Genomic DNA, 72089 nt, shown 5'->3' with positions numbered 1-72089 from the left:
CAGAGGAGGGGGGTAGCGAGATGGCAGTGCCATGGCCCAGGAGAAGTTGATCACAGCGTGGTCAGACCAAGTGACCGGCTGGGGGTCTTTAATGACCAGTGCAAAATTGGAACATACCAGATTCAACACATGCCCGCGGGAGTGCGTTGGTTTGGAGATCCACTGTGTTAGCTGCGTTATTCTGGACCAGGGTCAGCAGACTCGATAATTCGCTCGCCTCGGTGCCCACTCTGATCAGCGATCACACTCGGCAACTCTGGGCATTAGCTTGCCTCATCTTCACTAACGGCCCCACCAGACCGCCGGGGATGCCTGGTCTCACCCTGGAGATACCCATTAAGGGACCATCTCTCAGGGAAGCCAGGAAGGGTTTCGCAGCGGTCGAAGCGCCTTGGGACCCTACGGGTAAGTAGTGCACTATATAAATGCCTATACATTTACATTTACATTTACATTCCCAAAAGGTCTTGAAGGCCCCGTGTATCTGGGGAACTGGGGGAATCTAAATGTATGTTAAAATCTCTGAGAAGGAGAAATTTCGGAAAGCGTAACATGCGTTCCGCCAGTACATCTCCTAAGGAGCTTAGAAAGGAACCAATCGGCCCCAGCGGTCTATAGATCAGAGTCCCCCCTAAGGTGAAATGAGGGGAAAGGATAAAGGAGAAGTCGAAGGCTTCTCCCTCCAACACGCTCAAAGACTTGTCACAGGAGAAGGCCCAGGCTTCCCTGAATACTACTGCAGTGCCGCCCCCTCTACCTAAGGTGCGATCGGCCCTAGCCCGGCGGTAACCACGTGGGACCGCCAGTTCTACCACTGGAGCGCAGGATTCGCTAAGCCACATTTCTGTGACAAACAGAATGTCCAGGTTGTTGTCCCCAATGAGCTCAAAGATGTTATCGGCGTGTTTCACCATCAAACGGGCATTGATGAGAGCTGCCTTAACCGAAAGCTCGTTCAGGCCTTTGGGCGGCGGATGTGTTAGGAGGGGAGGGAGATGGAAGTTACAATCCTGGCATTCCCACACCATATCGGAGCACGGAATGCACCTTTTCAGACCCATATGTGGGCCTGGGTTCAGGGAAAGCAGGGTTTCACGACTATAGATTAGTGAGCTCGAGATACCTGGGTCAGGATGGGCAGCCTGACCGGCCCTGGGCACGGTCCGGGCGCGGACGGGCGCAGACGGGCTTACCTTAGGCGCACTTCCGGCGCGCCATCGTCGCGCCCACTGCGCCCGACCGCTGCGCCTCGGCCAACACATGATGATAAGTAAGGGGGTAGTGAGAGGCGCGGGCTCCTGTCTCCGCCCTCCGGCTTGCTGGTATGTCCCTGATTGGTCCGCCTACCTCCCCATGAGCTCTCCACTCAATCGGCACACAGCCATGGTGGAACGAAGCTCGGAATTTGGCGACCAAAGAGCAATGGTAATCAACTAGTGAAGATTAGAAATGGTAAAGCATTGTGTTAGAACTCATGTTTGGTTTGAGCATAAATAAAAAGAAACAACAGAAAAACCAACATTTGATCACTGTACCACAGCATTCTCCCTCCCGTCACCATATAGTGACATCTTCAGTTTACTCGGGACATTCCAGTGGTCGTGTTTTTAGATAATCAACTAGATAACACCAGTAGTCTTTAGGTCTAGAACCGGATGGGAGTTGCTCCTCATCGGTCGTCAGTGTATCTTTGCAGTATGTGAGGTCTTCCAACCAGTGCCGTAACGTTGGATACCTCGAGCCACTCCAGTGGAGCAAGACTCTACGTTTTGCCATTAACAGCGCTGTTACACAGAACTTGCGTTTCCTCGCTCTCACTTGGGGAACAAGGCCCAATAGGCATACTCGTATTGAACATTCAATGGGAACCTCCAGCATAACACTCAAAGCCTCCGTCACCTGAACCCAATAGTTCGCAATTTTCGGGCATTGCCAAGCCAGGTGAATGAAGTCTGCATCTTCCATTTTACATCGTTTACATCTTGAATCTGTACATAATCCGTATTTATAAAGTTTGTACGGTGTGTAATACATTTGGTGTAGATATTTATAGTGAATGATTCTTAAATTACCATTTGGTGTCAGCATGTTAGTTAGCATACATGTTGTGGACCATTCTTCTAATGATAGTGGGTCTGTCATGTTTACACTCCATTTGTTTCTCATTTTCTCGGTGTTACCTGCAATATCCTCTTGCAATCTAGTGTACAGTTTAGAGACTATGTGAGCTGCAGTGGGAGTTGTTAATATAAACTGCAGTGAGGTCATTTGCTGGGGTTCTGCCGGATAGGTCTTGTAGAGTTCTTTCATTGCCCTTCGTAGTCGGTAGTATGTGAAATTAAATAGTAGTGTTGGATTGCTGATATAAGTCAGGCTCTCCAATGGTTTAAATTGGCCCTCATCGTATAAGTCGTCCATTTTATCTATCCCAGCTTGTTCCAGCAGTCCCGTGCCAACAGCTTCTTGAGTGACCGAGAGCTCCAGTTGATGTGCCAACGGTAGGGCTGGTGCATACAATGGAAGTTTACCCGCCTTTTTGCCCATCAGGTACCAGGCTGTGTTGGTAGTGTCGATAGTGTTTATGTCACGAGTATGTAATGATGGTCGTTTGTGTGGCAATATGGCCGCTAGGGGGACAGGGTAAGCATCTCCTCTTTCAACCGCAACATGCGACATGAACGGTATTTCATGATACCAATAGTGTGCAAACTGTGCCTGTGAACAAAGGTAGTAAAGAAAGAAATCTGGCACTTTAAATCCTCCCTGCGCATAGGGCAATGTTAACGTGTGCAGTTCTAGTCTGGCTTGTTTACCCGCCCAGATGAGATTAAGGACTAGTTTGTTTATATTGTGAAAGACTTCTGCTGGCGGCTTAATGGGAATGTTGTTGAACAAATAGAGGAATATAGGTAGAAGTACCATCTTCACTATTGCAGCCTTATCCGCCAGCGATAGTGGCAACTTGTTCCAGCGGCCAATTTTCTCCTCTAAGTCGGAAATGACCCTCCCATAATTTGTTCGGATGACTAGCTCAGGGTCTCTATGGTACCAGATGCCTAGATATCGCGTGGGTTCCTCCCGCCATTCCAGCGGATAATCCAATGCAAATGGGGCAGTGCTATCTGATAACGCTATCACTCGGGACTTGGACCAGTTGATTTGCAGGCCCGAATTCTGGCCGAATTTTATATATTTGCGCAATAGGGGGTTGAGGTTTTGGGCCGGATATTTAACATAAAGCACCATATCATCCGCATATAGGGATCTATGTAGGGGTCGCGTTGGGAATTGGAGTGCCGAATAATGATGGTGTTGCCTAATCTTGAATGCAAGTGGTTCTAGTACCAGGGCAAATAGCATTGGGGACAGTGGGCATCCCTGCCTGGTTCCTCTGCCTATTCTAGTCGGGTCCGAGACGTAACCATTCACTCTTATGCGGGCGAGAGGTCAGTGTATAGCACTGATATCCATTGCGTGAATATGATCAGGAAGCCCATGCGCTGTAATACTGCCTGCAAATATGTCCATTCAATCGTGTCAAAGGCCTTGGCGGCATCTAACAGGATCGCCGCCGCTTTGGTTTCGGGTGCCAGATAATGAGATAACGCAAATAACGTACGTGTATTGTGTGTTGTGGACCTCTCCGGTATGAAGCCAGATTGATCCGGCCTAACCAGTAACGGCATCAAGGGCTTGAGTCGTGAAGCAATTACACTCGCAATGATCTTAGTATCTACGTTTATGAGCGATAACGGCCTACATGAGTCACAATATTCCTGATCCTTACCCGGCTTCAGTAGTGCCACAATCATTGCTTCACGGAGGGACGCTGGGAGAGTCTGCTTTTCATGAGCATATCTGTACATTCTTACCAGATGTGGTGCTAGCAGATCTGCAAATGCCTTATAAAACTCTCCTGTAAACCCATCCGGTCCCGGCGCTTTGCCATTAGGGAGGGCTTTGATAATGTCAGTGACCTCCTCAACCGTGACGGGTCAGGACAAGTATGTTCTATATACATCTGATAGACATGCAATTTTTACATCTGGCATATATTCTAGTAGGCCAGCCATTGATATCGTGAGACGCGACTCATACAATTGACCATAAGTGTTCCCAAATTCATCCAGTACGCTCCTCATGTCATACTTGACAGTTCCCATGTGGTCTCTTACTGTGTGAATGTATTGTGGGGCATGTCCAGTGCATATCTTTTGCACTAGGGCTCTCCCCCGTCTGCCTCCCTCTCCGTATGCCCTCGCCTTCCCGCGTTTTGAAACATTGGTAAGTTCGTCAGTGGCCTACTCCCGGTGTTCTGCCAGAACCGTCTTTATTTCGCCTAGTATGGTAGAGTCTCTGGATTGCTCATACCGCCTTTCTAATTCACTCAGTTTGGATTCCCTAATCTGCAGTTGCCGTCTTATATCTTTAAGGATTCCCGCTGTACTACTAATGCATTTCCCCCCTAATTTTCGCATTAAATGCTTCCCATAGCAGCCCCAGGTCCTCAGTTATTGGAGCATTGAGTTCGAAATATTCCACTATGGCTTTGTGAATAGTGTCCTTGTATACGGAGTCTAGGAGTGCCGTGGCATTAAACCTCCAGGCAAAGGGAGGGGGGTGTAGTAGGGCATTTGTAAGGAGAGTAGCACCGGGCTATGGTCAGATAGTGTGCGTGGTAAGTGCTTAATGGAGGTCGTCCATAGGGATATCTCGTCTGACCATAGCCAGTAGTCGATTCTCGACCAGCTATTGTGTGCTGCAGTTATGTGCGTGGCTTCTAAGTGGTCTGGGTGTCATGCCCTCCAAATGTCGGTGCGATGTAGATCTACCATAGCATCCTGTAGTGCCTCCAATGCCCTTTTATGTTGTTCTGCAGTGTTTAACGAGCGATCTAGTCCATCCTTCAGGGCAATATTGAAATCACCCCCCCACACTAAGTGCGCTACGTGTAATTCAGAAACTGTATGCCATAATTTAGTGTAGAACCCTGGATCATCTATGTTAGGACGTAGTTTTGACTGAATCCTCGCACTCGTTGTTTTGGTGTGAATTTTTTGAAATTTGAGTCTTTTCTAGCAATGTGTTTAGGTGCTAGATGAGATCTCCCTTCTGGGTCATGGGAGTATGGTAAACAACTGTTAGTAGCGTTGCTCCAGCAGGGAGCAACGTCCTCATCAAGCACTCAAGAAAAAAGTTCCTTAGGACTGTGTTAATGTCATTTCAATAAAGTTTTATTCGAATCGTTTGTTTCAAAGTTTAAATCATATATTCTTTCTTTATCGTCATCATTTTTGTTGGAAATCAAAGAAAAGTGCCCAATGCATTTCGGGCTTTTGGCCCTTCTTCAGGGGCATAGTATTCTGTTGAGGAAAAACACATTTGTAGTGTGATCATGTAGACATAATGATACTGTATAAACACATTGTTTTCATCAAAATCTCTTACACAGAAGATTCCTTATATCCCTTAAAGCATGATGTACATTTTTGGCAATCTTTTTAAACCAGTCATTTTGGCAAAACAAATACAGACATGTGCTCAACTATAAATCATTTGTGTGGGTTTGTCATGCTGCATGCACTGTGGTGTTAACGTTTTGTCACCCATATGTCGATTTTAGTTACCTTCGTCGTCTCTTAGAAATGTCTTAATGTCGTTTTAGTCAGGTACCCAAAAAGTGTAGGAAACCTGTAAAGTGCATGTAAGTGCGCTTTAGTCACGTAATTTTAAAACGAAAACAGTGAGAGGCCATTAATTAAATTAACTTACGTACCAATATTGGTATCCGGCGTTTACTTTGCGAAGTGCTTTTAAACGTATTCGTTAACTTCATAAAAGATATTTTCTGAAACGCAAGGGATTCAGGTGGTTACTATCGGCAAAGCGTAACGCTGTAAGTTTAAGTGTAAGAGACGACGAAGGTAACTAAAATCGACATATGGGTGACAAAACGTTAACACCACAGTGCATGCACATGTCTGTATTTGTTTTGCCAAAATGACTGGTTTAAAAAGATTGCCAAAAATGTACATCATGCTTTAAGGGATATAAGGAATCTTCTGTGTAAGAGATTTTGATGAAAACAATGTGTTTATACAGTATCATTATGTCTACATGATCACACTACAAATGTGTTTTTCCTCAACAGAATACTATGCCCCTGAAGAAGGGCCAAAAGCCCGAAATGCATTGGGCACTTTTCTTTGATTTCCAACAAAAATGATGACGATAAAGAAAGAATATATGATTTAAACTTTGAAACAAACGATTCGAATAAAACTTTATTGAAATGACATTAACACAGTCCTAAGGAACTTTTTTCTTGAGTGCTTGATGAGGACGTTGCTCCCTGCTGGAGCAACGCTACTAACAGTCATCTATGTTAGGACCATATGTGTTTATTAACGCTACATTGTGATTACGAATAATGCCAATCACTATTACATATCTACCTTCCGAGTCCTTGGGTACATTCGAGACCCTGAAGTTGACTCCCTTTCGTATGAGAATACTCCCTCCTCTTGAGTAGAAGGAATATTTCTAGCTGTGTACCGTCTCAGCCTATCTGTTACCTAGTGTTATTGACGCATTTGCTGGAATGTGCGTTTCCTGAAGAAATGCAATATCCACCTGGAGTCTACAAAAATAAGCAAAGATTTGGTGGATTTCTTTAGGGTAATTCACACCCCACACATTCCAGGTGATTAAATTCAGTTGCGGTGATGTTACTCCCTTAACAAGTACTATATTTGCAACACATTAACCAGTTGATCCATGTCCGAAGTATCCTATAACTTTGCAAAACAACAAATACATGGTAGCCAATAACGACGTTCATTCTGTGTGATTCGGAGTTTGCAATGCGTCTCAGGCACAGTGATCTGCAAGGTACAGTCCCAAACGCCCCCCCCTCACCCACTTCAGCACCCCAAATCTGCCAAAGCCATACCCCTGAATTAGTTAACCTGTAAAAACAACTTGTGTTGGGGAACACCCACATAGGAGGTCCATTAGGTGCGCACATCTCCATCCACATTGTGGATGTGGTGGACGGGTGCACTGTCTCAATTAGTAAACTTGAACATAGTGCTGCATATCCTTGAACCTCTAGTATAGTGGTGATTCCGCAATGAGGTGTGACATCATATAACAGTTCAACATTTTTCCGTGTCTAGTCCTGTTTAAGGGTGGGTGTAAAATCCGTTTCGTGGGCGAATTTGCGGATTTTCAGCGATTTCGCGATACGCGAATCTCGCGAAATCGCGGTAAAATCCGCGAATCAGCGGGGACGAATTTTCAGCCAAGCAAGAGTTACAGCAGCAGGTGCAAAAGTTGAACCTAATTTCTTTGTAACCTTTTACAAAAGGGTTACAAACAAATTAACTTCAACTTGGACACCTGCTGCTAATTGCTTCCTGGCGCCTCGTTGCCTACTTGCAACTATTCTCTGACCCTGCTCTGACCCTTGAAGCAGGGTCAAGGAATAGTTACAAGTAGGCAACGAGGCACCTGTCCAAGGAATTAAACCTCATCAGGAAGCACTTACAGATATAAAAAACAGGAAGAAGGGAGAGGATGGCAAATACACCCATTTTGAGTTGTCAGGAGAGGTTAAACTAAAAGAGACCTTTACAGCACAATTTTCATATGCATTTTGCTAAAAATAAAAAGCTGTATGTTCTGTAGGGGCAACTCAGGAATCTGGCCCTTCAGAGATCCGGCCTCTCTTTCTTTCTCTCGTTCTCTCTCTCCCTCTCTCTTTCCCTATCTATCTATCTATCTATCTATCTATCTATCTATCTATCTATCTATCTATCTATCTATCTATCTATCTATCTATCTATCTATCTATCTATCTCTCTCTCCCTCTCCCATAAACAACTGCATGGGTAACTTCGCTATGCAAGCGGCTCGCAAAGACGCAAAAATCCCTGTGAACACGCAAAAACCCCGCGAACACGCAAAAAACCCTGCGAACACGAAAAAAACAAAAATCCGCAAATTCGCACAAATTCGTGAATTTTGTGGATCGCAAATTCGTAAATCCGCAAATTCGCGAATTCGCAAAATTCGCCCATGCTTAGTCCTGTTCCTGTTCCAGTGCAAACATCCCCCTCCAGTACATGGTGCTGTAGTGCCATTGTTCAGACTCAACTTGGCTGATAGATAAACAAAGTTAGCTCAAGTTGCAGTAAGGCCCCTTATGTGCATTTAGCTATAGTTGGGTGCCCGTGAGGTTGCATATTGTAGTCTGCGCAGTTTTTGAAACAACCTACTGTCTGGCAGCACAGAAAGACAGGTATCAACGACATTCAAATGCAGGATCACTGCGAATAGTGTCATTAGTGCAGTTCTTCCTAACCTTATCGAACATATAACAACTGTGATACACAGGAATAAAACGTCTAAATATGCTATATCCCTAAATATGTGTGCATTGATAACAGTCTTTTACTAATGTGGCGTATGCTCTGATATGGGGTCCCATACGAAATAAAATGTCAGAGTCCGTGACCCCAGTGATTCAGCAATTAAACATTAGTACCTGAATTACGTGACTCAGTCCTCTTCGCAATGCTGTCCTTCCCGTCCAGACGCCTTCTGTCGTCGGCCTAGTTTTTTATATACTCATGGGCTGCTTGCGGTGTAAGAAGTATCGTAGAACGGCCATCGTGGGTTACTTTGAGTTTTGCTGGGTAGAGCATGGAATATTACACACCCAGGTCTCGTAGCTTTTTCTTTGCTGGGTGGTATTCTTTACGGGCCAGTTGAACTGCCATGGTGTGATCCTGCTAAAATTCCAATTCATTCCCCTGATGCGTGATGTCTCCTTTCTCCCGTGCCAATCTGAGTACTGTATCTCTGTCTCTGTAATTCAGCAGGCGAGCAATGTTGATGCGTGGGGGAGCACCAGGCTTTGGACGAGGCGCAAGTGAGCGATGTGCACGTTCCACCAGGAATACCGGCGACAACTCCCCGTCTCCAAAGAGGTCTTTAATTAGATCTTCTACATATTTTTCCATTTTCCCAGTAATTGTCAATTCCGGAAGGCCCGCTATACGAACATTATTGCGGCGGGACCGCACTTCCAAATCCTCTGTCTTGTTACGCAGTGCTTCAAACGTCTTCTCCATGTTGGCACAGGACTTAGTGGTGTTAATGGATTCGTCTTCTACTGCCGACAGCCTAGTTTCCGCCTTCACTAGCCTCTCTCCATGTTTGTCCAGTTTAGTGGCCATGTTGTCCACTCTGCAACCCAGATAAGCTGGTCTGACCACTATTTAGTGGAATTTTCCTTATTGGGTGTCTCTAAACCCCCCCTTAAGCCATCGCTCCCATCCATCTGGAGACGACAATGGCATAAAGTAACAGTAGAAGAGCTAGAGATAGTATGGAAGAAACAAATCTTCACTGAGACAGATAACGTGGATTTAGCCCTCTCTAAACTTATTGACTCTCTCACAGTGGCAGTAGACACTTTTGCACCATTAAAACTGCACAAACAACATCCCACCTCTAAGCAAGAAATTTGGTATACAGAAGCACTTAGAGTTGAGAAACAGGGTTGCACAAAAATAGAGAAGAAGTGGAGGAAAACCCAATCAGAGGAGAATAAGAGGGCATATAAAGAGGCTCAATCGAATTACTATAAAAATATAAGGCTGGCTAGGAAGAATAGTCTTATCCAACAACTTGATGATGCAGGCAACTCTACTAAAGAGCTCTATAAAATACTACAGACCTTCGTAAAACCGATGGCCTGCAAAAGTTCGGACGACTTCTCACAGCCTCTTTGTGATGACATCTCCTTGTTTTTTTAAAATAAAATCAATACGATCTATGATAAAATTATGAAAGCCTCCAGTAAGACGAACAGCTCTCCTAGTCCACCTAAATCATCGACACTTTGGAACCATTCATTTACCACCTTTCCACCGATTAATGATACTGACTTTTTCAATCTCATCAGTCACATAAAATCTGGTTCCCCGGATGATTTTCTACCTGCTAAATTGATTGCCCCCCTGAGTACTTTGATTGTACCTGTGGTCACATCTGTATTAAATCTTTCACTCAAGGAAGGGCAGGTACCTATGCATTGGAGAGAGCAGTGGTGAACCTTATCCGTAAGAACACGGCACACCCATGGACGGATCTTTCCAACCTCCGACCCATTTCCCTTTTGCCATACTTTAGCAAGATGGCCGAGAAGCATGTGAACACCTGTCTGTCTAATTTCATCGAGACAGCGGGCGGTCTGGACCCCTCACAATCGGGATTCAGACCCAATCACAGCACCGAATCTGCCCTCCTCTCAGTGACCGATACAATCAGAATGACACTGGATGGAGGGGGCTCAATGATTCTGGTGCTGTTAGATTTGTCCGCGGCCTTCGACACGGTGTCACATGAAATTCTTCACGGCCTCCTGCGGGAAGTGGGCATAGGGGGTGTGGCACTGTCCTGGGTACAGAGTTTTCTCACAGGCCGCTCACAAGGTGTCAGACTGGGCTCCCATCAATCCATCTCTAAGGAGCTCACCAAGGGAGTGCCACAAGGCTCATGCTTAAGCCCTACACTATTTAATGTGTATGTGTCACCCCTGGCTGACATTGTGAGAGAATATGAGTTCACACCGGTGTCCTACGCTGATGACACCCAGCTCCTGTTTCCTTTCCATTCCCTCACTCCAGCAATAAGGAAATCTTTCGCGGATGGAATGAGGGCTGTTTCTAACTGGATGGCTGCAAACTGCCTTCAATGTAATGTGGGCAAAACAGAGGTGATGTTATTCGGAGAGGCCTCGCTTCTGTGGTCCCCAGAATGGTGGCCTTTAGATCTCGGGCCAGTGCCAAATACAAAACTTACCGTTAAAAATCTTGGAGTGCGTTTGGATCAGGTACTGGTGCTCAAAGAGTTTGTCAATCAAGTTGCCGGTCTATGTTTCCACACCATCGGACTTCTGCGTTGTGTTTTTCCACTCTTGCCTGACCACCATCGTAAGACCTTGGTCCAGACGTTGGTGATCATTAGATTAGACTACTGCAATGGCCTACTCATCTCGGCCATCGAGGAACATCTTAAACGTTTGCAAGTAGTCTAGAACACCGCAGCAAGACTGGTACTCAATGCCCAGCCCAGAACCTCTTCCCGCCCGCTTCTGGATAGCCTTCATTGGCTGCCGGTTCGGCAGCGGGTTAAATATAAAATCTGTTGCACCATTCACAAATGCCTCTTTGGTATAGGCCCCAAATATCTAACAGATAAGTTTATCCCATATAGCTCCGGAAGCTCTCTCCGCTCTAGCAATCAGCAACTGCTTCAGGTCCCTAGGATTAAGAGAGTGAGACAGGGAGGACGTGCCCTTTCTTACAAAGCCGCCATTTTCTGGAATTCTCTTCCACTTGCCTTGAAAACCAATTTAAATTTTCAATCCTTTAGGAAGGACCTAAAAACCTATCTTTATTCGACTTCATAGTTCTCTGGTAGCTCTACATCTCTACTATCAGTCTAGCATTTGCACCCTGGCGCAAGCGCGGAGATATCCCCTTGGGGATCGAATCCTGCGCTATATAAGAAAATAAATAAATACAAAAATTAATTTCTTGTAAACTGCGCTGTATGGCTTGGAGCACTCCTTCCATACTGTTCCCTTCTTCTGCATCATTATCCCCTTCTGTCTCTGACAAGGCCATGGCCCCTTTGTTTTGTTTTTTCGCCTCAAACTGGAGCTTTGTTTGCTGTTTCTCCGGCTTACCCATCTTGTAGGCGTGGCGTGGCATGCCTCAGCTCTTATTCGGAACACCACCAATGGCTGATAGCACTCTAATTGCTGAAGGTACACAAAGTAAAAGGGGTCATTAGAGTCGTAATGCAGTGATAATGCGACAAATGTCTGGTGGCAATGTCTAAGTCAACAGTTCTGCGAGTGGCTCATTGATTGATAGATAGGCAATTATGCACATGAGGTCATATCTACATTACAGCCGGTGTCCTCGTGTACCTCTGCACTCTAGGATTTGTGCTCCCAGTTGATCTGGCCGGTTAGCTGCGTCGTGTTTCCTCTTAGGGGCGGCGGGTCCAGGGGCTGCGCTCTAGTGTTGTGTGATGCTCGATTTGGAAGTCTGAAGCAGTTCGGACACTATTTTGACCAAGGGGGCCCCCGCTCTCAATATCCATTCCCGTCATGCAGGCAGGTATATCGTCCTGCACTAGTGAGGACCAGTGGCTACGCTACCACCCCACACACTTTCGCAGAGACCTATAGACTATACATGTATGTGAGGTGGCATCCGCACCAGGACCCCCACGCCGGCAATAGCGTCGAGTGCTGCGTATATATTCGCCCCGGGAGTCTCCCATCATTGCCAGTCCGCCATGTTAAATTTTATCCAGCAGGGCTTGCCGCTGCGTTAGTAACACTGCTCTAAGCTTAAATGGTTGCAATCACCGGTGTGCCGCAGGTGCAGAGCATTATATATCGGTGGCTTCAGTGTACATCAGACACATTCATTAATATATGCTCCACGCTCCTTTTACCTCCTCATCACGGCTTCAGCCTTTGTTCGTTCCACCGGAGCCACCATTTTACCCACTGCTGGTGCCCTGTGCAACGCAACCTCCTGGGTACTCACAGTTATCGTGGTGTGTGGCAAGGTGACGTGTGCTGTCTCCTATGGCCCTGCTAAGTCCCACTGAGTCTTCAGGGAGCCCGTTAGGGCAGCCCCCACACGCTGTGGAAGTATTTCATAGCCCCAATTTCACATCGCGGGCACCGCCATCTTGGAACCGCGATCTCAATGCTCACTTTTCGCCTCGCAAGCAGCTTTGCAGGCGATTATCGGCACAATGGACATCGCTGGTCCTTGCCCAGGTGTTCCGACGTTGATATCTTCCCAAATCATGTATATTTATGCCAGCAGCACAGCGTTATCTGTGGTGACAGTCACCCGTCCAACGGAGCTGTCTCAGGAGCCAGCCATCCCGCAGTGTGCCCTCTAGCGCCCCAAGGACAGGGCGGAACATGCCCTTCTCTGATTGCGACACACATTTTACCTTAGTGGCGATAAATGTGGGAAAATGCTAGCACACAGATTGCGGGCAAAGACGCAGATGAACATAATATAGTCAGTGCAGGACCACTCTGGGAGGGAGCAATCCGCAGATGACCGAATTGTTGAGGCCTTCCGCAGTTTTTATCAGTGCCTTTATGCAGACAGGGATTTTCCCTCGAAGGATCTAAATGCGTATCTGAGTATGTGTGACAAATCGCCTATACCCAAACATACGTCCGAAAATCTGAACTCAGCAATTTGCATAGAAGAGGTGATATCAGCCATTTCTAGGTTGAAAATAGACATGTCTCTAGGACCAGATGGCTTCCCGCACGCTTTTTACAAAACATTTTGTGTAGAGCTGTCTCTATTTGTTACTCAGTTGTTTAATTCTTTTCTTGACACGGGAGAAGTGACGCCCTCGATGTTGGAAGCATCGATTTTGGTCATTTGGAGGCTGGGAAGGACGCCAGTAATTGCGGGTCCTACCGACCCATTTCACTTCTTAACATCGATGCAAAACTATTTGGCGGCATTTTAGCCTTGCGCCTTAATCCCCTCACAGCCGACATAGTAGACGCTGATCAGTCATGTTTCATCCCTACTAGACAGGGCGGAGACAACTCCAAAAGACTGCTGCACCTCATCCATCTTGAGCATCGCTCGCAGAAATAGGCCGTCCTGGTCTCCATAGACGCGGAGAAGGCCTTTGACTGCTTCGATTTGGGATATTTGTTCACAGTGCTGCGCGGCTATGGCTTTGGAGACAACTTTATCCACTGGATTCAGTGCCTATATGCTGCCCCCAAGGCCTTTGTGCGGATTAATGGATGCTGATCGCCCCTCTTCCCTGTCGCCCGGGGACCGTGCCAGGGATGTCCCCTATCCCTACTTTTATTTGCGTTCTGCATGGAGCCATTCGCCCAGCGGATTCAGTCAAACACTGACATCGTTGGTCTTAAATTTAGGGCGGATGTATGGGAGGGTAGGAAACCTTGCTTCTCATCAACACACAACATCCACGAAAGCACAGGGAGGGTTGGGACTCCCGCTGGTAGGTGCTTACTACCAAGCAGCATGTCTTCGTTACCTGGTCGAGTGGAATAGGCCCCTGTACAGCAAACACTGGAATTTCATGGACCAATCTGTAGCGGGAGTGAATATCTGGCGGGTACTGTGGCTACCCCGCAAACATAGAGCTTGGGGAATATATTCGTCACCCGTCACCTCGCCAACGCTAAGGGTCTGGGATCGGCTGGCCAAAATGAAAAGCTGGACCTCATACCCCTCACCCATGACCCCCATTGTGGACAATCTCACCGTTGGAGGGAGGAGGGATGCAAAAGAGTTGGCTCCCTTTTTGACATGGAAGGACTGATCCCCTTTGCCCAATTGCGCAAAGACTATGACTTACTAGCTACTGATGTATTCCAATACAAACAAGTTGTTGTGTAGCATTTTAGGACCCAAGTGTAATTTTCCTGATTCATGCCCTTATATAGGTACAATTCACCTAGACATAGCCCATGCAGTCCAAATACAGGCATGGCTACTCCCACCAGTTCCAAAAAGTCACAAGATTTCTTGGAAAATCGGGTTAAGCTGCTTGGGAACCTCCCCTTTCTTGAATATTGATTTATCCAAGAACTCATGGATTTTTCAAACAAATACCATTCCCTTGGGCTTCTTTGATGACAATATTATGTTCACTTGCTCTAGCAAGACACAGTGGTTCCGAGCAGTTCATCTATCTACTTGCCTGATGCAGCTCGCTACAGCAAGTGCCGAAGGACGTCAAGTTCAAGTTCAAGTTCGGGCATTTGTATAGCGCACTGCTCACCCAGAGGGTCTCAAGGCGCTTGGGGAAGGGGTTCATTATTTGTCGAATAGCCAGGTTTTAAGTTCTTTTCTGAAGGAGATGTGGTTTTGAGTAAGTCGGAGGTGAGTGGGGAGTGAGTTCCAGGTCTTGGCAGCAAGGAAGGAGAAGGATCTGCCACCCATGGTGGATTTTCGGATGCGCGGGACAGCGGCGAGGGCTTGATTGGACGATCTTAGTTGGCGGGTGGGTTTGTAGAAGGACAGTTGAGTGTTGAGGCATTCGGGTCCTAGATTGTAGAGGGCCTTGTGTGCGTGGGTGAGAAGGCGGAATGTAATTCTTTTGTTGACGGGAAGCCAGTGGAGGTCTTTTAGGTGTCCGGTGATGTGATCTTGGCGAGGGATGTCTAATATGAGTCTCGCTGATGCGTTTTGGATGCGTTGTAGTTTTTTCTGTAATTTTGCTGTTATTCCGGCGTATAGTGTGTTACCATAATCCAGTCGACTCGTGACTAGTGCCGGGGTGACAGTTTTTCTTGTCTCGAGGGGGATCCAGCGGAAGATTTTTTTGAGGATGCGAAGTACGTTGAAGCAGGAGGATGAGACTGCGTTGACTTGTCTGGACATAGAGAGAGAGGAGTCTAGGATAAAGCCAAGGTTATGTGCATGGTCTGTGGGTGTGGGTGCTGTGCCCAGGGTGGAAGGCCACCAAGAGTCGTCCCAGGCAGAGGGGGAAGATCCTAGGATGAGCACCTCCGTTTTGTCTGAGTTGAGTTTTAGGCGCCTATGTTTCATCCATTCGGCTACTTCTTTCATGCCTTCGTGAAGATTGTTTTTGGCGGTGTTAGGGTCTTTGGTGAGGGAAAGGATTAACTGGGTGTCGTCGGCGTAAGAGATGATGTTATGGTTGTGATGACGCGCGATGGAGGCGAGTGGACTCATGTAAACGTTGAAGAGGGTGGGACTGAGTGAAGATCCTTGTGGTACGCCACAGATGACTTCAGTGGCTTCGGACTTGAATGGGGGAAGTCGGACTCTTTGAGTTCTCCCAGCGAGAAATGAGGTGATCCAGTCCAAGGCTTTTCCTTGTATGCCGATGTTGCTGAGGCATTGTATAAGGGTGCTGTGGCAGACTGTGTCGAAAGCGGCGGAGAGGTCGAGTAGAATGAGGGCCACGGTTTCACCGTTGTCCAGTAGTGTTCGGATGTCGTCAGTCGCTGCAATGAGGGCGGTTTCGGTGCTGTGTTTGGCTCGAAAACCGGATTGAGATGGATCGAGGGAGTTGTTGGATTCAAGGAAGGCGGAGAACTGGCTGTTGATGGCTTTCTCGATGACTTTGGCCGGGAATGGGAGGAGGGATATGGGTCGGTAGTTTTTGAGTTCAGAGGGGTCTGCTGTGGGTTTCTTCAGAAGGGCGCTGAGTTCGGTGTGTTTCCAGCTTTCTGGAAAGGTGGCAGAGTTGAACGAGCAGTTGATGACATCACGGAGATGGGGTGCGATGATGGAGTCCGCCCTCCAGCTGATGCACTGACAGAGAGGCTGCCTTTCTATTGGCGAGAATCCAGCACCAGTGTTTCCAAGCTCTCCTTGCGGGGTGTTAGGAAATTGAGTCCCGAGACTGAGATACCAGACTTCCTTCATTCTAAAACCAAGGTACTGAGCTGGTTAAGCCCTAAGAGAAATCTTAGATAGATTCTTGGCAAAGAAAACTAAACTTATGCTACACCTTTACTTCTTCCCTCGTACTAGACTTAGGTTAGGTACATTGGGGTAAGCTTATTTTAGAAGCACCAGTTGAGTACTTTGAGGGCCAGATGTAGGAAGCCAAATACCGGTCGGTAACGGCCCAAAATCTGTCAAATCGGCCGTTACCGACCGGTATAGCAAGAAAGAGATGTAGGTGACAAAAAAATACAGAATCGGTAAATATGAATCGGAAAAATACCGACTCAGTATTTACCGAGTACATATTTACCGATTCGTTATTTACTGATAGGAAAATTACTGAGTCCTCATACACCGAATCGGTAAATAAGAAATCGGAAAACATGCCCATCGAGATGTAGGAAAGGCCAAAAATACCGAAATCCTCGAAATTCAGTATTTAAGAGTCGGTATTTACCATGGACTGAAAGCTGGTGGTAACCATGTGCATGCTATAAAACAGGCCCAAAATGCAACACTGTTGTCAAAATGGCGGCACTCTATGTGATTGCGAGGAGGCGAAGGCTACAGGCAGCAGGTCTGAGGGTATGGCAAAGGGAGGAGCAGGGGTACAGGCAGAGGATCACTCTGTTCCAACTGACTGAGCCTGAGATACTCCAGAAGTACAGGCTGCACCCCAATACCATCATGGACCTAATAAGGGATCTCCACCCATACCTGGATCATCCAAACCCCAGGGCCCAGGCCATCCCTCCCCATGTCCAGGTGCTGTGTAGCATACACCTGCTTGCCTCTGGGAGCTACCAGAGTGTGATAGCTGCAGTAGGAGGTGTATCCCAGAGCTGTCTGTCCCGTTTCTTCAGGAAGTTCCTGGATGTCATGACTCAGAGAATGGGACATTACATACAGTTCCCTGACACATCTGCGGAACTTGCCAAAACAAAAACAGACTTCTATGGACTGGCACACTTCCCGCATGTGATAGGCTGCATTGATGGCACCCACATTCCCCTATGCCCACCTGCAGCCACCGAACAAATATACAGAAACCGTAAGTCTACGCACTCCATCAACGTGCAGGTGATATGCAATGCAGGGAACATCATCACCGACATAGTTGCCAAATTTCCAGGGAGCACGCACGACTCCTACATATTCCAGAACAGCGGAATATGCACACGGCTACTGAATGGAGATTTTGGAGATGGATATCTGCTAGGTAAAAATGTTGTACACACCCTGAAATGGATCTCAGCGCAATGTGAAATGTGAATGTAACTCATGTACCTCTCGTTCTCTCCCAGGTGATAGTGCATATGCCCTGCGTTCCTTTGTGCTGACACCGTACCTGAACCCAACCAACAGAGCAGAAAGGCGATACAATGTGGCACACAGGTCCACCCGCAACGTAGTGGAGAGAGCCTTTGGACTCCTGAAGACCAGGTTTCGTTGCCTCCACAAAAGTGGAGGTGTGCGACAGTACACCCCCATCCTGTGTTGCAAAATAATAGTGGCCTGTGCCATATTGCACAATCTTGCTACCAAGGAAGGCACAGAGGTGGAGTTGACTCATCATGAGAACATAGATGACGACCAAGAACATGCAGAGCCCCAGGCAACAGGACCAGCCGCACTAGATGGCAGATTGAGACGGACAGAAATAACCCAACAATATTTCTAGGTAAAGAATGACACATACACAGGTGTACTTCAGGACATGAGTAGTTTAATCAGCACTACATCATAATTGTCACATGAATGTACGTCAATGTCACTGGCTGCACATTCTCAGTTGCTGTCACTGTGTGCAGTTGAGTCAGTCTCCCACATAGGTCAGTGCTTGCGTCCTCGCACTACATTGCGGGATTTTGGTGCCTGTCCTTCAGGTTCCCTGCTGGTGCCTGACTCCGCATGGCTGTGCCTGCCGCTCCTGCGCACCTCCGGTACAGGTGTACTGGAGCCACTCCTGCTGGTTGACCCCTCAGTCTCCTCTACACCCGTGTCACCAGCATTGCCTGTGTTTGAGGTCAACATCTGCTCCATCGCAGAGGTCACTCTACCCATGTCCCGTGTTAAGTCTGTGCAGCAGTGCACTATTGCTTCCTGCATTGATATGGAGCGTCTGCAGAGGAGTGCTGTATTGGTAGCGAACCTATTCATGGCCTTGGTCTGTTGGCGCATGTACTGCCGTTCCCTGGCACGCTAGATATGATCCCTGTCCAACTTGTCGGAGAGGACTCCCATGTATGTCGAGATGAGAGATCCCTTGTGCAATCTGCTCCAGGCTAGATGCCATTTGGCTTATGCCCTTGTCCATGTTGGACATTTTGGTGTTCATACAGCACACCTGCCTATGCATGGCTTGCAGTGATTTGGACTGCTGGCGATGAACTTTAACCATCGTGCCCTCCAGCCCACAGAAGACGCTCTCCCGTTCCTGGCCCTCACCACCCTCACGTGCCCTCCTGCCAAGGACACTGGTGCGCGCTGCGCCTGCTGCAATAGTTGGTCTTGGCCTGTCAGCCACTGGCGCACTTTTTTGGGGGACATCTTCCTCATCCTCTGATTGAGAGGTCTGCAGGATCCTCTGCGGGGGCTCCACATGGCTACTTTCCCCTCCCGGCATGGACCCTCTGGACATTGCACTGGGTGTGTTTGTGAGGTCAGGAGATCCAAACAACAGAGGGGACATTGGGACAGGTGTAGTGGGTGGGTCTGGAGATGAGGGCTCCTGGGTGGGGTCGTTTCCTCCTTCTCCTGCGCTGTGACAACTTTTCCTCTTTTCTTTCTCCCCTCTTTTATTTGGTGCTGCCCTCTCCTCCCTCAGCGGTGCAGAACTGCGTGACGACTCTCCTGTGGAATCAAATTGACATAGGGTCAATGTTGTTGTTTGTCTGTGTGTGTTTCTTAATTAAATATTCTGTACACCTTTGCACAGTCCACATTGCTTGTTTGGGGATGTGTGTGGCATGCCTTGCTGAGTCATGTGTGGTGTACTTTGCATCTGTGTATACATGACTACGTCTACCATGATGCATTGCTGGCACAAGGTCTGAGCTCTCCTGCAGTGTGATGTGTGTACACAGTGGGGTACAGGGTTGGGATTTCTAGGGGTGGATGTGGGAACATGCCTCTTACCTTGTTTCTTGGCTGCTTCCGCTGTGCTAACCAGGTTTCCTATCCCATAGATGCATTCAGGCTCCATGCTAGTTTCCACTAGCTCCTCTATTGGTGTCAGTTTTGGTGCTTTGCTCCTGCCACCTCCAGTCACACCAGCATCGTTTTTCTGTGCTGCAATTTTCTTCTTCGTCACTATGCGCAGGTCGTACCACCTCTTTTTGATGTCCTCAATCTCCCGGTGGGTGACACCTATGGCATTGACTTTGGCCTGAATAGCTAGCCAATTGTTCCTCTTCACAGTCTCTGCAACATGCAGACACTGTCTCCCAAATATTTGGCTGTAGTGGCTAACTATTTCATCCAAAGCCACCTGTAGTTCCTCTGGCTGAACTTTATCTTCCTTTTCCTCTCACCACCATCCTTTTGGCCTTCCTGTGCCTCCATTGTGTCAGTCTGCTTGCCTGTGGATGCTCTGCTCCTCTCTCCTGTGCAGAATTGTTTGTTCTGTTGGTTTCCACCTGCATGGGTGTGGCCACTCCCAGGTACTGGGGTGGGGATCTTCACTCTCATTGGTTGCATTCACAGGGCCTTGGTTGTGGGGTGTGTAGGCTGTCCCTGATTGGTTGGCAGGCTCACATGGCGTGCTTCAAACTCCCGAATCGGTAATTACTGATTCGGTAAATTCTGATTCGGTAAAATCCGATTCAGATTTTCCGATTCAGTGAATCCCATTCATTCCTATGGGCCATGTGGCCCATAGGGTTGCTTGGGTTTCCCCGACTCAGAATTTACCGACTCGGATTATTCCGATTCGGTAATTACCGATTTGGGTTACTGAGTCATTCCGATTCGGTAACTTTTAACGATTTTTTACCTACATACCATTTACCGATTCAGGAATACCGATTCGGTATGAGTCGGTATTTATGAATCGGTAAATGGAAATTACCTACATCTGGCCCTTAGTCTTTGTTATTTATGTATGTTATTTTATGTGGCTTGGAAACCATACAATGCTCTTACAGTATTATTTCATATTACTGTTTACACTGTATGCATTATACTTTGCTACCTTCATTTCAATTGTAGCGGTTCATTTCTCTAGTATGAGAAAGAAGACTGTTCAATAAATCATTTTATTGAAAACGCCCGTCTTTTTTTTTCTCTAAACCTCTGGTGAAACTAAGCATGCACGATTGACTAGGTGAAATACTTATCTATTGTTTCCACGACTCTAGATATTCATTTCTTATTCTTGGGAAACAAAGTTGTCATGTTTATGCGGTTGTCAGAAACTAATCCCTTCTTATGAATTTGAGAAAGTTTCTAGTGACCTCTGAGCTAGCTGGCACTCTCTATTAAGTTTAGTATATTCAATAGAGACATAGTCGACCTCAGTGCTACGTCATATCTATGGGATATACTATTCCAATGCGCAGAGCCTATTAGGACTATAGGAACTACACTACATGGCGCCCAACGTTTGGTAAGGCACTAATTTAACGCTAGATACTAAAGTAACTCAGATGTGCTTTTCACAGAGACCCTTTTTCCCGTAAAATACTCCAATAGACGTCTGGAGTCAGTTAAAGGATAAAATATCCGCCATAACTGAGTAGGACGAAAATCCTATGTATTAGTTTTTGGGTTGTTCAACGTTGAAGGATACAGTGTTCCAAAATATTGTGCACCTTATCTTTGTGTCCTTGAAACTTGCTCTGCAAACTTTCAGTCAACAAAATGTCCGACGGAGATAATCCCGGGACCAGTGGAACTGCAACAGCTACACCCCGACCAGCCTTAGACGTTACAGGTTTCCAACAAAACGATGCAGATGCTATAATCATCCCAGAAAATCTAAGGAAAGCCATCACTATAAAGCTTATAACAAATGGCCTATCATCAAGAGGTGGTAGGGTAATTTTTGTAATAGAGGCACATGAATATCGGCAGACAGAGGTATTCTATTCATGGATTGTGTTCCCGCAAGCAAATCCAGTAACACATGTGTTTCACTTCTACAAAGAAGAGGAACCTCTGAGGAAATACCTTCTTTGCGAGGATGTTGAGATTCCATTAACATACCAAGAGCAAGCGCTCTGGTTTAAAGGTACCCTACAACATCAAAATCACATTACCACGCTTGGTCCACTAGTTAGACCAGGAGCAACATGGCCGGTACTAGCCAGCTATACACCTCATCCTGCCATTGAAGAAATGTTAGATACGGAACAATTAGTTCAATTGAAACAACTAATCAAAATCCATAGACAATTGGTTCAATATGTCATGTGGACTCTAACAGTCCAACCTGCGTTAAGGATTCCACTACACACCCTCACCAGGGGAACACAAATAAAATCACACCACAGACTATACAATCAGTCATTGGTACATTGCCCGCAAAAAGGGAACAAATTCCATTCTGGATAGCTCAATAAATTACTCAAATTGAGGTAGTATTTCCTGATAGTACACCTCATGAGAAACACAGAATTTTAACAATCTGTTTACCAATGGGGATTGTACCACACCTGGAGGGCTGCGGCACTTGGTGTACAGTCTTTGCTTTAATCTACACTAAAACTCATGGTGTTCCGTCTATGCTGGTAATACGAGACGTCCTGAAACAGATTCAAAATCAATACAGGGCAGAGCCTGCTTTAAATCTAGGTATGAAATTACTGAAGGATTTCAAACAGGTCTCAGCTATAATACTAGCTAATATTAAAGGTGAAGCAGCATCCGTGGCGATCTGCCAAAAACTAAAAGAATTTGATGTAACTGAGCAACCATATGAACTGGCCTGAATAATTGAAGAATCCTATGAAGAACTAGGTAGAGACAAACTGACAAGTCCTAAAAAAGGTCTTTAATAAAAATACTCTCACTACTCCTAAAAAGAAGTGGGAAAGCACTAAACAGACACTTAAAGAGAAGCGTTCTCAATCCAGAGGTACGTCTCCTCAAAAGGAACCCTCTGAAAAGAGGTATAACCTCAGAAATAGGGATAATTTGAGAAAACCTGATATATATCAAGGTACTGATACACATTCCTCTCGTACCTTTCAGACTTCCTCGCAGAAATCAGAAAGAAGAGGACGGTCAGAACAAAAGAAAGAACGCGTGAAGTCCAAAAACGATCAACACGTAACAAAAACATAAGAAAAGTCAATTCACCAAAAAGAAGGTAGCAGGTCTAAAAATCAGACATGCCGAGGATCTTGAGGACACAACTCAAGAATGGGGAATGGGCTCAAACAATGCTGGACAGCGCAGCAGAAGTCACCATAGCTCTCAAGATCTTGAAGGATCATCTGGAGACAGTGGACCTGAATGAGCACATTCAAGTTGAAACTGCCGATACCAGGGTTAGTGTACCCCATAAGTTATATGAAGTAACACTCCGGATGGAGGGGGATATAACTAGAAAAATAGGAGCACTCTTTTGAGGGAAGCTCTCTCAGGGTTATGATATTCGTCTAGCTGAACAAGACTGGCCACCTGAATTTGTCAGGGAGTTCCCAAATTGCGAAGAGATCATTATGCCAACCTTCTCCAATCATGTTTCAATTCATAAACAATATACCTATGCTAGGAAATAGGCTGTAGCCCAGGCTCCAGCTTTATATAAAAATCATGTAGGATGGGATGAGGATTCTCCTCACCATAAAATCCAATTAAAAACTCAACCAACTGCACAAATGCAGTATCCAGTTAAGCAAGAAGCAAAAAAACAGGTCAAGGAGATATTAGATCAACTTGAATACCAAGGGTGATAGATAGAAGCACTTCGCCCATGAACAATCCTTTGTTCCCTGTCCCCTTAACCAGACAATACATATCGTCTAGTCTTAGACTACAGGCACTTAAACTCTTGTTGCAAAACATTTGCAGTACAAAATCATCTCCCCCAGGGATTCAAGAATAGTCCAGGGTTATTTTCAGCCAGAGTAACAGAATTACTACAAATATATGATGATGAGGCATTATCCTATGTCAATGACATCTATCTCACAGATGATAACTTGGATAGGCACTTGGGCATAGTGAATACCAAAATACTTGGCTTCGCATCTGAAGGTTATAAATTCAATTTCAAGAAATCACAAATTGCCCATCTCAACGTCCTATTCTTAGGATACGAACTTTCGAGTGAAAGCAAAAGCCTGGCAGCAAACTTTCTAGAGAAATGTGCACTGCTCCAACCACCGAAAATGTGAAAAAACTTAGTCAATTCTAGGTTTCCTGAATTTCGGAAGAACTTACTTTCTAAATTACACAGAAAGGGTTAAACCTCTCTATGAATTAATCAAACCTGATTTCAAACAAATTAATTGGACTCAAAATCACACAGTAATTTTGCGTTCAGTGCAAACAGACATGTTGGCAACAACACACTTACAAACATGTGTAAACGTACGCAACCTTGTAATCCGAATCATCCCAGGGAGATGCGGATTCACGTACTTAACCTTTAATGAAGGAGAAAAAGTACCAATAGCTTATAAATCACACTTGTACATTGAAGCTGAAATGAAATTCACTTTTACAGAAACAATTCTGACAGCGGTTCAAACTGCAGTAGCAAAAAGCCCTCGCACAGGGAAAACACACAATGGTCGTTACACCTGTACCTGCCTTAGAGGCAGTGACAAAAGCAAGCATTCCAAATGCTAAGGCTTTAAATCCGAGATGGATACAATGGGTTAGTTCTCTTGCTGCAAAAGACGTTGAATACGTTTTGACCATTATTTGAAAACACAAGAATTTCTACAATACAAACAAGAATGTCCTCTGCCGACTGAGATTCTGCCCCTAGAACAGTACAAATGTATAATTTATACAGACGAATTAGCACAGTTCGCAATTGGGGGTAAACAAGCTAATAGTTAAGCATGGGCGGATTTTGCGGATCCACGATCCGCGGATTTTGCGGATCGGATTTTGCGGATTTGCGGATCCGGGGATTTGGGGCGGGGCTTCCATGCGAGTGCACATGCCTCTTGTGTGTTTAAAAGGTCTGAGAAAGATCAGTTCATCAGATGAAGAGAACGAAGCCCCTGGTCACAAGAACAGCACGGGTATTGTGCTCGTGAAAGTCAAGGATGCAAAGGCCTCTATCCAGCATCACAGCTGATGTTCCACGGTAGATTTGGGATGAAGGCACACCTGGCCAGCCTCGACGACGCTCACGATTGTTTTTGGGCTAATGAATGAGTCACTGAATTTGAGCTTCAACTAGTTCGAGCGACCATGTGTGTGTTACTATGCAATCGCCCCGAAGGGCGCAGGGGTCCCTGAGTGAGCTGTCCATCATAGTGAGTAAATGGCGGGAAACGGTGCACACCGCGAGTGTGTGAGCGGGACCAAACGTGCGGGGCTTCAATGCGAGTTCACATGCCTCTTGTGTGTATAAAAGGTCAGAGAAAGATCAGTTCAGCAGATGAAGAGAAAGAAGCTCCTGGTCACAGGGACAGCACGGGTATTGCGCTCGTGAAAGTCAAGGATGCAAAAGCCTCTATCCAGCATCACAGCTGATTTTCCACTGTAGATTTGGGAAGAAGGCACACCTGCCTCGACGACGCTCATGATTGTTTTTGGGCTGATGAATGAGTCACAGGAAGGGCATGTTGTAACTATTTTACGATGGCGCCGGCAAGCTGCCAGTGCCATCCTAAAATACTTACTAAATTAGCTTCAACAGGAAGCTCTAATAGATAAAATAAAGCAGGTGCGAGCCTGTTGAAGCTAACTTAGTAACTATTTTAGGATGGCGCTGGCAGCTTGCCGGCGCCATCGTAAAATAGTTACAACAGGCCAGGCTTCAACTTTTGCCCCCGGAATAATCCGCCGCTTGCGGATTTGCGAATTCTCGGTAAATTCGCAGGAGTTCGCGGATCGCGAATTTACCGAAAATTCGCAAAATCTGCGAGCGGAACGGATTTTCCGCTCATACTTACTAATAGTGCTGCGTTTTTAAAGGTCACTGGCGCAATGGTAAATTCCGACCTATGGTCACTAAACCTCAATCACTAGGAGATTGTGCAGCTCAGCGAGCTGAACTCCAAGCATTCAAGATATCGCTTGAAAATTCTGATCGCGAACTCCCCACACTCATAGTGTGCAATTCTAATTACTGCGTCCAATCTTACAATGAATACTTGCAGAACTGGGTTCAAAACGGTTTCAAAGTTGCAAAAGGTAGCACAATCAAGCATAAATTGCTTTGGGAACAGGTAGTTCTATTACAGAAAGAACTACAAAAGACTCACGTGATCCATAAACTGAGTCATCAGCGTAGTAGCGTTCACGTTGCAGTGAATTTATTGGCTGATGAAGCCGCAGAGGCAGCTGTGCAAACGACTTCAGTAGCTGTAATCACTCGTTCAAAAACTAAAATAGACAGCGAAATAATGCAGGCTGTCCAAGCTTCAAGCAAGGACAGTGGTAAAACATCACCAAAGGCTATCCACTCAAATACAAATACATAACTGATGCACATAATGTTCCTATTGCTCAAATCCCTGGAGTGGGGGATAGAGTAATTCCAAACATGGAACATAGATTAGGACTAATCTTAGCAGCACATGGAGGGCTCGCCTCTGCACATGCAGGTGTTTCCGCCACAGTGTCTTTATTAAAACAGAGATGCTGGTGGCCGCGCATGAGGAAACAGACCTGAAACTATGTTTTGGAATGTGAAATCTGCCAAAAGAAACGTCCTGCACAGACGCCCCTTCTAATTTCAGATAATCCACTAGCATGCGTTTACCTGGACCACTGTGGTCCCTTACGGAGGGATGGTAACTATAAATATATCATGGTCGCAGTGGATTCATGCTCAAGATTCATTTGGATGTGGCCTCAACGCTCGGCTGACGCCTGAACTATTATAAAAGATTTGCGAGTCTTTATCGGCACATACGCAATCAGCACACTACATTCTGACCAGGGTCCTGCGTTTAGCTCCAAAGCTTACAAGGAGGCCATGGCCAATCTTCCAGGATGTATGACGATCCAACGCAAACAAACAACGCACACTATTACATCGCATTCCTCACATCGCACACACCATTACATTGCACGCATTCACCATGCAAGCCATTACATAGGACTCCGCATTCACACGCATGCAAAATACTTTTTCATCACACATTATGACCACGCATTCTATCACATCGCAAAATTCTTCCTAACAGCCTGCCAAACACAGTACAGCACCTTGACACTCCCCTGAACCCTAAGGTGTAAACAGTAAAGGCAAAACAGTACCATACACTAACCCCTTAGGTGCTGCGATCGTTCACCGGCCGACGGCACCACTACCTCCGTAGTGCTGCCGTTGGCCGTTGAACTTTCGAACTGCACCTGCGCAATGGAACGTTCAGCACTGGAGCTGGACGTTCCATAGCAGCTATGAGGTTAACAACCCTAAGGTGTAAACAGTAAAGGCAAAACAGTACCATACACTAACATTAACCCTAAGCCCTAACCCTAAAGCCTAAAACAGGACCATATCTGACTCGTAACCCTAAGCCATAACCCTAAAGCCTAATACAGTACCATATTGACTCCTAACCCCAAGCCCTAACTCTAAAGCCTAAAACACAACCATATACAACTCTTAACTCTAAGCCCTAACCCTAAGGTCTAAAACAGTCCCATATTTGACTTGTAACCCTAAGCCCTAACCCTAAAGCCTAAAACACTCCCATATACTACTCTTAACCCTAAGCCCTAACCCTAAAGCCTAAAACACAACCATTTACTACTTTTAACCCTAAGCCCTAAAGCCTAAAATCCTCCCCTCTAAACTCCCCATAAAGTACTCTAAAACTGTCCCCTCCACTACAAGTACAGCGTAAGCCCTAAAGCCTAAAAGCCTCCCATCCACTAAACTCGAACTTACCTGTCTCTCACAGTGTTTCCAGCGTTGTCTCCCCGGCGTCCATGTCCCTGCACCTGCGTTCTAAAAGCGCCTGTGATGTAATGACGCTCGTCGAGCGTAGTGAACGCACGCGTCGTAACGCCACGTGCGTTGTGGGAGCACGCAACATATACACATGCGATGCAACGCTTGCGTTGCGATGGTTGTTTTCTATCTGGGTGTTGTATTGTGGTACTCAAGTCCATTCTATCCTGAGAGAAATTCTATAGTGGAAAGAAAATACCGAGACATAAAGCAATCTAAGGTATTAGGCTCTGGTGACGGGTGGGTCAAACATCTAATAAGTGTCCAACGTAGTCTAAACAATCTGCCAAGACGCTCTCTGGGTGGTATCACTCCATATCAAATCCTTTTTGGTACTCGAATGATTTTTGAAGACCTCGATCTTCACATTTCAGTGGTAGAACAAAAACCCTTTGATATGAAAGACCGTTTGGCTGTTGTGCAGGACTTAAATGAAGCAAGAAGAAGTCTGAGCAACACACTACAGAAGCCAACGACCACTGAAGAAAAACCACCCGTCCCAACAAGGCCTGCCTGGATTCCAAAGATTGGGAATCTAGTCAGAGAAAAAATCGCGGACAAGAAGGAATTTGGGCCTTCTTACAGAAAACCAGTACCTGTACTGGATCAAGAACAGTGCTACTGCTGCCCCCTGCTGGAAGAAAGGAGAACAGGTTTGTAGCCATCGACCTGGTAAAACCACATCATGTGGCCAATCATACGTAGTAGGCCAAGTGGACTCCAAAGATGTAGCAGAAGACCAAATCTGGCTACTATCCAAGAGGTTCAAACTGAGAGACTCATCACCTTTGAAGAATCTGCAGCACGAAAAGAACGACTATGCAACAAAGCCATGGAACTTGTACCTCTTGAAACCCAAATAACAGTTCGTCGAGAAACACCTGTCTACAATGAGATAGCATCGGACTATACTAATATGACAAGTGAACAAGAAACTAGGCCTGGGTGGTAAATTCTGTTCCGCTAGCAGAATTTACGTAATTTTGCTTTCCGCGGAGAATGCAAAATTACCGAAAATTCTACGTTTCACAACTTTGCAATATTGTTTGCTTGTTCACGTTCTCAAAATGCCTGTTCGCGAGATATTTCCCCCCGAGCACGCAAACAGTGATTGCAAACAGTAAAAAAGCATTGCGAACAAGCAATTCCACGTGTTCGCGGAACTTCTGCGTGTTCGCGGACATTTTTTACAGTTTCGCAGAGATTTGCGTAGCACCTTTACGCAAATTTCACCCACCTCTACAAGGAACTTTTTCCGAGGATCCCTGTGAACCTAAAATGACGCCAGCAAAAAGAACTTTTAAAGAACAAGCAACAGAACTTTTTCAGCAACTTGAAAAAGCGTATCTGGTTTCATCATGGGTTGAACTTTGGATTGTGCTAGGCGTACATTTCCTCCTGCTGTGGCTAATTCTTGTATTAACTTTGGGAATGCTGATAGATGGAAAATATAGTACAAAGGACACAGCAAGTCAATACATCAGCTTGCTTCTCAAACCACACAAATCATCCCATCGTGAACGACGAGACTTGTCATCAGTGAACATCACAGCCGTTCCTATACCTGGTGGTTTAGCTTGGCACAGAACTGATTATGACATTTTCGGTCCTGCAGAGCTGCTGAAGATTCCACACCAATTAAGGGTTTTCTTGAGTGACTTTGTTTCGCCCAGCACATTTTCTGATGATTGGGAATTTGAAACTGTTAATAATATGATGTCAGATTTAGGCATGTCAGCAAAATGTACAAATCATGAATACTTAGAAGGTTCATCAGATTATGAGCAAATGTATGGTTATAATCAGTATGGTCATCATTTATTGCATAAATCTGCACAACCTAGAAATATTTTTAGATATAACCAATGGAAAATTGTCTAACACCACCAAAGGGTAGCTCAAAATCTTTCTATGAAAAATGACCATACTTTTCAGGTTTTACTGTCTCAAATCCAGGAGCATTTTACTTTAAATATGTGAACAAAACAGGAATGAAAAGTATGCTGACTAATACTAAGCAAATTTATTCTGCGGCCTTTTATGCTCAATTGTCCTCTTCAGGCTTTGACTTTTGGAAAGACAACATTGAGACAAAAACTGTCAGGGGCACAAAATACTGGCAAGTACAGGGATTAGAGGCTTTGTTTAGAGCCTGCATCATCCCAGAACAAATAATGTTTTTAAATGACACTGTTTAACAGACATCTTGTCTTGTCTTAGCTAAGATAAAAGATTTAAACAAACCGTCCATACCTAAACCTATACCTGATAGTGATGACACTTCAGAAGAGGAGGTAGACGTAACTAAGATTTCACAATAAAACAGAACAGATCCTGATTGGAAAAAAATGGTTAATCTGGCCCAAAGACACAAACAACTGTCAAGATAGATTCCTGAATAAGACACAAGGGTTAGCATTAACTAGGCCAGATCCAAGATATGTCCAGAGACAACATCCAGGGATAGTAACAACATACAGTGTAGGAAAACTATGTCTTGAGTGGCTACAAAAATCCACACTACCAGATATAAAACAACACTTAACTTTACTTAAAGATGACCTTGATTTAAGGGACTTCTTACAAGGACCTCCTAAACTTCATCATAAACGTTTCATATAGCCGGTATACATGCTGCTTATAATGAAGCATGGAAAATCACACAAATAGAAACTGCAGAAAGAATACGAGAAACTGATTGTATTAATTTAGAGAAATCTCTCTCTGTAGTGGACAATGAGTTAACGACTCTGTCCTCCAGATTTTATACCAGTGGGCCTGTATGAAAGGTTGGGTAAAGAATACATCAAGTCAACCTGGGATTTACCATACTCACACAGATGTTGGAGTGGGGAGAAAGAAGTATTTCTTAGTGGTACAAATTGCAAAAACACTCTAAGCGGTTCACTTTTATGTCAGGGTATTAATTTACATGGAGCCTGTGATGGTTCTTCGACCGACTTATCCTGCCACCTGCAAGGTTCTCTGACAGCAGTGATAGATCCAATTTTTAGGCAGCTTTTCAGTGGAAGCAACATAATTTTGAATGAACACAGCTGTTGTGGAATGATGCCAGGAATAGCCTATCCCGTAACTGTGTTAGCCAGGGTCACTTGCTGTATGCAAGTATTGTTTCCTAAAAGCAAGACAGACGGGGAGTCTATGTTATGGCCTTCACTGAACATCTCTTCTATACGAATTGATACTTTAAGCAGAATCAAAGCCATTCTTTTGCAAAAAACTGTGCCACTGACCTCCTCCAGAGAAACGTATGATCTGCAAATTGCAAGGTCCTCTGTGGAGATACATGCCCTTTTATCCACAAACTGCCCCATGCATTTCACAGTAATGTTAGTTTGAATCTTTAACATGTCTGATATGAGTGGTATTGTACATGTATTTAAGACCGTTTTTTCAGGACTGTTAGCACCCTTTCAAGCAGTCCTGGGAATATTTTCTAACTTCGTGCACTCAGAGCTTGGCGGACTGCCTCTCGTTTTGGGACTCGCAGCAGGAATACTATTTTTGCTCCTTCTGCTCCGATATGGGAAGCCAATTCACCAACGACACTCAGTTCACAGTGGAGAACACTCTACTAGCAATGAGGTATCATGAGCGCATCATCCACATTTTGGGATTAACTCGCTTAAGAGAGCTGAATACCACATGGGTTCTCTTGTTCAGACCAATCTGGCAAGATTGCATCTTAGCTGTTCTGCGCTGCCTGCTATGTGGAGAAGAATGCGTGTTAGACGTCTGTCTTACACTACCATCAGTCATGCCTACGGATGTTGATACATGGCTTGGACCAGTAACGGCTCATGCACTGTGTTGTCCCCAGCGGCTACCAATCCTGATGACGGCTTTTGTTGAAATCTCACAGCCGCTAGTTACAGCCAGTGAGATACATGAGGCAACAGATGCACAGGTACCATCTACTTCAAGCACTGCTAATGCGACTGACGATGATGGCGATTCTTCTCATCTGTGTACTATTGACCTACTAAGCAAGGTAATCCAACTTTCACCTCCAATGATAGACAAATTCTTCACAGACTTAGATGTGATGTTTTCTCCTAACAATGAAACAGACTTGTAAATGTTGGCACACAGTGCTCTGAGAGACTCTGAATTCGACCTTTATTTTTTCAAAATAAACCTCTTTTCTATGATCAGACTTTTTCCAAATTCGCATTTTTGTTTTGGCACAAAGTAATCTGCTTAAAGTAAAACTACTCATAGGGAACTAGAAATTCATTGAGTATACTTCCAAGAGACAATATTTGGCCTTGTCCACATTCAAAACAGTTTATATATTCTGCCATGCAATGGGATCGACTTTTTTCTTCTGTATTAAGAGCCATTTCATAAATGTAATTTCATTATTCATTTAGATAGCATTTACAATGTCATACTATATGCTTTGAATGACACATTTCTTTTAATGCGTGCAGCATAAATACTCATTTTTGTGTACAACCATTTTAAATGCATTTTATGTATTTTGGGTGGGGTTTTTACAACTCATGCTTTAATATTTTTTTACCTATAATTTAGTAATATCGAACATAATAAAGTGGAGTGGGTGTTGTGTAGCGTTTTAGAACCCAGTGTAATTTTCCCGATTCATGCCCTTATATAGGTACAATTCACATTGCTCTAATATAGGCATAGATATCATACCCATATTTAGACATAGCCCATGCAGTCCAAATACAGGCATGGCTACTTCCACCAGTTCCAAAAAGCCACATCTATTTCTTGGAAAATCGGCTTAAGCTGTTTGGGAACCTCCCCTTGCTTGAATATTGATTTATCCAAGAACTCAAGGAGTTTTCAAAGAAATACCATTCTCTTGGGCTTCTTTGATAACGTTATTTTGTCTGACTTTACGCCAAACAAGGCACCTTCAAGGTATAAATATGCCTTCACTTGCTCTAGCAAGACAAAGTGGTTCGGAGCATTTCGACTATCTACTTGCCCAACGCAGCTCGCTACAGCAAGTGCAGAAGGACATCGACCCTCCAGCTGATGCACTGACAGAGAGGCTGCCTTTCTCTTGGCAAGAATCCAGCTCCAGTGTTTCCAAGCTCCCCTTGCGGGGTGTTGGGAAATCGAGTCCCGAGACAGAGATACCAGACCTCCTTCATTCTAAAACCAAGGTACGGAGCTGATTAGACCCTAAGAGAAATCTTGGATAGATTCTTGGCAAAGAAAACTAAACTTATGCAACACCTCACTTACTTCTTCCCTCGTACTAGACTTGGGTTAGGTACATTGGGGTAGGCGTATTTTAGAAGCACCAGTTGAGTACTTTTAGTCTTCGTTATTTATGTATGTTATTTTATATGGCTTAGAAACCATACAATGCTCTTACAGTATTATTTCATATTACTGTTTACGCTGTGCCCATTATACTTTGCTACCTGCATTACAATTGTAGCAGTTAATTTTTCTTGTATGAGAAAGAAGACTGTTCAATAAATCCTTTTATTGAAAACGCCCGCCTTTCTATTTCTCTACACCTCTGGTGAAACTAAGCATGCACGATTGACTGAGTGCAATACTTATCTATTGTTTCCACGACTCTAGAGATTCAAGAGATACAAAGCCGGAATCAATTTGGCATAGTCAGCATTCTATGAGGAAAAAAGTAGGACAGCGTCTACTGATTAGCACCCCTTCCATTTTGCCTGACCCCAGCGAAGCTCAGAACCGCTGCGATAGATAGGCAGAGTATTTCTTTCAAAAGATCCAATCCATCTCTTTATCCTTTAACTCCATCGAACAGCATTCCTCGGAAATAGATATCACTTCCACTATTTCTGCCTGCCAGCTAGCGGAATTTCCGCTGCTTGAGGAAGACTCGCTCAAGGTACTAATGCTGAAAGTAGCATCCGTATCCCCCACCGACCCTGCCCCTTGACGCCATCTGCTGAAGGTTTCGGACACCATTAGACCAACTATCCTAAACATCATGAACACGTCTATAATCACAGGGAGTGTGCCAAAAGCCTGGAAGCATGCACAAGTCAGGGCCCTTTTGAAGAAGCCCAACCTCGACCCTGGAAAAATGGCCAATTATCGCCCGATTTCGCTCCTCCCCTGGATAAGTAAGCTGCTTGAGAAGCACATCAACACCATCCTGATGCAATACCTGGAAACCAACCATCTACTCCACGATTCTCAAGCTGGCTTCCACCCAAAACTGGGGACAGAGGCTGCTCTGCTGACTGTAACAGAGCTAGCCCGGAAGCACATGGATCAAGGCGGCACCACAGCAATCATGCTGTTGGACCTAAGTGCCGCCTTTGATACCGTGAACAACAACATCCTAATCTCCCGCTTAATAAATCTGGGAGTGGCAGGGAATGCCATCACATGGCTTAGGTCCTTTCTGGAGGACCGCACATTTCAGGTAGTGGAGGGGGCCACACACTCTAAAATCTGGCCCCTCAATCAGGGAATGCCCTAGGGCTCCTCCGTCAGCCCCACACTTTACGTCAAACAAGGCACCTTCAAGGTATAAATATGCCTTCACTTGCTCTAGCAAGACAAAGTGGTTTGGAGCATTTCGACTATCTACTTGCCCAACGCAGCTCGCTACAGCAAGTGCAGAAGGACATCGACCCTCCAGCTGATGCACTGACAGAGAGGCTGCCTTTCTCTTGGCAAGAATCCAGCTCCAGTGTTTCCAAGCTCCCCTTGCGGGGTGTTGGGAAATCGCTTCCCGAGACAGAGATACCAGACCTCCTTCATTCTAAAACCAAGGTACGGAGCTGATTAGACCCTAAGAGAAATCTTGGATAGATTCTTGGCAAAGAAAACTAAACTTATGCAACACCTCACTTACTTCTTCCCTCGTACTAGACTTGGGTTAGGTACATTGGGGTAGGCGTTTTTAGAAGCACCAGTTGAGTACTTTTAGTCTTCGTTATTTATGTATGTTATTTTATATTTATATATTGTATATATGGAACCTCTGGCAGAAATTGTGCACCCGTTTGGCTTTGAAATTATAACATATGCTGACGACACCCAATTAGTGGTAGCCCTGAATCAGCCAGGCAGCACTCCCCACAACCTGAGTAGCTGTCTAGAAGCGGTAACAAAATGGATGGCCTTGTCCCACCTGAAGCTGAACGGGGAGAAAACAGAGCTAATGTTCCTGGGGAACACTGCAGTACCAAGACCCACTATCGATTGGCCGATCTACATGGGTACCCCACCAGAGCCAAAAGATCGGATCAAAAGCCTAGGTGTATGGCTAGACAACACCTTAAGTTTTAACCAACAAGCCACAATACTCTCCACCACATGCTTCGGGTTGTTGAGGATGCTGAGGAAAGTCCTGCCTCTCCTCCTTTTTTTCAAGCCCGCAGAATAATGGTCCAGGCCATTGTTTTGTCCCGTCTTGATTATGGGAATGCCCTTTAATTAGGCACACCGGCCAGCACGATTTAAAGACTCCAAGTAACCCAGAACGTGGCAGCACGCCTTCTTCTTGGACTGTCCCGAAGACACTCGGGCGCCACCGCCTTGAGGAAAGTACACTGGCTGCCTATCCAGGCCAGGGTAAAGTTCAAGGCGATGTGCATAATGCACAAAGCCATGTGGAATAAAGCCCCCGCAATGATTTGTTCCCTAGCTACTCCCTACCATCCACAGAGATGACTACGTTCAAGCACAGCTTTCTTGGCCTTAACTAAGAAAATCAAACAGGCTAGGTGGGGCGGGCGCTCCTTCTCATGGAACACTGCCTCTGTCTGGAACTCCCTGCCGCCCACACTGTGCAGCGAACCCGACCTACAAAAATTTAGGAAAAGCCTGAAAACACTTCTCTTCCATTAAGAGTCAGATAGCAGCCTTTACCGTCCCACAGCGCTACGAGGCCTCCGGGTAGCAATGCGCTTTACAAAACCCAATTTAATTTCATTTAATTTCATTTCTTATTCTTGGGAAACAAAGTTGTCATGTTTATGCAGTTGTCAGAAATTAATCCCTTCTTGTGAATTCGAGAAAGTTTCTAGTGATCTCTGAGCTAGCTGGCACTCACTATTAAGTTTACTATATTCGATGGAGACCTAGTCGACCTCAGTCCTACGTAATATCTATAGGATATACTATTCCAATGCACAGAGCCTATTGGGAATATAGTAACTATACTTCAAAGTCACTCACTGGGTTATGCAACCTGCTAAATTTGCCCAAATGTCCCGACCCTTTACTGTGTTTGAAAAATGGCTGGTGTGCAGAAAGGAGGATCATAGGCTCATCTCTGAGCTATATGCAATGATTGTGGCGCACCCGACGGGGCACTGTAGGAAGGCTCAAGTGCGATGGGAGATTGATCAGGGTAGACCCTTATCGCCCAAGGAGTGGGAGCATATATTATATAGAACATATCACACTACACACAACACAGCGGGGCACAATCCACTTATAAAATGGTTACATACTGGTATTACACACTGGCTCGCATGCATTGCTGGGATAAGAACAAGACAGACCTCTGCTGGTGAGGGTGTGGCTCAACGGGCACTCTAGTTCACTTAATCTGGAACTGCCCGAAATTGGTTCGTTACTGGAATGCGGTTCTTGATGACATCGATGCAGCATTTTAGATCACATTGCCACGCTCACCAGAATACACGCTGCTGGGTGTCCCCCATCCTAAATCATTCCCACTGAAATCTTTGAGAGGCAGACAGATCGCAATGGCACTGCTAGTGGCGCGGCGGGTTATTCTAACGAAATGGGGGTCGACGTCAATACCCGAGTCGATCGACTGGATACACCGTCTTTGGCAGCTCTTGGCCATGGAGCGCCTTTCGCTCAGTGTAGAAGGGAAGGGCAGCAAGTTTGCCAAATTGTGGGCCCCTTATTTACAAATACTCACCAAAGATATGTGAGAGGTGACTTGCCCTAAATAGTTGCAGATCCTCAAGCTCATACCACTGGAGCCTCCTGGTTCCATCCGAAGACCGGAGAGTTAAGCAATACCTCTGTACTACATTAGGTACAGCAACGAGCCCTTAGTGCATATGTTGGAACTGATGCAGAGAATGGGTCGGGGGCGGGAGAGGGAGGGTTGGTTTGTTTCAGATGTTTTTGTTCAAGAAGAGGATTCACAGAGATTCTGATACCTTGTTAATTAAACAACTTGTGCTATCAAATCCGATATTGTTGGTCTGTGATGGCCCCATTTTCTTACTACTCTCTAAGGTCACAATAGCAATGTGACAAAAAGGGGACCATCTCTTAAAACTCTGAACTTCGGGATCACCATCAACTCAGATCTTTCTCTTAAAGATCAGGTGGGAGCTGTGATCTCTTCCAGCTTCCACCAACTGCGCAAAATAAGAAAAATTGTTCATCTGCTTACCCACTCTGCGCTTATACAAGTGGTTCTCGCCCTGGTCTTGTCCCGATTAGATTTCTCCAATTCTATCTACCTAGGACTACCCTTATCTCTGTCTAAGCGCCTACAAATTGTCCAAAACCAAGCAGCCAGGCTTATCTTTAAACACCGCAATTGGAGATCGGCAAGACCATTGCTGGCCACCCTCCACTGGTTACCTATGGCCCAACGGGTGATATTTAAAGTAGGATGTCTGGCTTTTAAGGCCCTGCACGGGAAAATCCCCATGTTCATTAACAGCCTGATTGTCAAGCACAAGCCTACCCGCAATCTTCGCTCAGCTCATCTGTCCCTTCTCACCTTACCCTCCTTCAAACGGAAGCGTCAGGGTGGGTGTCGATTTGCTTAACTCGCCCCAAAGGTTTGGAACACTCTTCCCTTGACGATCAGGAGTTGTACTAACCTTATGGAGTTTCGGAGAGCCTTGAAGACCTGGCTCTTTAAGCAAAAATCCGGATAGGTTAACTGCTATCAATTTTCCTCACTGTCAGCGCCATGAAACCCTTGGGTGCCCGTGCGCTTAAAATGTTTCGATTAAAATAACATAACTTCTATCTTTGATGAATCAAAATACAATTTCTGAAATAATAAGAAACATAAAATTATCACATGATAGCAACCCTGACAGTGTATCAGCCAAAATTATTATTGCAAAATACAGAATGATGTTCAACTATTTCTTTGAAAATCTCTTTATTGATTTTCATACAACCGGGTGGAAAGCGAGCACTCTCCATAAACAAACATGAACTTGAGGCATAAAAGATATTATGTTGCAGAATTCCTTATCCAAGGTATCTGCCCAACCCTTGTATGGTCCGAATATGAGAGCAAAACCTTTGGAGACCCCATCCCTATGGTAATGTCTACAAATCCTGGTCTCAAGCAGTTGCCCCTCCCAGGCCCCTCTCTCATGAGATGTTATTTAAGGTCTGTCGCTATGGTCCACACACTTTTCCATATTTCTTAGGGCACCCACATGCCCCATACAGCATTCTTTTGAATCACATGCATCAGTCTTTGTTATCTTCACAGTTTCTCTGCTTCTGGGCCTTGCTGCTCCCCTCAATCTGATGACATCACACTTCGCCACCAATAATGCCGTATTTCAGAAAAGCTGGATGTATCTTTGCAGGGACTGGTCACCCCAAATACCCAGGGGGTGAGTTCTATTGTGCAGTACAGGACCATAGAGACCCGCTTTCCTATTCCATCCCAATACTTTCAGAGGAGTGGGCATTCCCAAATAGTGAGTAGAAGTGCTCCCTCTGTCCGTAGCCTCTCAAACATCGATTTGAGTCCACCATACTCATGTGAAACAGTCTCAATCAGGTGAAGTAGGCCCATATGGCCACCTCCAAAGGGTACCTACATGCTGCTTGTCTTCCAGGCTACCCAAGTCTCCCTCTCACTTCTCTTGGAGGGGATGTAATGGGGGGATGCTATTCTGTAGGTCGAGTATAGTGTAGACACTGAATGATTGGTGAGTGGGGTCCCCACCACTAACTTCCTGCAATGCAACCCTGATAAAACAAAGGTTATATTATTTGGCAACAATCCCCTTCTGGCTGTTCAAGTGCCTGGCCGGCCAATTATACAGCACCTTCGCTCCCACCAATATGGCAAGGAACCTAGGAGTTTCTATGGACACTAACTTATCCCTCCAGCCTCAGATCGCTGCTGTAATCAAAACCTCTTGCTGAATTCTAAGGATGCTAAGGAAATTCGTAAAATGTCTGCCACGGGAAGCCAAAAAAAAACATGGTACAAGCTCTGATCTTCTCAAGACTTGACCATGCAATAATCCTATATGTAGGCATATCAGACTATCTCATCCAAAAACTTCAAAAGGTACAAATTGTCTAAATGGACTTCAATATCCGACTACCAAATCCAGCTGCAGTGGCTTCCTGTAAAGAAGAGGGTTATCTTCAAAGGAATGATGGTAGCACACTCAGCCTTCCACAGGAATTACCCTAAATGCTGACAGGACAAACTGACCCACTGCTAGGTCGCTGAGGTCTCAAATAGCCCACCTGCTATGTATCCCCTCTGTCGGACAAACAAATGAGGAGGCTCGCCCTGCTTAGTACTATCTTCTAAACATTGGAGCAAACTCCTGGTAGCTCTGAGAAGTGTTCCTGACATGTAGACCTTCCGTAAACAACGAAAAACCCACCTGTTCAAAGACTAAGTTGATTCTTCCTCCTTTCTGCTTGGGTCTACCAGTGGGATATTCTAGCAGTAGCTGTACGCTCTACAAATCCCAATATTAATTCATTTATTTATAAACTCTTCAATCCAGGAGTGATTCATCTGGGACTCCCCTCAAGGTCTCTATATGTGGTTGAAGGAGGTGACGCAGGTGTTGGTACCTCACATTGCCCACATGACAATTCATATTGATCTTTAAGGACCAGGCATGATATCATCATTTGACCCCTCCAAATGTCCCCTACAGCGGATATTTCTATCATGTTCCATTTAGAGGGGCCATGATTAGCCCATAGCCTCCTCAATCAGCCAGAGGCCCATAGAGGCCCATAGAGGCCCATAGCGGAGTTTCTAATTTCAATCTACCTTATCAACCCAGGCTTTTTGTAACATTGTGCCAAGACTCAAACACTACTTCCATTGGAACTGGAACTGACATGGAAAATAAATCCTTATTATCAGATGGACGCCAGACAGATCCTTCTGGGTCCTTTACACTTCTGTCCACTATCACTGATGGTTCCTGCTGAGAAGAGAAGGCCAGTCATTGATTGGAATTGGGTTGCATAATATTATAAACGGAGGTCTGAAAGGGCTATGCGACCGTCCAGCGGTATCCTTGTATGGGATGTCCAAGCTATTCCAAGCTATTCTCGGGGTCCAATCCCTAAACGATAAACCCTGCATTACTGCTACTACTCCCCAGAAGAATTCCTCTGGATTTGGAATGGACTGTTTTGTAGAACATAAATCATTTTGTAGAGCGCTGCTCTTCCCATTAGTGATAGGGAGAGCTCCTTCCAGCTCACTTTTATTCAGTTTTCTACAAGGAAGAGGCTTTAGTCTTTTGCAATAAATATTCCCAAGTATTTTAACCCCAATTGGTTGCCGCGTCAGGGAATCATGCCAGGCTGTGTTTGCCAGTGTCCCAGAGAGAGGGAATATATTAGATTTGTGCCTGTTGATATGCAGCCCTGAAAAGAAGCCAAGGACCACCGATTGATACGGGTCAGCTAGATATACCAATATGTTGTCTACATACAGAGGCACAACATCTTCCCAGGCAGGGTCACATTCAACCCGCGCTTTAGTGCACCTGATCGCACCCCCACATCCTCCACACCCACCATCATGCTATGGATGGAAGGATAAGAGACTCCCTGTGACTAACACTTAGATTTTCACCCTTGAAATAGGTATCCTTTTTTTAGAAATAGGCAACAGACAACAAAAAGTGAGAAAAAAAGAGAAACAGGCCCACTGGGAAGACAACACTCAGAGGGGGTCATATTAGACCAATATGTTGTGTTGCCTTTGCGTTTTGCAAGGGGGCACAATGGCGATGCCACTTTGCGTGGGCCTGCTCGGCTTGAAAGTGCACCAACTGCCATGAGATTATTATGCCGCTGAGTAGGTGTATGTGTCAAGATCTACCAAAGTCATTCACTTAGCTGAAAAGGCTTGCTGAATACAAGAAAACAGGAAGAGGCTCTGGTTTAAAGTGGGATGGCATTCTGCTATTTAGGAGAGATGTATGAGAAGGCCTGTCCTCCTAATCTGGCCCTGTGCATGTCAGAGTCTTACAGGGAGGGGGTTTCTAGGCAGTTGGTTGATGTTTTCAACATGTGTGTGAGAAATTTGAACTGAGTGTGTTTGTGTACTCTGAGCCAGTGGAGCTCTATGAGGTATGGTGTGCTATGTGTTCTGCGTAGGAGGTTGAGGATGAGTCTGGCTGCTGTATTCTGAATGACTTGTAGTCTTCTTTTCAGCTACTTGATAAAGTTGGAATAGAGGGTGATCATGTAGTCCAGCTTGCTAGTGACAAGTGCATTAGAGCTATTTATTTTCTAATGCTCTTTTAGTGTTTCTTGGGAGCCATTTGAAACTCTTCCTCAACATCTTCAGGGTGTGCAAACAAAAAGCAGTTATGGCATAGACTTGTGCAGTCATGTCCAGTTTGTTATCAATGATGATGATTTCTTTTTGGTCAATTTTAAGTTTGATGCAGTTCACTGTCACTCAGTTATTATCCTCAGTCATGCAGGTGGTCAACTTGTTTTGTGAGCTGGGGTTATTGTCTGAGCGGAAGGGTGTGAGTTGTATGTTGTTAGCATAGGATAGAATGTTATGTTAGCATAGGAAAGGATGTTAATGTAAATGTAGTGTATTTTGTAAAGTGCACAGCTGCCCCAACGGGGCGTCCCGGCGCTGTATAACACTGTGGAACCCTTCCTGGCTCTCCCTGTGAGATGCCCCTCCTGGGCACCCCCAAGGTGAAGCCAGGCATCCCAGTGTTGTAGGGGCCATTGTGGAGATTAAGCAAGCTATTGCCCAGAGTTGCAGCGTGGGACCCATGATTAGAGTAGGCGCCGAGGTGAGAATTATTGAGTCCGCGGACATTGAGCCCACACTATGTCCAAGGAGTCTCTTACTTACTCAGAAGAGTACATTCAATCGAGGTTGAGTGGGCCGTCACTCCTCTCAGGCCCTTCTACCTCTACCTCGACCACACCCACCCCCAACTCCTCCAAAGTTCTACTTGATAAACTTGAAAAACTTAAGAAAAAACAAATACGCACGGATCTCCATGCGCGTATGCTTACTGATTACTTGAGATCGGGTGTCATACCGGTGGGCCTACAAATAAGGAACACCCCTGCTATCTTTACCCAAGATCCTAAATTCAGAACAAGCTTTAGCCACCTTGCCACCACATGCTCAAGACATTGGATGGTTCTAGGAATCGATACCGCCATAGAACACAGCCGCCTGGAACTACAAGAAATTGACGAATTGGAGAAACTCATTGCAGCCGATGATTCAATAGCTGATGCCAAAAGCCTCCTGGATAAAATCAACAAAACAATTGAGACCTTCAACACCTTTGAAACCAACAAAAAAGTCAACAAAATACAAAAGGACATCAAATTTTACAAAGTAGAGAACACATATCCTTACCTAAACGAGGAGTTCTTCAACACCCCATATAACCCACCAAGGACACGCAACTGGGGCAGATTCCGGAACAACCAAAGAATTACCTTTTCGGACTCATCCAACACTTCAGCAGAAGAATCAGACTCTGGAGCTTCCACCTCCAGCAACAGGCCTTACCCTCTCCTGCCACCGGGTTTTTTAGGCCGGGGCCGCGGCCGCGGCCAACCACCTCCTCCAAACCGGCAACCAAGAAACCGACAATACCAACCACAACTCCCAGGAGAACGTCGGACACGGAACCGGTTCTACCAATGGGGTCAACCACAATAAATAATAACTGTGAAACCCGTAACACCGAACTGACTATCCCCATATTCAACCTATCCAAACATACCTTGACATTTGAAGAAACTAATCTGCTCTCGAGAGGGTTGTCCTTTGTCCTCATGGAACGTACCAACTTCCTGGACCTCCAATCTGACCTTCTTAAATTCTTCAGAAGGATACGACTCAGACACTTCTTTGCTGACAAAACGGAATCCAATTATCAAAATCAATCTATATTCCATCCCCCCTCCACTTTCAATCCGCCCTCACATCAAATGTCACCGGAAATCTTGACTTTTGAGAAATTGGTCATGAAGGAAGTGTTGGATCTCAAAACCATCCCCAGATTCACTCCCTACAATCTACCCCTCACCGAAAAGAACGCTCTCCAGTCACTTAAAAACAACAACGAAATTATAATCAAACCCGCTGACAAGGGTGGAGAAATCGTGATAATGGACACCGACCAATACAACACTGAAATCAAACGCCAACTAAGCAACTTGGAACACTATCGTCCATTAACCAAAGACCCAATACAAGACATTAAATCCAAAATACAGATGGTTACTACTTCAGCGAGAGATCTTGGCATCATAACTAAAAAAGAACATGCGTACTTAAACAACCCACACCCCAGGACACCAGTCCTGTATGTCCTGCTGAAAATTCACAAAGATACGACCAACCCCCCGGGTCGTCCTATTGTCTCCGGGTGCGGCTCAATCCTAGAACCCCTGGGCAAATTTATTGACGCCATCATCAAGGAATTTGTCCCATTGACTGACACCTATATACGAGACACGATGGACCTCATCACCACCATCAAAGACAAGGCCTTTGACACCACCGCTCAACTCATGGTCAGTTTGGATATAGAATCTCTATACACCAACATCCCTCACAGAGAAGGCCTTCAAGTCATCCACGATTTGTTACTAACCAGACCACAGCCTGCCCGCATCCCAACGGAGTTTATCATGGACCTACTCAGAATTGCTCTACAGAATAACTACTTCTTGTACCGTGAGACATACTATCTCCAAATCAAAGGTGTCTCGATGGGCGCATGCTTCGCGCCCAACTTTGCGATACTCTATGTACACAATCTGGAAAAATCATTAATCCTTAACCCGGCCAATCCCCACCTCCACCATGTGGATCTCTGGCGTCGCTATATTGACGGCATTCTCCTCCTCTGGCATGGTACATCTGATGAACTGACACCTTTCATTGAATGGCTCAACAACAGCCAAGAACATCTGAAATTCACCAGTGAGCATAAAACCAACGACCTACCGTTCCTGGACGTGATTATACATGCCGAGGAAGGCATATGGGGCACCATCCTCTACAGAAAACCAACGGAACGCAATACCTTACTACACTACTCAAGCCATCATCCCAGAGGCCTCAAAGATGGATTGCCCTTCGGACAATTTTTACGTATCAGACATAATTGTAAATGGAGAAAAGACTACTTCCGTGAAGCAGACATCCTGATGAACAAACTCGTACATAGAGGATACCCACGCAGACTGGTCAACAGAGCTAAGAAACGACTGGTACTACCATCGGGAGAATCTACTAGTCCCTAAAACCAAGAGACCAATGACCAGGATCCCATTCGTCTCTACCTTTGGACCAGACAGCAACAAAATAAGTGCCATCATTAAAAAGAACTGGACTGTGCTAAGATCTGAAGAACAATTCCGTGATCCACCACTCTTCTCTTATCAGCGAGGCAACAACATTGCTAATCATTTGGTGCGTGCCATCACGTGGCCAGAAACTCCCAAAGATCAAAACACCATCACATCTGCCTGGGGCCTGGCACCCATCCGTGGACATTATAAATGCCAAGGATGCAGTGTATGTGAACTCACTACCAACACCAAAGAGTTCATATACAATGGGAGAAGACATGAGCTCAACTGCCATACCAACTGTAAAACCACCAACGTAATCTATGCCATTCGCTGCCCTTGCGATCTACTCTACATTGGCCAAACCACCCAAATGGTGAAGCAGCGCATTATTCAGCACAAAAGCCGGATTAATAGCCAGGTACTTACAGCTCCCCTTGTTACGCACTTCATTGAAAAAGGCCATCGAGACATTGACATAAGGTGGCTGGTAATTGAACACCTCAGACTCCCAACCAGAGGTGGCAACATAAACCTACTCCTAAACCGAGCTGAATGTAAATGGATCTCACTCACAGACTCTGTAAACAGGGGCCTGAACACCCTTGATGAATGGAACAACACGGTCACCACTTGAGTTTCCAACCAGACCCTTAAGTTCTATCCATCATGACTCTTGAAACTGCCAATCAGTGATCTCACTTAGACTCCTACCTACCGCCTTTGCGGTTTTCCTTGCTACTGTGCATGACTCACTATTCATGCCTCACTGCGCTTTCACTCAGATGTGTAATTAAGTGTATTGTCATTTTACCGAGATGTTGATTGCTCAATATATGTATCACTGAAACTTCTCCTGCCATCAATCAGACCACAGTGCAGTGACCTCCCCTTCCTCCACCCACTTCCCTGTTCCTCCTATCCGCTAGGCTACCAGAATCAACCCATGGGCGTTTCCCTTACCTCCGCACTCCTCCCAATTCCCCGTCCTCACGCCCTCCCGGACCTGCGGCCCCGCATGTCGACTCGGTTACTTCCTGGTTCACTTTGACAACCTCATTCACCCACAAACTCTCCGTGGGAAACCATCGCCTTGGATTCACTCGGCTCCAGCACCAGATTGACTCAGGTAAATCATCCCACCATCTGCTGATCCACCGCCACCCCGGAGGATTCTTGCCGAATAATCCCATCCTAACCTAGATCCCTTTTCTAGGTGCCTTGCGGGCTCGACTTACCGAGACCTGACCCCCCAGCCTAGGATCACTGCTTCATCCTTGATCGCCTGGGCCCACCACCACTGGACGACTGACTTCCCCTTCCTGTCAGCGTTCCCGGACCTAAGGTATGTCATTGTGTCCACATGTCTCCCCTGTCCCTAACCCCCACCCTAGACCAATCGCCCTACTCACGACCCGTAAATGCATGTGCCCCAATGAGGTAATATGAATTTTTATGGTCAATTGTGTCCCCTAACGTAGACCCCAACGGCTCCATGTATGTGCTTCAAGTACATGTATGTTCCCTCCACAACCAGCTATGAAGACGCAAATACATTTGCGTCCAACGTTAACAAGTCCTCTTTCAGATCCACCATGAATGGATCGATTATTCAGTTCCTAAGTATGCCGTGCCACCGTCTTTACATGGTGCACTTTTCACGTTTTCCTGGTGAGCTAGGCCCTGATTTCTGCCATCGAGCCCTTTCTGCCTCTGAAAGCTGCAGCCTGGATCCGCATCCATGACCCTTGCCTTACTCCCTGCGCGGTGAGCGGTGCCTGGCTCGGCCTGCTTGCCTACCAAGACAGTATTCAGCCTTCAAGTTATCTGCTCCGCTCCTCGAAAATACATTCCTGTCTAGAGATTTAGGTAAACACCTCCCCAGCTGCAGAGCAAAGGGCCCGTCTTTTCTGTCTCCGTGCAAGTAATTCATTGCTCCCGTTACCATGGTAGGCCCATGGCCCCCTTGCTTTACACGTAGACACGTAGTCACATATGCACGCACTAGCAGTTAGTATAGAATAGCTTCTGCCCGAGAGACCTTTCCTTCTAGATAATACAGTTCCTCAAACACAAGATACCAGATATGATTTGGGTTTAGGTTGTTCTGACACGCCAGACTTCTGTCTCCCCGTATAGCGCAAATGTCAAGTCCCCTTCACCCTCCAGTTCCACGTCAATCACACGTCATGCTGCTGCGCGCGCATCTCTGCCATATATTTCTGCTGACTCTGCAGGATTCTTCTATGGATCCACCCCCCTGTGACATTTTCCTGTGACGTTTCTAGTACACACCTCCGTGTACGCCCTCGTGCACGCCTTCTGTTACGCACATGTGTTCTTATCTCTTTTCTCTCAGCTGTTACGCCTTCTGTATCCATCACCACTGTATGCATTTACTATATATATTGTACTCTGATAATAAAGCATTGTCTATCCCTTCCTGAACCCTCGTGGTGATGGAACACGATACCTGGTTCGAACCAATTCCATTTTATGGAATAAAACCCTTATAAACTCAGATGCCACGGACTCTGCCTCTCATTTTCGATTGAGTTATTTTATTGAACTTTACCGCATAGAAATTCAGCAGGTAAATCTTTATTTACCACATAATTTTGCGCCCGAACAGGGACCCCTCCCCCACCTTACGCGCCGGCGGTGCGTTGCAGGCTTAGCCCCCTGCCACAGCCGTGACGGACGTTTACGCGTACCCGCAGGATTTCCTGTATCTCCCTCAGGCCAACGGAGGTGACTGAGGCTGCGATCGACACCCAGACGAGGCGGTGAGGAGTGCGGAGGATCCCGACCATAGCCCAGCCGAGAGAGCAAGGTCCGAGGTGTTCAGAGGCCCACCAGTTCCGAAGTACCTACGTCACGAGTCGAGTCGAGTCCAGTCCGGCCCAGTCCAGTGTCGAGTCCAGTCCAGTGTCGAGTTTCCGAGGCCTTCCGTTCCGTGCTTCCCGGTGAGTACCGTTGCTGGGGACGCATCTAGACGGGTGCATTAATTTGTGTCCGGTCAAGACGGGTTTGGGTACACAGACCCGGTCTGCACTGTTTAGCATTGTATCTGTACTGTTTAGCAGTATATCAAGTATTCAGCTATCAAGTTGTTGTCCGTTTTCCGAAATGTGTTAATATGTTTTAATGTCGTGGTATGAGTGATTGTTTGATTTTCATTACTGTGTTTATTGTATTAGTTGTGTCCAAGTCCGAGTAAGTATCAAGTATCAAGTATCAAGGCTCAAAATGCCACTGTTCTCTAAACTGAAACAGATAGGAACTAGGAAAGGAATACTCGAGGAAGCTGTTCCCATCCCACCCAGGGACACTCCCGGATATTTTATGTACCACAAGCACGGCTTAGATGCCGTATTATATCTCGACTTGTGGGTGGATTACACCAAGGATTTAGCAGAGAATCAAAGATGGCCCGCTACAGGGACATGGGATGCCGAGTGCATCATGAGAGTAGAAGAAGCATTATGGAAAAAGAAAGCCAGACAGTCACAGAAAGATGCCATTGAATTATGGCGTAAAGAATCGCATAGACGCACAGAGAAAGCACTCAGAAAAGCAGAGATAAGTAGAGAGGATTCTGAAAAAGCCAAAGAAAAGGAACTACTAGAAGAAGGAGAACGAGTTAGAATGGAGCAACACGATAGACGTAGTAATGCTATTATGACAGGATTGTATCCAGTCCTGGCTGAGGGCCTGCCCAAGGCGACCCCGGAAGTACCGAAAGATCTGCCCCCTCCATTGGTTCCGACTAAATTACGTCACAAGACCGCAGCAGAGATTTTCCTTTCTTCCTATTTAGACGATGTAGCCCCCGCATACATCAATGTACCTGCCCGTGTACCACCTGCTGACGGTAACCCGCTCCCTGATCAGCAGCCCCCAGGTCCGCAACAGCTTACTCCTCCCGGTCCGCTTCCTCCACCCTTACCTGCACCCCCTATTAATCCGCTTAATCCTTTCGGGCCTGACACGGCCCTACAGACAGGTGATGCTCAAGCCTCGGCCTCAGGAGGTGCATCAGGAGGTTACCATACCCCGCCACCAGTACAACGATTAACTATTAGAGAACTAGCAATGCAACGTACCCCGAGAGCAGTCCCAATGGAAAAGCTTAAAGAGTATCTTACAGACTGTAGATATGATCCAGTACCAGGCAAAGACGGTTGCATGATATTAGCCTCAATACGTATAAGACGTGCTGCAAATTTTTTAGTTCTATTTCCAGGGATGAAAAATTATCTAGACAGGATATATTATTTTGTTTAGACTGGGGAGGGTCAGGAATGTATTCACGAGGCCATGGCACATCAGAAAGTAGACATCCAAAGTATGATTTTAAGATTCCTCATAAACTGTTTCATAAGAGAACGAGACCGGCCTGGTGTAAATAAAGAAGAGATGGAGGTACTAACTACATTGGGTCAGTATATTGCAGACGGAAAACATGATAAAAAGACATGTATAGAGGCCATGTACAGAAAAATTTGTAAAGAAATAACAGTATATCATGAAAAGGAGAAAGCTGAAAATGAAGCAGACAGTGACAGGCCTAAATCCTCAGAGGAGGACGAGCTAGAAGAAGACATAGGTACGGTAGCATATGTAGGAAAGGGTAGACCCTTTAATAAAATGATACGTCCAGAAAGCAAGAGACTTTTTCACTCTGCTATGGCAAACCCGAAGACTCCTGAACACTTATTTCAGGCTACCGATAAAATACTTCAAGAACGAATGGGGTACCATGTACTCAATTCCATGGACGAACAAGAATTAGCCAGGTCAGCAGTACAATGGGCTGACAATTCTGATAAATATAATGATGACGCATTAGCGCAAACATTTCTGAATCTTTCCCCAGACGAACAGCGACTAGCTAGTATGTACATGATACAACACCTCCTTATATTGTATAAGAGCCAACATTCTGATCCAGGTCCCCTACCTGATGTGCTAATAGAGTTACTCATGAATAAATGGAGAGGCCTAGGTACCGATTTAATTAAAGTAATTTTAGAACATCGACACAGATATAGTGCCTTCCTGAATCCTCAGTTTGTTCCAGCTCCAACCCCAGAAAGAAAAATGTTTTACATAGACAGACAAAATCCCTTGCGAGAAATACATCCAGTCAGGAATAATGATAACACCCTTACGCGTGTATATGTATACACGCCTATAACTAAAATGGAATTATTGGAAATGAAGAAATTAGTGCCCAGTCACGATAAAGACCCCGCAGGTTTCCACCGTGAAATAAAAGACATGTTACTCATGGGAGATTATACCTATCCCGACATTATGAAAATATTGAAAGTATTATTGCCTGCCGGTATTTACGAGAAACTCAAAGAAAAAGAATGGGAGGTGGGAGACACAAAGATAGATTGGGCTGCATTAGAAACCAAAGAAATGACTCGAACCCCAGGGTTGGGTCTTGGGGACAAAACTAAAGCATTACCAGGATTGTTAGTACAGGTTTTGCCACGTTTGTTAGCGACTAAAAAAGAGGACTGGGATGCAATCTCAGCCTGCAAACAGAAACCCGATGAAGACACTAGTGATTTTTATTCCCGATTTGAGAAATGTTTTATTATTAATAGTGGCCTGAAAGCAAGTAGCGAATCATACCCACACCTTTTTGTATCCAAATTAGTCGAGAATTCCCTGCCCCAAGTTAAGAATCGTGTACTGAAGGTCGAGAGCACATGGCAAGCAAACACGCCTTCCCAAATGTTACAAATGTTACAGTATCACCAAAACAGAATTAGAGAAGAACATGATCACGAACAAAGGCGTATGAAAGACACGAAAATGAAAATGCTAGTTGCTCAGTCAGTTCCAGCTGACGGTCAGAAAAAGGGCATGACACAGTCCAATAATTCAGCAGCTCCTGTTAAAGGGACATGCAACTATTGTAAACAGCCAGGTCACTATGTAAACGAATGGGCAGTTTTGAAACACAATATATCTACAGGTAAAACTAAAGAGAGACCGCGTCAACCTAGACAGGACCAGGCCCAACAACACGTACCACAGAGTGTACAGCCTATGCATGCTCCACAACAGACAGTACAGACCGTAGCAGTACCACAGCCACAACCGATTGCCGCAACGCAACATGCAACGCAACAGATGTACCAATATGCACTAACTGATTATCCCGATTATCAGCGATACACATGAAACAGCCTAGAGAGGGAGGTTGGCTTGCCTCTTATTGAGGTTCCTGTAGATCAAGAGGGTCCTTACGTACATAGTCAGGTATTAGGGAAAGATAGAAAGTTTTTGATTGACACAGGGGCAAGCAGAACGACAATAAGTCACGACGAGGTTCCAGGGGCACCCCTCTCAGGCTCACAGAATGTTTCCCTTGGATTTTCAGGAAAACCTATTGTTAATGAAGTATCGAAACCAGTCCCTCTTGCAGTTGGTCCATTGTCACGTACTACAGATTTGTTGCTCACGAGATCTTGTCCAGAAAACTTGTTAGGTATCAAGACACTGAAAGCACTAGGCGCTGTGATTTGCTGTTCTCCGGAAGGAGTAAGATTGTTTCTGCGTGACTTTAAGGGTCACTATGTGTTGAGAGATATTGATCCCAGATTACAGAATGTTCCTGCACATTTATGGGCACAAGGCCCCACTGATGTTGGTTGTATGCACATTACACCATATCGAGTTACACTCAAGCAAGGTGTTGTTTTGCCACGAATCCGACAATACAAGTTACCCCCTGATGCTGTAGTGGCTTTACTGAAAATCATTGACGAGCTCATTGCACAAGGAGTGGTTGTAGAAACAGACTCAAATCTATGTAATTCACCTATCATCCCGATTCTTAAACGCACTGATCCGAATGCACCTCCAGTTTATCGATTAGTGATCGATTTACGAGAATTGAATAAATGCATTGTACCACAATATCCTGTGGTCCCAGATATTTCGTCCCTATTGACAGCCATTGATTCCGAAGCGACGTTCTTTACTGTAATTGACCTCAAGAACGCCTTCTTTAGTGTCCCCATTGATCCGGAAAGCCAATATCTTTTCGGATTCTTTTTAAATGGCCGAAGCTTCAAATTTGCACGCGCACCTCAAGGATTCACAGAAAGCCCCAGCATCTATAGTCAAGCATTGAAAAGACAACTTGACAGTATTCATATGCCTGACAACACTGCCCTACTTCAGTATGTCGATGATCTATTGATCACCGCCCGAAGTGAACGAGAATGTGAACAAGCATCACTGACAGTTTTGTATTTCCTGGCTGACAAGGGACACAAGGTGTCTCCTTCGAAGCTACAATTCTGTGTTCAGCAAGTGGTTTACCTTGGGCACTTGCTGTCCAAAGGGGGGAGACAGCTAACACCTGACCGCATCCAGTTAATTGTAAACATGTCACAACCCAAGACACAAAGGGAGGTACGGGCCTTTATAGGCCTTACTTCTTACTGTAGACAATGGATCCCTCAGTATGCATTTCTAGCCAAGCCACTCATACAGTTGACAACTCAGGAGGCAGCGACATCGACTGTCCTCCCTTGGACTCAGGAACATACACAAGCTTTTGACGACTTAAAGAAAGCCTTATGTCAAGCACCAGTTTTAGCAACACCATGTTACAACAAGCCTTTTACACTTTTTGTCACAGAACGCGAAGGTACTGCATTGTCAGTACTCACACAGGATCAAGCAGGTTCACACAAACCGTGTGCTTATTTTTCTAGTACATTAGATCCAGTAGCCCAGGCTCTGCCTGCGTGCTTGAAATCAGTAGCAGCGACAGCTCTAGCAATCAGACAAAGTGATTCCATAGTGTTAGGACATCAATTAACAGTGCAAGTTCCACATTCCGTGGAAGTTCTTTTAAACCGAACACAGACTCAGCACTTGACTATAGCACGATTGACAGGTTATGAATTGACATTGTTTCAGCCACACATAGAAATCAGACGTTGCAATACATAAAATCCAGCTACACTTCTGCCACTAAGTGAGACAGACCCTTTGGCACATGATTGTGTTGAAGTCATTACCATTACGACGAAACCCAGACATGACTTGACAGACACTGCATTACCAGATCCAGACCTGACACTTTATGTGGATGGTTCATGTATGAGAACAAGTACAGGAGAGTTAGTGGCCGCATAAGCAGTAACGACAGAAACTGAAGTCATAGAAACGAATTGTATTGACACCCTGTCAGCTCAAGCAGCAGAGCTCATCGCTCTGACTCAAGCCTGTATTCGAGCAAAGAACAAGAGAGTTAACATATACACAGATTCCCGTTATGCGTTCGGAGTTGTACACGACTTCGGTGTTCTCTGGCAAGAAAGAGGTTTTTTAACTTCTCACGGAGCCAAGATCCAGCACGGACCCCTCATTCAAGCTCTTTTAGACGCAATACACTTGCCTACAGCCATGGCCATCATGAAATGCAAGGCACATACGAAAGTCACAGATACTATTTCCCAGGGTAACGACCTGGCAGACCAAACAGCCAAGCATACAGCTCAGACTCACACAACTGACTTGACAAAAACAATAGTCCCGACACCGACACATTGCATGACAGTTAAGGATCCCGCCCTAGATGTAATTGACATACAGACACATGCTACACCAGAGGAAATCAAGAAATGGACTGAACTAGGAGGGATCCAGACAGAACAGGGATGGATGACGAAGGGAAAATCCACATGGTTTCTCCCCGACTCTATGGTTCAAGTTATCATTAACACAGTACATAGTCCTGCACATTTAGGAGAAAAAGCCATGTTAGACAGTATTCAAAACCTTTGGTTCAATAAACATTTACGAGCAGCAGCAAAACAGAAAGTGCGTACTTGCATGATCTGTTGTCAGTTCAACCCAGGCAAAGGCATTCCCGTAGAGCAAGGTGGATTTCATCCTCCCGATCACCCTTTTGAAGTCCTCCAGATGGATTATATCCAGATGGAACGTTGTCGAGGATTCAAATATGTCCTCGTAGTTGTATGTGCACTTTCCCGTTGGACAGAAGCATATCCAGTCCCAGATTACACTGCTCCGACCACTGCCAATCAGCTGGTACGTGAATTCTTCCCGCGGTATGGTTTGCCCCGTATCGTGTACTCAGATAATGGTCAGCCATTCTCGTCCGAGCTTATGAAGCAGGTATCACTCCTGCTAGGTTATCAGTGGAAGTTCCACTGTGTCCGACATCCCGAGGCAGCAGGTCTCGTGGAACGTCACAATCAGACCCTGAAAATACGTCTCGCCAAGATATGTAGGGAGAAAGGCGTAGACTGGATAGTAGCCTTACCAGTTGCTCTTTTTTACATGAGAATGATCGCACACTCTAGAACAGAGCTATCCCCGTACGAGGTGGTCTTTGGTAGGCCACCGAATATGTGGGGGACGCCTCTGCCTCGTAAAATAACAGATGTTGACTGTAACATGCTGACAGATTACCTTGCTTCCTTGATGTCTGCACTAAAATCATGTCGTTCACAGGTAGCTGCAGCCTTTACCGACAACACCGAGGTGAAGCCACACGAGATCGTCCCTGGAGAATACGTTTTTATCAGGAACTTTGACAGGAGAAGTCCGCTAGAGCCCCGCTGGCAGGAGCCGAAGCTTGTTTTACTAACTACAAGGACAGCAATCAAGGTGGAGGGCCGTAAGGGCTGGCTTCACTCGAGTCATGTTAAGAAATGCCATGGACTGCCGCCAGAATTAGACTCTCAGCCCGGCCCCCTTCCAGAGACTGATACTAAACTCCCCCTGGTAGAGAAAACTCCTTCTCAGGAATTTCGCATGAAGTTGAGGTCTAGCAAGTCAGACAGTTTAATTGTTTAAGTCCTCCCCTAGGTGAATCGGTTAGACAAGTTTCTGACATGTACCCGTTAGACCCCAATAGAGAGAGAGATAGACAGAAATAGCTCAAGAAACGTGAATATTGTAAATCTCTCCGTAGTCACTGCATAGTGACATTATTGATTATGTTTTTTCTGAGTCTTATGATTATTGCTGCAAGTATAATACTTCACATGTACTTTCCTATTTTCACACGTGCACTTTCTTCTTCAAATGACACTGTCGAGCACACTTTCAGTGAATTACCCCCGCACGAGTTATCTTACCGACTTGCGCTGCGCAACAATACCTTGATCAGTATGTTACATCATTCCCATCAGACCAGCAATGCTACAAATTGTTGGATATGTGGCCGACTCCCTCCCTATCAGAAATACAAGGGAGTTCTGCCCCTCTTTCCGTATCCATTCACACACAATGGTTCCTGTGGTGCATGGTTTAGTTTAATGAATTCCTTAGATTCTGATTCCGTAGTTTACCATCGCAACTGGGTATGGGGAAATCTGAACACAGTTATGCATAAAGTATGTTTCCCTGACAAGGAGGGTCTTCCCCAAAGGACAGGGACCGATCTAGAAAACGAAGTATATGGATTAGGTAATTTTACACTTAACCTCATGATTCTGAATGTACAGTCCGATACAAAACCAGACTTACCCGTTATGTCAGTATTACCAGTCAAAGGTGAATTATGTGTCAGAAAGAATGGTTCAGTACACCTAGGTCATAGTACATGTACTACCGTGATCGAATTCAGTGATAAAGGCAAGTCTACATTCAAGGCGTCCCGTCATTCCTATTTCATTTGTGGTCATACAGCATATATACGATTACCTCTAGATTGGGATGGTACTTGTTACATCGCATTCCTTCTGCCACCTGTGTTCCTAGCCCCTCCTGATTATCATAGGGACTCCCATCTAGTACACAATAGACCCAAGAGAGATCTCCCGATTGTCGACTATACTGAAACGGCATGGGAGCAGTATACAGACTTCAATAAAGGCTTCTTTCCCTATCTAGGTACTGTCTTTAATAGTAAACTGATACGTAAATTTACCAGAACCCTTGAAGCAGTAGTGAATGACCACCTGGACCAGCTCCAGTACGGCCGCTCCACCACGCTCCTTCTGTGCCTCAGCTGCGACGATCCCTGGTATCGCTGTAACGCACTGAAAACTAAACTGCTGCTGCATTTGTATTTTGGCACCTCTGCTGATTACCTGGCTCTCTCAGCTCTTTTGGAATCATTATTGCCGCTTTTGTAAAGCGCTTTTGGTCAGATTGTGCTATATTTGTAAAGCGCTTTTGGTCAGACTGTGCTGTATTTACATAGCGCTTTAGGACAGATTGTGCTGTATTGGCATAGCGCTTTAGGACAGATTGTGCTGTATTTGCATAGCGCTTTAGGACAGACTGTGCTGTATTTACATAGCGCTTTAGGACAGACTGTGCTGTATTTACATAGCGCTTTTGGTCAAACTGTGCTGTATTTACATAGCGCTTTTGGTCAAACTGTGCTGTATTTACATAGCGCTTTAGGACAGATTGTGCTTACTCGCTGTATTTCTGCTATTGTTACCCCTGTCTGCCTACCATTCGGACCCTCCATTTTGTTGTTGTTGACCTCCCCAGGCCCGCCCCTCAGCCACACTACCGCCTCCCTGCTGCCCCTCCCACCCACGTTCATCGAGCCTTCCTCTCCCCCAGCCTGATTGTGACCACCTGGACCAGCTCCAGTACGGCCGCTCCACCACGCTCCTTCTGTGCCTCAGCTGCGACGATCCCTGGTATCGCTGTAACGCACTGAAAACTAAACTGCTGCTGCATTTGTATTTTGGCACCTCTGCTGATTACCTGGCTCTCTCAGCGCTTTTGGAATCATTATTGCCGCTTTTGTAAAGCGCTTTTGGTCAGATTGTGCTATATTTGTAAAGCGCTTTTGGTCAGACTGTGCTGTATTTACATAGCGCTTTAGGACAGATTGTGCTGTATTGGCATAGCGCTTTAGGACAGATTGTGCTGTATTTGCATAGCGCTTTAGGACAGACTGTGCTGTATTTACATAGCGCTTTAGGACAGACTGTGCTGTATTTACATAGCGCTTTTGGTCAAACTGTGCTGTATTTACATAGCGCTTTAGGACAGATTGTGCTTACTCGCTGTATTTCTGCTATTGTTACCCCTGTCTGCCTACCACTCGGACCCTCCATTTTGTTGTTGTTGACCTCCCCAGGCCCGCCCCTCAGCCACACTACCGCCTCCCTGCTGCCCCTCCCACGCTCCGCCCCCTCCACTGTCCATTAATGTCAGATGGTCCCACGCGCAGCGTCCACGCGCTACGGCCTCGCCGAAGGTGCGCCAAAGGTAAGCCCGTCTACGCCCGTCCGCGCCTGGACCACGCCCAGCGCCAGACCCCCTGCCCCTCGTGCTGCCCAGCCCCCCCGCGTTACCTACGATGCTGCCACCCTCCTAGCCCTTAACCCCGGTCGCACCCCCAACTGCGTCCAAGCCGCTCCGGGACGCACCCATGGACCGTTCTCCTGCCTCTCCTGCAAATTTAGCGGCACCGCCAACATCTCCGCTACGACCACTCCACAGACTCCCGACCCCAACCACCTAGAATGCATCCTTCTCAACACCCGCTCGGTCCACAGGCACGCCATTGACCTTTGGAACCTACTAGACACCATCTCTCCTGACGTCGCCTTCCTAACGGAAACATGGATGAACGCTTCCTCCGCCCCTGACATCGCCATCGCTATCCCTGATGACTATAAGATCACACGCAAGGACCGCACCGACCATACAGGAGGTGGAATCGCTATCGTCCATAAGAAATCAATCCGCATCTCAACCAGCTCTGACGCCAACCTCGCTAACTCCGAACACCTTCACTTCCAGATCCACATCGACCCCAAGATCACTCTCAGAGGCACCCTCCTCTACAGACCACCAGGTCCCCGCGCAAAATTCAGTGAAGACATCACAGACTTCATCACCCCACACGCGCTCCCCTCCAAAGACTACATCCTTCTGGGAGACCTCAACTTCCACCTTGAAAAAATCAACGACCGCAACACCGCCACCCTCTTGGACAACCTAGCCAACCTCGGACTTAAACAACTGGTCACTTCCCCCACCCACATCGCAGGTCACACACTCGACCCCATCTTCACCTCCAGCAACCACGTCTCCTTCAGCCACACTACAGATCTCCTCTGGACTGACCACAGCTGCGTTCACTTCACCTACAACAAGCCGAAACCCATCATCCACCTCCAACCAACTCTACAAAGAAACTGGAACAAAATCACCACGGAGCAGATCTCCACATCGCTCCTTCAAACCTCCCCAGCCCTCTCTTCTAACGCCAACGAAGCCACCTCCAACCTCACCCTTTGGCTATCCAACACTGCCGACACCTTAGCACCACTGAAAAAACGTCAACACAAACTTGGCATCAAGAAGGCTTCTTGGTTCAACGATGACCTCAAGAAGTCCAAGAAACTGTGCCGCTCCCTTGAAAAGGCCTGGAAAAAAGACCCAACCACCAGCACCAAGGACGCCTTCAAAAGCGCCACCCGCACTCACCACCAACTGATCCGAAAAGCCAAGAAAACAGCATTCAAGGATCGACTTGACAACAACGCCCACAACAGCAAGGAACTTTTCAACATCGTCAAGGAATTTTCCAACCCCTCGGCCAACTCCAACGACATCACCCCCTCTCAAACCCTCTGCGATTCCCTAGCCTCTTTTTTCCACAACAAGATTGCTGACATCCACAACAGCTTTGACAACCAACCCGGAAGCCAACCCACCTTACCATCAGCTGACCATCTTCCCCCCGTTAACACCCTTAACGCCTGGAACCCAATCTCCACTGAGGACACCATCCGCCTGATGAATTCCATCCACTCTGGATCCCCCACAGACCCATGCCCTCACCACATCTTCAACAAAGCTGACTCCGTCATAGCCCCGCACCTCCGAGATGTCATCAACTGCTCCTTCAACTCCGCCACCTTCCCAGAAGACTGGAAACACGCTGAACTCACCGCCCTTCTGAAAAAACCAACAGCAGACCCCACCGAACTCAAAAACTACCGCCCCATCTCGCTTCTTCCATTCCCGGCCAAAGTCATCGAGAAATCTGTCAACAACCAGCTCGCCGCCTTCCTCGAAGCCAACAAATCACTCGACCCCTCACAATCTGGATTCCGAGCCAAACACAGCACTGAGACCGCCCTCATCGCAGCAACAGACGACATTCGAACTCTACTGGACAATGGAGACACAGTCGCCCTCATCCTCCTCGACCTCTCTGCAGCCTTCGACACAGTCTGCCACAGCACCCTTTTACAACGCCTCAGAAACATCGGAATCCAAGGAAAGGCACTGGAATGGATCACCTCGTTCCTCACCGGAAGAACCCAGAGAGTCCGCCTCCCACCATTCAAGTCCGAGGCCTCTGAAATCATCTGCGGCGTACCACAAGGATCCTCACTCAGTCCCACCCTCTTCAACGTATACATGAGCCCCCTCGCGGCCATCGCCCGCCAACACAACCTCAACATCATCTCTTACGCGGATGACACTCAACTGATCCTATCTCTCACCAAGGACCCCAGCACCGCCAAAACTAACCTACACGAAGGAATGAAAGAAGTCGCCGAATGGATGAAACAAAGCCGTCTGAAACTGAACTCAGACAAAACAGAAGTCCTCATCTTAGGTAATTCCCCCTCTGCATGGGACGACTCCTGGTGGCCGGAAGCCCTCGGAAATGCACCCATCCCGACAGACCACGCACGGAACCTTGGCGTCATCCTGGATTCTTCACTCTCAATGAACAGACAAGTCAGCGCCATATCCTCTTCCTGCTTTAACATTCTTCGCATGCTCAGAAAAACATTTCGCTGGATCCCCACCGAAACAAGGAAAACAGTCACCCACGCTCTAGTCACGAGCCGACTGGACTACGGAAACACCCTCTACGCAGGTACCACCGCTAAACTCCAGAAGAAACTACAACGAATCCAAAACGCCTCAGCCAGGTTGATATTAGACATCCCACGCAACGAACACATCTCTGGTCACCTTAAAGACCTCCACTGGCTACCCGTCAACAAGAGGATTACTTTCCGACTGCTTACCCACGCACACAAATCACTCTACGACATCGGACCAGATTGCCTCAACTCTCGACTGTCCTTCTACACCCCCTCCCGCCAACTTCGCTCTTCCAGCCAAGCCTTCGCCACTGTACCTCGCATCAACAAGACCACCATGGGAGGCAGATCCTTCTCATACCTGGCTGCCAAAACATGGAACTCACTCCCCGCTTACCTTCGCCTCACCCAGAATCACCTAGCGTTCAGAAAGCAGCTTAAAACGTGGATATTTGACAAATAATCCTCCTCCCCTTCCTAAGCGCCTTGAAACCCTCTGGGTATGTAGTGCGCTATATAAATTTTATGACTTGACTTGACTACTTCCGCCCTAGGCAACTTAACAGAGGAACAGTCTGCTATGAGACTTGTCGTTCTCCAAAATCGTCTTGTCCTTGACGTCATCCTGGCCGATAGGGGCGGAGCTTGTAGAGTCATCGGATCGAGTTGCTGTGTTTTCATTCCAGAAAACGCACCATCAGTGTATAGAGCCATAACCCGTCTCCACAAGATTGCAAGTCAGATACACCAGAATCCAGGCACCTGGACTTGGTCCGGTTGGCTCTGGAGCGTGTTATCTGCCTGGGGATGGAAAGTCCTATCCTTCCTAGGAATAGCCCTTCTCATAGTATTCAGTTGTTGTTTATGTCTGCAATGTGGGCCAGCGATTTGCGGCTTGTGCGCCACATCATGTATTCCCCATTCAAGTCCACGTTCTAAATCCCGCCTGAAAAAGGAAGAGCAAATGATGTTATATGAACAGATTGATGGGTTATTGAGGATTGATATATCATGAAGGGTCCGTAGGGGACAAGGAGGGAATGAGGTAATATGAATTTTTATGGTCAATTGTGTCCCCTAACGTAGACCCCAACGGCTCCATGTATGTGCTTCAAGTACATGTATGTTCCCTCCACAACCAGCTATGAAGACGCAAATACATTTGCGTCCAACGTTAACAAGTCCTCTTTCAGATCCACCATGAATGGATCGATTATTCAGTTCCTAAGTATGCCGTGCCACCGTCTTTACATGGTGCACTTTTCACGTTTTCCTGGCTCTGGCGAGCTAGGCCCTGATTTCTGCCATCTAGCCCTTTCTGCCTCTGAAAGCTGCAGCCTGGATCCGCATCCATGACCCTTGCCTTACTCCCTGCGCGGTGAGCGGTGCCTGGCTCGGCCTGCTTGCCTACCAAGACAGTATTCAGCCTTCAAGTTATCTGCTCCGCTCCTCGAAAATACATTCCTGTCTAGAGATTTAGGTAAACACCTCCCCAGCTGCAGAGCAAAGGGCCCGTCTTTTCTGTCTCCGTGCAAGTAATTCATTGCTCCCGTTACCATGGTAGGCCCATGGCCCCCTTGCTTTACACGTAGACACGTAGTCACATATGCACGCACTAGCAGTTAGTATAGAATAGCTTCTGCCCGAGAGACCTTTCCTTCTAGATAATACAGTTCCTCAAACACAAGATACCAGATATGATTTGGGTTTAGGTTGTTCTGACACGCCAGACTTCTGTCTCCCCGTATAGCGCAAATGTCAAGTCCCCTTCACCCTCCAGTTCCACGTCAATCACACGTCATGCTGCTGCGCGCGCATCTCTGCCATATATTTCTGCTGACTCTGCAGGATTCTTCTATGGATCCACCCCCCTGTGACATTTTCCTGTGACGTTTCTAGTACACACCTCCGTGTACGCCCCCGTGCACGCCTTCTGTTACGCACATGTGTTCTTATCTCTTTTCTCTCAGCTGTTACGCCTTCTGTATCCATCACCACTGTATGCATTTACTATATATATTGTACTCTGATAATAAAGCATTGTCTATCCCTTCCTGAACCCTCGTGGTGATGGAACACGATACCTGGTTCGAACCAATTCCATTTTATGGAATAAAACCCTTATAAACTCAGATGCCACGGACTCTGCCTCTCATTTTCGATTGAGTTATTTTATTGAACTTTACCGCATAGAAATTCAGCAGGTAAATCTTTATTTACCACACCAACACCGCCAACACTGTTAGATCCTTTGATTAATCTGGCTTTCTTTCAACGTGTACTGCCCGATCACCCGGCTCACACTCGTACCCTTATTTAAGCCACCCGCCTTTCATGCCTGATCTCCTGAACTCGATTCTTTTCCCATGCAGCACTTCAAATCAACGGCAACCCTGTCCTGAAGAGGATCCCGATTCACAGAGGATCGAAACGCCGTTGACAAACACAGTGCGATTTCACGGCGCACTATCAATAGGCTCAGAACTGTGCCGAATTTGAACATTTTAATTCTATACATTCAATGTAAAGCCTATGTGTCATTGCTTTTTATCACTTTGCGCCGACCACGCTGTTCACCACGTTCACTTGCGTCGTCACCTTCACTTTGTTATCACGTTGTCACCAAGTGCCTATTGGGTTGCTCCATGAATGTTTTTCATGTACAGTGCTGCTACCTAACTGTGCTTCCCATCTCCATGAAAACTGGTGATTAATAACCTTTTCACAAAATGTACTGAGACTCCTTGCATTCCTTCCTTGTAATACATATTGTATGCATTTTTCTAACTGTCTTTGCTACTGTTACCTAGTGGGACATTGTTTGCTATATATGCTCTAACGAGTGAGCCACACTTCTCCACATGTCATGTGGGTGGATGAAGTTGGCCACCTGCGTTAAAGTGGATGGGGCCGATCCTGCAGGGACATAATACAACAGCATTATTGCAACGTGAGAAAATAGCAACTTGGCAGCCAAACCTCCAGGTGGAATTTCAGACAAATTAGACAAAAATCATGTGTAAGGTCTATTTGTTTTGGCATTTCAGGAATAGATAAATAGAATCTGTCATCCAGTGCAAGAGGAAAGAAATTGAGCTAACAGCACTAGTAGATGGGATGTATGGTTATTTGCCTCAATGTAATTGCTAACTCTGCTGTCATTTACCCCCAAGAGTTTGTGGTAAGAGGTGCAGGGGTATTAACGGACATGTTCTTCCAGGAAGCAAGAACTTCCCTATTATGCTACCCATGTAGCATTAACATGAGTATCAAGGTTCAGATGGCTATGAAGCCATTTTGGGTGGGGGTTGCTCACGTAAACTAGAACTCAGCTACATGAGAGCAGTGAAGCGGGACTGTATGTTAGTAATTGCTCTCAATATGATCATTCAAATCATGAATGAGAAAAAGTCCAGCCGCTATGTTAAATGCTTTCAAAGGCATATGAGAGTTCTATTAACTCTTGGCTGAGGGGCGTTTCTCAACCGTCCAATCCATCATTTACATAAACTGCGGTGGTTCCAGGCCCAACTCTCCCATGATGTTGCACCGTTCTGCTTCCTCCCTATCTCTCTGAGTACTTTCTCCTGCTTTGTCTCATTTTACTGCTTCTCCTTCCTCTCTCCTAGTTGTTTTGAGTTGTTTCTCCTTTTTTGCCGCGTTTTACTGCCTTCTCCTTCGTTTCCCCCATTTTTGAGAGCTTTCTCCTATTTTTGCATCATTTTTTACTGCATTCACCTTCCTTTCCCCGCTTTTCTGAGTGCTTTCTCCTATTTTCGCCTTGTTTTTCTTCTTTCTCCTCCCTTCCCCCTGTCTTTCTGAGTGCTTTCTCCTGCTTTTGTGGCTTTCTCCTTTCTCCACCCCTGTTTTTCTGAGTTCTTACTTCTGATTTTCCCTCATTTTTCACTGCTTACATGGCTGTTTGAATGAACAGAGCACTCCGAAGCAACAAGCAACTCCAGCGCCTTAAGACCCTCATGGGTGATTTGCCACACTTTATGAATCCTGGTTAATTGAATGCAACTTTATATGCACCATAGGAAGCATTTTATTCGGAGAATGATATGTATATTAAATATAATGCCTGTGTAATATCATTGTTGTGCTTATAATTATATCTAATAATTATATATATGTTTTTACAGCTGGCATTATCAAAGAATGCTGGTAAGTGTGTTAACCCTGTTATTGTTACAAAATGTTACAAATATTAAATTTTGCCAGCTTTTTTTTCAACTTAGTCTGAGCCTAGTGGTGGCCGGAGTGCAGGGTAGTACAAATCTCCCATGTATCACAGTTCTAAGACAGTCTGTATAATACTTATAATAGTGTTGTAAAGAACAAACACCTTCTGTGGGACTATCTTGTCAGAGCAGAAAACTATGATGGTACACATATTGATATGTCTTTTTTTAAATTATTTTATGAATACATTTTATTATGTGGTGCATATTCCAACCAGCTGGGTTCCATATTGCTGAACAAATGTAGCATTAAGCTTCTGTCATGTAATTTTCCACCATTTGACAGGGATGGTTCAGATTACAGCACAGATGGGATGTGTATAAATTAGAGGAAAGCTGCAGGTGATGAACAGAAGGTGGAAGGGTTGTGGATGGTACAATAAGAAATATGGAGATAAACAAAAGGAACACTACCAAGGTTCAGCCCAAAAAGAAAGCTCAGAGAGATTACAGAGACAGTACACCTTTCTGTTCGTGTAATATATATTGACTAAGAAATATTGAGTTAAAGAGAAGAGCCATTCATGAAAGCAACTCCAACCTCCTTACCATGGCATTGCATTTGACATGTATGGTGAAAAACATGGATGTTTATAGAGTGAGAGTGGAGACACTGAATCATAGTTTTCATTCCTATGTAAGGTGGTTAAAAGTTAATTCCCACTTAACAAATTTGGAGAGTCCATTGCAGTTTGATCACAAAAGGACAACCCTGAATATGTGAATGCAACAAACACCACTCAGAAAATGACAACTTATGCTTGAGGCAATGTTTATTGGTGGATGCTATGGTCAGATGAGGGTGTTTCTCAAACTGCCAGTTGTTGAGAAGTGATGCTAAGGTTAGAAAAGAAGGCATATGTTATGTATCAAGAAGGAGAAGTGTAACATTGCCCTGCAAATATTTGGGATTTATATGCTGCAGACGGCTGAAACCACGATGGCACATCTCTCAGTCCTCTTGTACTCAGGTATGTTTCGGTAGGTGAGATTGTGAGGAGTTAACCAAACCTGTCAGAGACTTTCTCATCTGTAGGCTGTATATAGCAAGACCCATCCTATGTATCCAGAAATCAGTACACACACTTAGTCATTGGCATTTTTTACTGCATGATATTTAAATTACACTATCCATCAATAATTAGTGTAAAACATTTTAGTATTAGTTAAGGGAGTCCCTGGTGAAGCCTTTGAATTATGGGGAGAAAGCTCTGAGTGGGAGAAATTATAATATTATGCCCAGAGAAGGTCCCTTAATGGATAGATACTTTTGCTGACTTTGCCCATTGAAGATTTCTACATTCATATTTAGTCATATTTTTGAAGCTCAGATTCTTCCAGTGGTGCAAGGCAGCAGGCTGCAGCCGAAAGAAACTCCAGGAAGCCAGATATCATTGGCCTATTATCAGATGTACCAGCTAAAAGAATTTGCTGCTGCAGAAAAACTCAGAGAAGGAGTCTAAGCAAACTTTGGCCCAGCAGCAATACACCCTTCTTCGTCAGATAGGCTGAACAGGTAAACCTCAATCCTCTGGACATCTGCTGAGCGAACAAGTCCTACGTTTCAGGAGAGGATATCCGGAGGATACTTTGATACCAGCGAAGGGTATAGGTACCCTTGTGGACAGCACATGGGCATCAAGACTCACTCAAGCAAAAGCCAGCAGTAGAGGCCAGCATCAGCTTCCAGTTGGAACTAGTCAGCCAGACAGGTCCCAGGAAAGACGTCATGTAACTTGTTATATTCCTGTAACTTGAACAAGAAGTCTGTCAACTTACCCTTTGAATCACTTCTTGGTCCTGGGTCAAATGGAAAGCAGGTCCAGTCCTTTAGGGTTCTTCACAGGTCACAGAGAGCAAGTTCACTCCTCTTCTGATTCATCCGTAGGGCCAGCAGTGTTCTTAGTAGGGTACTGTGAGTGCCACTGTTAAGGCTAATACTAGATTACTGGCTTCTGGGCGGAGGCAACTCCTGGCCACTCCCTAACCAATGGGGTTAAAATTCCTAAGGGTGACCATACACAGCATTTCCTTTGTTTCCTATTCCAAACAATCCCATAGTGCCCCTCTCCCTTAAATACAATGTAGCAGAACCTCTCTTCCTGTATGCAGAACTATGTGCCCGCCCAAGAGGTTTGGCTATGGAAATGGTCTGTGGCTACTTTACACCAGTTCTAGAGGCAACCCTTCTCACACTAGTAGTAGAGCCAACCTAGCAAGAAGAACAAAAGAAGGGACAAGCCAAGGTGTTAGGTAAATTTGCCTATGATTGGGTAGGCATTTTTGATGTAAACCAAGTTTGTGGGCATGGCCCCCAGCCATTCTGTCAAGGGAAAGACAACACCACCCATCCTCTCCTCCACTGTACTGTACGACACTCCACATAACAGCTCTCCACTTGCGACACTGGACTCTGATTTAAAACGTATTTTTATGGAAAAAAATAAATTTAGGCGGGCATGGCTTGTACACTGAACATGACGTTTGCTTTTTAGTGCAGCTCCCACCTGCCACCTGCCCTCTGATGGATCAAGCCCTGATCTTTGGACTGGGTAAGAGTGGTCTGCTTAATTCAGACACTCTGTTCATCACCACCCCCTTTTTTGAATCGTTTTTGGCCACTATAGGTGTGGCAGGGTATACTCAGACATGAGTCCCTTGCTCACTGCACCATCAGGATTCAAGCAAGCCGGGCCGACGACGGCTGAAATGCCAGAAACCGGTCCCCGGAAGCTTGTCTCCTTTCCGGTGAAGAATTGGCTTGGTAGTTTGGTCTGCCCTGTTCCCATGATGCACTGGGTCAGGGACAGACTAATTTGCATATAGCCAGGTTCTGAGCAGGGATGGTGCAGTGAGCAAAATAACGGTGATGGATCAAGCCCTGATCTTTGGACTGGGTAAGAGTGGTCTGCTTAATTCAGACACTCTGTTCATCACCACCCCCTTTTGTGAATCGTTTTTGGCCACTATAGGTGTGGCAGGGTATACTCAGACATGAGTCCCTTGCTCACTGCACCATCAGGATTCAAACAAGCCGGGCCGACGACGGCTGAAATGCCAGAAACCGGTCCCCGGAAGCTTGTCTCCTTTCCGGTGAAGAATTGGCTTGGTAGTTTGGTCTGCCCTGTTCCCATGATGCACTGGGCCAGGGACAGACTAATTTGCATATAGCCAGGTTCTGAGCTGGGATGGTGCAGTGAGCTAAATAACGGTGATGGATCAAGCCCTGATCTTTGGACTGGGTAAGAGTGGTCTGCTTAATTCAGACACTCTGTTCATCACCACCCTCTTTTTTGAATCGTTTTTGGCCACTATAGGTGTGGCAGGGTATACTCAGACATGAGTCCCTTGCTCACTGCACCATCAGGATTCAAGCAAGCCGGGCCGACGACGGCTGAAATGCCAGAAACCGGTCCCCGGAAGCTTGTCTCCTTTCCGGTGAAGAATTGGCTTGGTAGTTTGGTCTGCCCTGTTCCCATGATGCACTGGGCCAGGGACAGACTAATTTGCATATAGCCAAGTTCTGAGCTGGGATGGTGCAGTGAGCTAAATAACGGTGATGGATCAAGCCCTGATCTTTGGACTGGGTAAGAGTGGTCTGCTTAATTCAGACACTCTGTTCACCACCACCCCCTTTATTGAATCGTTTTGGCCACTATAGGTGTGGCAGGGTATACTCAGACATGAGTCCCTTGCTCACTGCACCATCAGGATTCAAGCAAGCCCGGCCGACGACGGCTGAAATGCCAGGAACCGGTTCCCGGAAGCTTTTCTCCTTTCCGGTGAACAATTGGCTTGGTAGTTTGGTCTGCCCTGTTCCCATGATGCACTGGGCCAGGGACAGACTAATTTGCATATAGCCAGGTTCTGAGCTGGGATGGTGCAGTGAGCTAAATAACGGTGATGGATCAAGCCCTGATCTTTGGACTGGGTTAGAGTGGTCTGCTTAATTCAGACACTCTGTTCATCACCACCCCCTTTTTTGAATCTTTTTTGGCCACTATAGGTGTGGCAGGGTATACTCAGACATGAGTCCCTTGCTCACTGCACCATCAGGATTCAAGCAAGCCGGGCCGACGACGGCTGAAATGCCAGAAACCGGTCCCCGGAAGCTTGTCTCCTTTCCGGTGAAGAATTGGCTTGGTAGTTTGGTCTGCCCTGTTCCCATGATGCACTGGGCCAGGGACAGACTAATTTGCATATAGCCAGGTTCTGAGCTGGGATGGTGCAGTGAGCTAAATAACGTTGATGGATGAAGCCCTGATCTTTGGACTGGGTAAGAGTGGTCTGCTTAATTCAGACACTCTGTTCACCACCACCCCCTTGAATCGTTTTTGGCCACTATAGGTGTGGCAGGGTATACTCTGACATGAGTCCCTTGCTCACTGCACCATCAGGATTCAAGCAAGCCCGGCCGACGACGGCTGAAATGCCAGAAACCGGTCCCCGGAAGCTTGTCTCCTTTCCGGTGAACAATTGGCTTGGTAGTTTGGTCTGCCCTGTTCCCATGATGGACTGGGCCAGGGACAGACTAATTTGCATATAGCCAGGTTCTGAGCTGGGATGGTGCAGTGAGCTAAATAACGGTGATGGATCAAGCCCTGATCTTTGGACTGGGTTAGAGTGGTCTGCTTAATTCAGACACTCTGTTCATCACCACCCCCTTTTTTGAATCTTTTTTGGCCACTATAGGTGTGGCAGGGTATACTCAGACATGAGTCCCTTGCTCACTGCACCATCAGGATTCAAGCAAGCCGGGCCGACGACGGCTGAAATGCCAGAAACCGGTCCCCGGAAGCTTGTCTCCTTTCCGGTGAAGAATTGGCTTGGTAGTTTGGTCTGCCCTGTTCCCATGATGCACTGGGCCAGGGACAGACTAATTTGCATATAGCCAGGTTCTGAGCTGGGATGGTGCAGTGAGCTAAATAACGTTGATGGATCAAGCCCTGATCTTTGGACTGGGTAAGAGTGGTCTGCTTAATTCAGACACTCTGTTCACCACCACCCCCTTGAATCGTTTTTGGCCACTATAGGTGTGGCAGGGTATACTCAGACATGAGTCCCTTGCTCACTGCACCATCAGGATTCAAGCAAGCCCGGCCGACGACGGCTGAAATGCCAGAAACCGGTCCCCGGAAGCTTGTCTCCTTTCCGGTGAAGAATTGGCTTGGTAGTTTGGTCTGCCCTGTTCCCATGATGCACTGGGCCAGGGACAGACTAATTTGCATATAGCCAGGTTCTGAGCTGGGATGGTGCAGTGAGCTAAATAACGTTGATGGATCAAGCCCTGATCTTTGGACTGGGTAAGAGTGGTCTGCTTAATTCAGACACTTTTCATCAGCACCCCCTTTTTTGAATCGCTGAGGGCTGCAACAGCAGCTGAGACCAATGAGCTGTGGGAGTGTGGCCTAACGGGTCATGACATACTCCATGGAGATCGATTCTGCTGACTACCGAGGCCCCGTAGTGGAGACCTGAATGAACTGGAAGGCCGCTCACATACACAAAATGGTCCAAGTCATGCAACAGCAGTGACCCTGTTGTGCAGCAGGTTGCCTCAGTAGTTCAGCATGCCGCTGCTCCTGGGGTGCTCCTGCAGCTATTACTGTGACCTTGGGGCAGAGCCAACTGGGTGCGAAACTCGAGAGAGTATGGCTGCTCCCAGAGAGGTGTGTCCGTGGCCACAATCAGGCGAACCAAACAATATATGAAGGGCAGAGCACCTTGGGAAGGTGCTGGTGCCCAAAGCTAATAGAGCCTGAGGGGGGACTGTGCACCCCCCTTCATTATTTAAATAAAACTCTGGGAAGAGCCTTAAGAGGGGGGCCCGGGACCTGGCCTAACAGGGGGCTTCATGAAAAACAACCCTGGGGGCTAGTAGTTGTTTTTTTTCAACAAATTGCCACAGATTCACAGCTCAGTTGTGTTCCCGCAGCAAGAAAAAAAAAATGTAAGTGCTTTTTAGCCCAATTGGGTGTCACAGGGGGACCCTAGGACCACAGTTAGGGGGTCAGGGTATTCCTACATTTTCCCCTTTTTCATTTTTAATTTTTTTTTGGGTGGGACTCGACTGAAACCAAATCCCTAGATAGCTGCCAGCACTTCCTGGTTGAAGCGTTGCAGGCTAATCAGATTTCAGCACAGGGACTGTCAGATCCTCCCTATATAAACAAATATGGTTTTCCTTTTAATATCTCCAAAGCTACTGAATAGATTTACACAACATAACAAAAAGCGTTCTTTGTGGACCAATAATTACCTTTGTGCCAAATTTGGCATAATTTTGTTCAGTAGTTCAGGCTGTAGTCGCTTCTAAAACTCTATGGGGATTAACGTGGGAAAGATTTGTATTTTGACCCCCTCAAACTCATTTTTCTCAGCCCCCGCTTGATGGAGCTCCCCAAAACATTCCTTGCACAACAAGAATCACAGGACACTTAAAAAAAAACATTAATATTCGTCAAACCACACCAAAGATATAGGCTAGTCATAAAAAAAATTACACATGGATACATCGTCCTAACCCTCACTACCTACTGACGACCACCAATAGATAGTAATAATTAGGATGTAGTTTCCATAGAAAGAGCGTTTTTTTTATTTGCAATAACTTTGGGGTTGTTTGATGAAACCTTGCAAAATGTCGAAATTAATGCGCCAGTTACTTCTGCTGCTGTCTTGAAAATGTTATGGTGATCCGTCAAGTGGGAGCCGACAAAAAGGGCAACAGAATTATGCCAAATTTGGCAAAAAGGTAGCTACTGGCCCAGAAAGCAACCTTTTTGATAAATGGTATAAATCTGTTAAATTGTTGCGGAGACATTTAAAGAAATTCCCAGTTTTACATATAGGGACGTGAAGGATCCACAAACCCTCCTGATCTTGTGCCTGAGATCTGATTGGTTGCTTTAAACTAGGAATTACAAGAAACAAGGTGAAAAGAAGTAATGTTGGCAGTGTAGAAGCATGCTCACCCCCTAGGCCTCTTGCCCCAAGACCAAAAAAGCATATTTGTTTCTAAGTTAGCTATAAGTCGTGTTGGATTCGTGACTCCCACCGAAAACAAAAAATATATAAAGTGCAGGCTCCCACGCTTTGTTTAATTTAGGCCCTTGGGTTGGCCAAGTCCTGGGGGCATCGTGAAAATATAGACTGGGGGCACATGGCCTCCCTCCTTAGGCTGTTTAAAGCCCCGGGGACCTCCACCTTCCTGAGGCTTCAATGACAAATAATGCGGGGGAGTCTCACAACCCACCTGCAGCCCTGGGAATTCCACTTCTCTGGAGCTTCAATAACAAATAGTGTGGGCGGCCGCAACCTCGGGTAGTGCCACCTCCCTGGTGCTTCAATGACAAATAATGCGAGGGGTCCTCCCCACTCGGCCTGGGGGACCACTACCTCCCCGGGGCACATATATACCTTAAAAAAATGCGGAGGACACCCTTCGACTTCCCCTGCTGCCCCAGGGACTGCCACCTCCTCATGCACTTTCAGTAGGAATTCAGGGGGCCTGTAGCCACTGGGACCGCCTCATCCTTGGGGCACAAACAGAAAACAATGAAGGGTGTCCTTTGCGAAAACATCGGCCCTGGGGACCACCACCCCTCCCAGGGCTTAATTAAGAGAGGAGGGGGCTCCCCCGAGGGCCGGCTCCAGCATGTCCCGGTGGTGGGCTCCCACCATGCCATAGCAAACAGTGTGCTCTGCTTTGAGCAAGCAAGAGCATTGTACTCATGTTTGCTCAATGCTGAGGTCTTTGCTTTTACTCACAGGGAGCTGCATAACATCCATCTTCGTAAAGATACCTTCTGGTCTCCACTCATAAATTTTCTATCCGCCTCTGCATTGCGCAGCAAGGACTATTCCTTTGTTTATCAGCCACCATGAGTACTTTGTTTATTGTTTCTTATTTGCTCCATTCTTAAATGTTAAACACTTACACTAGGTTAGACACCATGCTGACTTCATCAATAATTTGTAGATTTTATTTCCTTAATACTCTTGCAACTTTATGACAAGCATCACCAGTTTATTAGTTGTATTCTAATTTTTTGTTGTGTTGAACAGGAAGCATCAATAATAGATGAAGGGTAACTCCTTCAATATTATGTGCAGCTAGGCCTATTTATTCAGTAACTACACATGACAAAATGGAATATGTTGTCTTCTGTAGACAACTTGTCAGTACTTTGATCAAAAAGCTTTTTCCAGCTCCAGCTTGACCACCTATGTATAATAGAATTGGTTCATATGTAGAACATACACACTGTTTTATATCATGCAGAAATCTATGTTCTATTGTACCTTTTACATCAAAGATTTCTTCCTGATCTGTATTCCATTGCTGTATTAGTTGTTCTACATCCACTGTTTCTAGTCTTGCTTGCTGCATTGTATTCTCCACTTCATTCATGACTATTGGAACGTACTTTTGAATGATTGGTTGTTCCTTCATGTTCAATCTCATCTCTCAACATTTGAAGATACATTGGAAACACTGAGCACATAATGGTGTCTTTCACAGCGTTGAATGAGTCTTCATAACAGTCAAATTCTCCAAGTAGCTCACTTTCAGCTCGCCATGGCTTGAACAACTGCAGCAGGGCTAAATAGAAAAACTCTCTTTTGCCTGGAGTTTGGCAACTTAGTTTTTGATGGTTGATTACCTTTCCTTTGTTATGTCTGACCAAGCATCCTTCACATCTATTAACAGCAAATATGCAATCTTCTATGTTTTCACTGACATTAGTTCTGAATGTATAATGTTGAAGTATTTCATACAGACATGTCCTTTCTAGCTGAGGAATATCTGCACTGTGTGGCTCAAATT

This window comes from Lissotriton vulgaris, chromosome 8 (assembly GCF_964263255.1).
Source record: "Lissotriton vulgaris chromosome 8, aLisVul1.2, whole genome shotgun sequence".
In the NCBI taxonomy this organism is placed as follows: Eukaryota; Metazoa; Chordata; class Amphibia; order Caudata; family Salamandridae; genus Lissotriton; species Lissotriton vulgaris.
This window is presented reverse-complemented; position numbering follows the sequence as displayed.